Source organism: Myodes glareolus, chromosome 8 (assembly GCF_982192425.1).
Source record: "Myodes glareolus chromosome 8, mMyoGla1.1, whole genome shotgun sequence".
Lineage (NCBI taxonomy): Eukaryota > Metazoa > Chordata > Mammalia > Rodentia > Cricetidae > Myodes > Myodes glareolus.
In genome coordinates, this window is record NC_142033.1 from 109,038,559 (window position 1) to 109,104,042 (window position 65,484).

The 65,484-nt window shown below is 55.0% G+C and overlaps 6 protein-coding genes and 1 long non-coding RNA gene across 14 annotated transcripts in view; 3 read left to right on the plus strand and 4 right to left on the minus strand.

Annotated features, from left to right (window-relative positions):
• The window catches only part of Med16 (mediator complex subunit 16), an 11,302-nt gene extending 1,649 nt beyond the window's left edge, over positions 1-9,653 (plus strand). For all 4 annotated transcript variants that reach the window (XM_048459501.3, XM_087909429.1, XM_087909431.1 and 1 more), the window contains exons 4-15: positions 47-216; positions 2,192-2,623; positions 3,090-3,195; positions 4,651-4,806; positions 5,411-5,619; positions 5,725-5,931; positions 6,588-6,798; positions 7,271-7,404; positions 7,971-8,163; positions 8,375-8,591; positions 9,098-9,181; positions 9,335-9,653. In XM_048459501.3, coding sequence (XP_048315458.3) covers positions 47-216; positions 2,192-2,623; positions 3,090-3,195; positions 4,651-4,806; positions 5,411-5,619; positions 5,725-5,931; positions 6,588-6,798; positions 7,271-7,404; positions 7,971-8,163; positions 8,375-8,591; positions 9,098-9,181; positions 9,335-9,461 — 2,246 coding nt within the window. In that variant the 3' untranslated portion in view covers positions 9,462-9,653. The remainder of the gene's footprint in view (positions 1-46; positions 217-2,191; positions 2,624-3,089; positions 3,196-4,650; positions 4,807-5,410; positions 5,620-5,724; positions 5,932-6,587; positions 6,799-7,270; positions 7,405-7,970; positions 8,164-8,374; positions 8,592-9,097; positions 9,182-9,334) is intronic.
• Positions 9,654-11,088: 1,435 nt separating this feature from the next.
• On the minus strand, positions 11,089-12,865 carry Cfd (complement factor D). 2 transcript variants are annotated; one of them, XM_085692535.2, is made up of 5 exons: positions 12,711-12,865; positions 12,087-12,240; positions 11,851-11,998; positions 11,459-11,716; positions 11,089-11,295 (listed from the first exon to the last, which is right to left on the minus strand). In XM_085692535.2, the coding sequence occupies exons 1-5, from the start codon at positions 12,763-12,765 to the stop codon at positions 11,134-11,136; spliced, it is 777 nt and encodes a 258-aa protein (XP_085548661.1). In that variant the 5' UTR covers positions 12,766-12,865; the 3' UTR covers positions 11,089-11,133. The 2 variants fall into 2 exon arrangements, with proteins under 2 accessions (XP_085548661.1, XP_085548660.1); XM_085692534.2 differs by having other exon boundaries at positions 12,087-12,243; positions 12,711-12,860.
• Positions 12,866-18,426: 5,561 nt separating this feature from the next.
• LOC125416593 (neutrophil elastase) lies at positions 18,427-20,761 on the minus strand. Its single transcript, XM_087909446.1, has 5 exons — positions 20,649-20,761; positions 20,052-20,208; positions 19,794-19,935; positions 19,178-19,411; positions 18,427-18,686 (listed from the first exon to the last, which is right to left on the minus strand). The coding sequence occupies exons 1-5, from the start codon at positions 20,710-20,712 to the stop codon at positions 18,486-18,488; spliced, it is 798 nt and encodes a 265-aa protein (XP_087765572.1). The 5' UTR covers positions 20,713-20,761; the 3' UTR covers positions 18,427-18,485.
• Positions 20,762-23,163: 2,402 nt separating this feature from the next.
• On the minus strand, positions 23,164-26,954 carry LOC146894033 (myeloblastin). 2 transcript variants are annotated; one of them, XM_085692536.2, is made up of 5 exons: positions 25,898-26,936; positions 25,104-25,269; positions 24,675-24,816; positions 23,955-24,185; positions 23,164-23,446 (listed from the first exon to the last, which is right to left on the minus strand). In XM_085692536.2, exons 1-5 carry the CDS (start codon positions 25,962-25,964, stop codon positions 23,288-23,290), a joined length of 765 nt encoding a protein of 254 aa, XP_085548662.1. In that variant the 5' UTR covers positions 25,965-26,936; the 3' UTR covers positions 23,164-23,287. The 2 variants fall into 2 exon arrangements, with proteins under 2 accessions (XP_085548662.1, XP_085548663.1); XM_085692537.2 differs by lacking the exon at positions 23,164-23,446 and adding an exon at positions 23,477-23,628 and having other exon boundaries at positions 25,898-26,954.
• Positions 26,955-30,353: 3,399 nt separating this feature from the next.
• On the plus strand, positions 30,354-39,161 carry Plppr3 (phospholipid phosphatase related 3). Of its 2 annotated transcripts, none has more exons than XM_087909434.1 (8): positions 30,354-30,838; positions 30,977-31,097; positions 36,417-36,602; positions 36,725-36,824; positions 36,951-37,146; positions 37,258-37,315; positions 37,397-37,570; positions 37,772-39,161. In XM_087909434.1, the coding sequence occupies exons 2-8, from the start codon at positions 31,023-31,025 to the stop codon at positions 39,092-39,094; spliced, it is 2,112 nt and encodes a 703-aa protein (XP_087765560.1). In that variant the 5' UTR covers positions 30,354-30,838; positions 30,977-31,022; the 3' UTR covers positions 39,095-39,161. The 2 variants fall into 2 exon arrangements, with proteins under 2 accessions (XP_087765560.1, XP_087765559.1); XM_087909433.1 differs by having other exon boundaries at positions 30,358-30,838; positions 36,689-36,824.
• Positions 39,162-39,294: 133 nt separating this feature from the next.
• Positions 39,295-48,788, minus strand: Ptbp1 (polypyrimidine tract binding protein 1). Of its 2 annotated transcripts, XM_048459594.3 has the most exons (14): positions 48,678-48,788; positions 47,019-47,049; positions 44,956-45,028; positions 44,500-44,819; positions 44,248-44,418; positions 44,061-44,171; positions 43,818-43,992; positions 43,573-43,650; positions 42,790-42,935; positions 41,739-41,772; positions 41,239-41,331; positions 40,907-41,123; positions 40,688-40,765; positions 39,295-40,602 (listed from the first exon to the last, which is right to left on the minus strand). In XM_048459594.3, the coding sequence occupies exons 1-14, from the start codon at positions 48,683-48,685 to the stop codon at positions 40,470-40,472; spliced, it is 1,668 nt and encodes a 555-aa protein (XP_048315551.1). In that variant the 5' UTR covers positions 48,686-48,788; the 3' UTR covers positions 39,295-40,469. The 2 variants fall into 2 exon arrangements, with proteins under 2 accessions (XP_048315551.1, XP_048315559.1); XM_048459602.3 differs by lacking the exon at positions 43,573-43,650.
• Positions 48,789-48,944: 156 nt separating this feature from the next.
• On the plus strand, positions 48,945-52,162 carry LOC148121259 (uncharacterized). Its single transcript, XR_015738639.1, has 2 exons — positions 48,945-49,073; positions 51,543-52,162. It is a non-coding gene; the product is annotated as an uncharacterized LOC148121259 (long non-coding RNA).
• The last annotated feature ends 13,322 nt before the right edge of the window (positions 52,163-65,484 follow it).

Here is a 65,484-nt window from a genome sequence, read left to right on the forward strand (position 1 = left end):
GTCGACCTGTCCATCAGGAGGGCTCCTGACATAGCTGTCACCGCAGGCTCTCGGCTCCTGTCGGCCGATGCTGATGGGAGGATCAAATGTTGGAGCATGGCTGACCACTTGGCCAACAGCTGGGAGAGCTCCGTGGGCAGCCAGGTGGAGGGGGACCCCATCGTGGCTCTGTCGTGGCTGCACAACGGCGTGAAGCTGGCACTGCACGTGGAGAAGGTGAGAGACCCACTGCGGACGGCGGGGCAGACAGGGTGGAGGTGCACGGGCTCCAGGCCCAGCTCATGCTGCTCAGTCATTAACTGCTCTCTGAGCTCCTGTCCCCGCGAGCAAGCACAGACTTAACTGCTGCTCTTATCCCCCCAGCCCCCCTTTCGCCGAAGGCCCCTTACAGTGACCTTGTTTAACACTGCTGTGTCAGTGACGGCCAATTTTACAGATGGCTGCCATGTGGCCTTCAGACCCCGGTCAACTTTGGTTTAGTGGTGACCTAGAATTCCCCTGTCCATGTGTACGTTGGCGTTCAGCATGAGAAATGTTCACCAACAGAGTTGGACTCTGAGCTCTGAGAATCCATTTCTTCAGTAGAGCAGGGGAGGTGGCCGCCTGTGAGGTCCATGGGGCCCAGTAGCCCTGCAGCGCCTGCTGAGGCCACTCCCACCTGTCACAGGCTTTCTTGGCCCACCAGCCGGCTCCCAAATCATGGCATGGAGACTTACTAATTACTAATACTTGGCCTTAGCTTAGACTTGTCCCACTAGCTCTTATAACTTACTTCAACCTGTTTCTTTTCTTCTGCATTTTCCTCCGGCTTTTACCTTCCTTCCTCCTGCAGGTCCTACCTTCCTGCTGCCTAGCTGGCCCCAGGTGTTGTCTCCCTCCTTCTTTTCCCTCAGTCTTCTTCTTCTTCTCTACCTAGATTCACCTAGATACCGTCTACCTATTTTCTGCCAGCCCCACCTATCTCTTTTTATTAAATAAATCAGGAGCCTTAGGGAGGCAAGGTCAAACAAATGTAACACGCCTTCGCATAGTTAAACAACTGTAACATATTTACCTACTTAAAGTAATATTCCACAGCACCTATCCAATACAACTCTTCAAAAAAAAAGGTTGAGTGGACCAAGTGGTGGTGGCTACGCACACTTTTAATTCCCAGCATTTGAGAGGCAGGCAGATCTAAGAGTTCAAGGCCATCTGGTCTGCAGAGCAAGTTCTGGGACAGCTAGGGCTACACAGAGCAACCCTGCCTCAAAAATAAATAAATAATAAATGAATAAATAAATAAATAACAAAGGCTGGACCTAGTGACCCAGACCAACCCCAGCACTCAGGAGGCAAATAGCGCTCTCTGTCTCACAAATTAAATATAGGGACTGGAGAGGTAGCTCAGTGGTTAGAGCACAGGCTGCCCCTGCAAAGGACCTGGGTTACATTCCCAGCACCCACATGGTGGCTCCCAGCCATGTGTAACTCCAGCTCCACGGGATCCAACACCCTCTTCTGACCTCCACGGATACCTCACTCATGTGATGTGAGAACACTCAGACACATAAAATATAATAAATCTTTTTTTCCCTAGTTTTTTGAGACAGGGTTTCTCTGAGTAGCCCTGGCTATCCTGGAACTCACTCTGTAGCCCAGCCTGGTCTCAAACTCAGAGATCCTCCTGCTTCTACCTCCAAGTGCTGGGATTAAAGGCGTGCACCACTATATAAATAGCGAACCTGGCTATAAGTCTTATAACTATATTAACTTATAAAGTTAACGTAAAAACTCGCTTTATTGAGCTAGTCACAGTAGTGCGTGCTCGTCATCCCTGCACTTGAAGGCTGAGGCAGGAGGATCATAACTTTGAGTTCCGCCTGGGCTGCATACCCTGTCTCAAGCAAACAAGGTGCATTTTGTGTGTAAATGACCCCAGTTTGGACCTCCAGACGCAAGGACAAGAGTGACTGGCACTGAGGCAGCGCTCCACAGGCCATGTCTGCTGCCCCAGCCGCTGCCTCGCGGCACAGCAGAGACCATGCCGTGAGGTCACAACAGAGAAACTGCAGAGCCAAGTTTGGTGCCCAGAGAAAAATGAGGAGACCAAGAGTTAGAGAGGCCCCGTCATGCAGTGCTCTGTGCTTGTGGGGATCATCGAACGTGGACCCCAAGGATCTGAGCAAGCCCCCTTCCTCCCTTCCTCCAGTCAGGTGCCTCCAGCTTCGGGGAGAAGTTCTCACGTGTAAAGTTCTCCCCGTCGCTCACGCTGTTTGGCGGTAAGCCCATGGAGGGCTGGATTGCAGTGACGGTCAGTGGCCTGGTGACCGTGTCCCTGCTGAAGCCAAGTGGGCAAGTGCTGACATCCACGGAGAGCCTGTGCCGGCTGCGTGGCCGGGTGGCCCTGGCCGACATCGCCTTCACGGGTGGCGGGAACATCGTGGTGGCTGCTGCAGATGGCAGCAGCGCGTCACCCGTGAAGTTCTACAAGGTGTGCGTGAGCGTGGTGAGCGAGAAGTGCCGCATCGACACGGAGATCCTGCCCTCCTTGTTCATGCGCTGCACCACCGACCCCAATCGCAAGGACAGGTTCCCCGCCATCACACACCTCAAGTTCCTGGCTCGAGATATGTCTGAGCAGGTAAGCGAGGCTTCATCCCCAGCCTGGGGGCAGAATCTGACAGGGACCTGGTGGGGCTGGGAAGGTCCCTGCTGGTGGCCCACCTATGTCTGCACCTGAGGCCCTACATCCCTGGGCCTGTGGCCCCTTTCTCCATTCTGTCTGCCTCTCGCTGTCCTGCCTCACAACCCCAAGGTGAAATCAGGCTCTGGATAGTCTAGGCAAGTCCCCAGTCAGGGTCCTCAGCCTGAGTCCCTCTCCCGAGTTCCCTCTGCCTGACTTAGAATATGTCCTGTCCCATCTTTGGGGCTCTCTTCCCACTGTTTAGGGGTCTCTTGAGTTCCCACTGTGTCTGTGAATTCAGGAGGCCCCCCCTTCTTGAAGACCTTGCAATCTTGTGCTGAGTCCAATGTGAACCCGTCATGGAGGATGCAAGTGCCCCAAGGGACAGCCCTCCCACCCTGTCCTCACTGCCTCCCACCCCCAGGTGCTCCTGTGTGCATCCAGCCAGACCAGCAGCCTGGTGGAGTGCTGGTCGCTGCGGAAGGAAGGCCTGCCTGTGAACAACATCTTCCAGCAGATCTCGCCTGTGGGTCAGTCAGCGGGGCTCCTTATCTGGGGATCTGGGGGTTTATCTCAAGGCAGGATCTTAGGCAGGGTGGTGGTGGTGCACGCCTTTAATCCCAGCACTTGGGAGGCAGAGGCAGGTGGATCTCTGAGTTCGAGGCCAACCTGGTCTACAAGAGCTAGCTCCAGGACAGACTCCAAAGCCACAGAGAAACCCTGTCTCGAAAAACCAAAAGAGAGAGAGCGAGAGAGAGAGAGAGGGAGAGAGGGTCTTTGTGTGTCCCTGCCTGGCTGGCCTTGAATGCACAGAACTGTGCCCACCTCTGCCTCCTGACCCCTGGGCTAAAGCTTTGGCCTGTTAGTTTACTGAGACTAACTTCTCAGCCCCAGGAGACTGTTGGCTTCCTGGCTGGAGCGGGGTGCTAGTTCAGAGAGGAGGCTGGAGGTGCCAGCTCACCTCCCCAGAGCAGATCTGTAACCCTCCGTGGTCTCCCACACCTACGCTTGCTTACAAATGGGCACCTTCCTTCCCTGAGACTGCCCCCAGCAGCCTGGCTCAGCCCTGGCGTGGCCATCCCCAATACGGAAAGGAAGGTGAGAGGGAGCCGGGCGGAGCGCTAATGGACTCCTGGCGGCTTTGACGGAGGCTTGAGGGCCTAATGAAGTTGTGTCAAGAGGCCTCTCACTGCAGTTCCGCAAACTGCCCTTTGTGGCCAGCGAGTAATTAAATGTGAACAGCGTCCCGCTGTGCCTCCCGCAGACGGCTGTGAGTCACCGCAGGGCAGGGCCGCGGCAGGGCAGGGCCGCACCGCACTGGGCCCGCCACACAGGCCATCCCAGAGCAGCCGCCTGCTGTGCATCTGGGGAGCCTAGTTCTCCTGCCCAGTGGGTGGTGCCTGGCAGCCAGCCTGAGGCTTGGTGACCATGGTGACCGGAGCTATCTGTGGCGGGGACCACTGGCTGCCATTGGTCACTGACTTGTTTGGGTTTTGAGAAAAGTCCTGGGCCCTGTAGCCCTGTCAGCTGTCCTCCTGCCTCCACCTCTGCCTCCTGAGTCCCTTGTGAGAGCAATCTTCAGTGCAGGGAGCCCTGGCCGCTCTAAACAGGAGCTGTAGCCCTCTGGCCTCAGTGTCCTTTGGGCGTGACACCTGCTGGGCTCTCTGTGGAGTCAGGAGAGCACTCGGGGGCTGGGAGTCACCTGGACATAGTGGGGAGTGCCTGTCACCTCAGCAGCAAGGAGGTGGGGGCAGGAGGGTGAGTAGAGGGTTCACAGCCAGTGTGGCTCCAGGAGACCCTGTTTCAGAAAAAACCAGGAAAAATCCTTGGATTGCTCCTACGGGTCCTCAGGTCAGCTGGCTGGAGGAGGAGGAGAAGTGCTCTGATTGGCCATGCTAATCGGGACAGGAGTGACCCTGCTGCCCTGAGGGGGTCTTTCTGTACCCCTCCCATATCCCTCTCTTTTCCTGTCCCCAACTGTCCAGTTGGTGACAAACAGCCCATGATCCTCAAGTGGCGGATCCTGTCAGCCACCAACGACCTGGACCGCGTATCAGCAGTGGCACTGCCCAAATTGCCCATCTCACTCACCAACACGGACCTCAAGGTGGCCAGCGACACCCAGTTCTATCCCGGCCTCGGTATGTTAGGCCCAGGAGCACCTGGACCTGGGGTGGGAAGGTGGAGTCTGAGTGCTGCAGGTTCCCGGCCTCATGTGGGGAGTGTGGACTGTCCCCCGGAGTCAAGGTCCCGAAAGCTGCCAGATAGCTGCGTCCCTGTGGCTAGTCGACCCAGAGCTGCATTACTTAGTGTGTAAAGAATTGTAGCTGAGTAACGTAAAGTTACAGCATCTAAGACATGCGCAACTGTAGCCAATCACTAGAAAGCTGTGCCCTTCATACGTAAAGAGCTGTGGCTAATTGACAGTGAGTTGGGAACATGGGGTAAAACCCTTTTGCAGAAACAGACACATACAATCACCAGAGTATATAAACGGTCCAGGGTTCGGGTCACAGGCTAGCTCAGCTGCTCAGCTGTGAGATGGAGTTGCCTCTGCGCTTCTAGGTCCTTCTTCTCCTGGCTCTCTCCTATGTGACGGGAGAATGCCCTAGAGGTGGGGGCCGTGGCCAAGCCTAAGGAGGACCCTGGGACAGAGCCTGGGCTCTCTGGTTCTTGAGGTCACTATGGGAGACAGGGAAGGCAGCTGCTGCCCGCCCCGCCCTGACCACACTCCTGCCCCATCAGGCCTGGCGCTGGCCTTCCAGGACGGCAGTGTGCACGTGGTTCATCGGCTGTCGCTGCAGACCATGGCTGTGCTCTATAGCTCGGCCCCACGCTCGCTGGATGAGCCCGCCCTGAAGCGCCCCCGCACCACAGGCCCGGCCATACACTTCAAAGCCATGCAGCTGTCCTGGACATCGCTAGCCCTGGTGGGCATCGACAACCACGGGAAGGTGAGTGCCCAGACCAGGAGGGGTGGTCGGTAAGGGGTGGGGAGGGCAGGTGGAGGAGGGGAGGTTTGGGTAGGCAGCGTCCCTCAGCACAGCCTCCCCGCCCAGCTCAGCATGCTGCGCATCTCTCCGTCGCTGGGCCACCCGCTGGAGCCCAAGCTGGCCCTGCAGCACCTGCTGTTCCTGCTGGAGTACTGCATGGTGACCGGCTACGACTGGTGGGACATCCTGCTGCACGTGCAGCCCGGCATGGTGCAGAGCCTGGTGGAGCGGCTGCATGAGGAGTACACGCGCCAGAAGCCCGCCCTGCAGCAGGTGGGGGTCGCCACAAGCCCGCCCTGCAGCAAGCGGGCTCCACCCGAAAACGTCCCTCCTACTGCCTCCCCTCTGTGGGTTGTGGGTTGGGCCCAGGGCCTAGCAGGCACCCAGCAGCACCCTTCGGTGACCCTGGGGAGTAGCTCGAATCCATCCCTCCATCCTCATTCTGCCCCCAAGCTCAGAGGTCTGTCTACACTGTTCTACCATAGAACTGGTGGGTGTCACCGGACCACACCGGCTGCCAGAGGCTTGGCCACTAGCCACCAAGGCAAAGGGGAGAGCCGACGGCCATTCACAGAGAGTGACCCTGGGCGTGACTAGCCTGCGAGATTATGGGAGGGGGAATAAGCCTGTGGGCCCACCATTCCAGAAACTGAGGCAGGAGGATCATGATTTTGGGGTCAGTCTGGGCTACAGAGCAAGACGTTGTCTCAGAGTGAAGCGGTCAGGGAAGATCGGGGAACACAGCAGAGTGTGGGGACTCATAACTGGCCTCTGTCACCCTTGCTAGTGGGTGTCCTCACAGTGCCGGGGAGGGGACCCACCTGCTCCCAGTTGCCCGGCAAGTGGCTCTTTTCCCATTGTCCCGTGCTCTGGGCCCTCAGTGTGAGCCCCAGCCTGCCAGACCTTCCACTCACGTCTGTGCCCCCCAGGTCCTCTCCACCCGGATCCTGGCCATGAAGGCCTCGCTGTGCAAGCTGTCGCCCTGCACGGTGGCGCGCGTGTGTGACTACCACACCAAACTGTTCCTCATGGCTATCACGTCCACCCTCAAGTCACTGCTGCGCCCCCACTTCCTCAACACCCCTGACAAGAGCCCTGGGGACCGCCTGGCCGAGATCTGTGCCAAGATCACCGACGTCGGTAGGTGCTGGGCAGGGACCATGGCGACCACTTAATGATAGTCAGCCCTTGAGGTGGGCGCTGGAGAGGTGCCCAGCCCCGTGAGGTGGGCACTGGAGAGGTGCCCAGCCCCGTGAGGTGGGTGCTGGAGAGGTACCCAGCCCCGTGAGGTGGGCGCTGGAGAGGTGCCCAACCCCGTGCAGTCTTCATATCCTCGGTGTTCGTTGGGTTTGAGGTATGGCTTGGTGTAAACTAGATGTGGTGAAGCACAAAGATCGGGGTTGAACGTCATCCCTGGCTACAAAGCCAGTCAGCAGCCAACCTGACTGCACGAGCCCTGTCAAGAAGCCTCTCACACTGGAGCCGGGCTCTTCCTGTGGTCTCAGTGCTCTTCAGAGCTGTGGTGGGGACTTCTTCCCGCTATCGTTTCCAGCCATTGCCCCGCCCTGGGACCTGTGGGGGTCTCCCTGACCCCTCGGTACTGTCTCCACAGACATCGACAAGGTCATGATCAACCTGAAGACAGAGGAGTTTGTCCTGGACATGAACACTCTGCAGGCATTGCAACAGCTGCTGCAGTGGGTGGGGGACTTCGTGCTCTACCTCCTGGTCAGCCTGCCCAGCCAGGTGAGCCCTGCACCCCCGCACCCCCAGCCAGCCTGCCCAGCCACGTGAGCCCCCTGCACCCCCGCACCCCCAGCCAGCCTGCCCAGCCAGGTGAGCCCTGCACCCCCGCACCCCCAGCCAGCCTGCCCAGCGAGGTGAGCCCTGCACCCCCGCACCCCCAGCCAGCCTGCCCAGCCACGTGAGCCCTGCACCCCGCACCCCCAGCCAGCCTGCCCAGCGAGGTGAGACCCCCCCTGGCCCCCCAGCTTCCCCTCTGGTCTCCCTGCTCTAGCCTCTGTGTCCTTGCCTTTTGCTGAGGCAGCGCTGCACCGTTCCTGTCTGCTTTGGGCGGCTCCTCCTCCCTGTCTGTCACAGTTGAAGCCCCTGGCAGGATTCCTAGGTTCTCTGGAAGGTTAGGACAGCCTCACTTGTCTGGGTTGGTGTCCACCAGGTCCCTGCCAGCACCACAGACACTGGACTGGTCATTTCTGAGCCACTGTTGGTCTGTAGGGCACTGAGCGCAGTTGTGGCCTCCCCCGGCTCTGGGCCCACACTGTCCCCAGACTTCACCGGTGTCCTCACCACAGGGCTCCCCGCTGAGGCCTGGGCACAGCTTCCTGCGGGATGGCGCCTCGCTGGGCATGCTGCGAGAGCTGATGGTTGTCATCCGCATCTGGGGCCTGCTGAAGCCCAGCTGCCTGCCCGTCTACACGGCCACCTCGGACACTCAGGACAGCATGTCCCTGCTCTTCCGGCTGCTCACCAAGCTGTGGATTTGCTGTGAGACATGGTGCCCGTTCACATCTTCCCACCAAAAGACAAGCCCGGCCAGGCCCAGCCCACACCAGGGCTTCTCACCATTTCCTTAGCTTTGGCATGGGCCCTCAGTCATTAGAGTGCAAGTCCCCAATTCACAGTTGAGACCTCAGAGGGCAGAACCCTGGGGAGGCTGCCCAAGTGCCTTGTGGTGACCTCCGACCCCTCCCTGTAGGCCGAGACGAGGGCCCAGCCAGTGACCCTGACGAGGGCTTGGTGGATGAGTGCTGTCTGCTGCCCAGCCAGCTGCTGGTGCCCAGCCTGGACTGGCTTCCTGCCAGCGACGGCCTGGTCAGCCGCCTGCAGCCCAAACAACCCCTGCGTCTGCGCTTTGGCAGGGCGCCCGCTCTGCCGAGCAGCTCCTCCACTCTGCAGTTAGACGGCCTTGCCAGGTATGCGCGCTGCCCATCCAGCCTTCCCCTCGCCCCGCCAGCCTCGGTCAGGTCTCTGCCCTGAGTGGGAACTTGTGGCCTTCCGCCTTTGCTCTTGCATAGAGGTGTTTGGTTTTGTAACCAAAACCAGGCTTGCTTCAGACTCCTGTAGGAGGAAAGTGATCTTGAGCTCTCATCCTCCTGCCTCCACGCTAAGTGCACAGCTTTGGGCGGAGAATTCATTTCCTTCCCACTTTCGGGTTTGTGGAGGCTGCAGTGCAGCTCCCACCGCCGGGAGAGGGTTTGCTATGCCCATCACACAGTGAGGCCTCTGCTCCCATCAACCCATATTCAGCCATGCTTGGTTCTAGAAACTTTGGTCCTATCTCACCAGAAAAATGGCCATCGGCTGTTGTTTCTTACAGTTGAGCCTCAGGATCACACACCAGAAGCCAGCCTCTGTTGCCAAGGTAACATGGTGCTGTGGGCACAGCCCCTACATCTCCCTTTTCCCCTCTCATCCCCAGGGCCCCTGGCCAGCCCAAGATCGACCACCTCCGGAGGCTGCACCTGGGCGCTTACCCAACCGAGGAGTGTAAGGCCTGCACCAGGTGAGGGTCTGCCGGCCAGGCCACAGACAGCCTGGGCCTGTAGGGCCAGGCAGCTTCAGGAGGCCCTTGGTAGCCTGTGTCGTGTGGGGTGTGGTTTGGGGTGAGGCGGGTGGAGTGGTGGGAGGGTGGGTGTCAGCAGCCCCTGCTCCCCAGGTGTGGCTGTGTCACCATGCTGAGGTCACCCAACAAGACCACGGCCGTGAAACAGTGGGAGCAGCGCTGGATCAAGAACTGCCTGTGTGGGGGGCTGTGGCGGAGAGTGCCCCTCAGCTGTCCCTAAGCAGACTCGGGGCCTCGAGTCCCATGGTCACACCCAGGCCACACACAGAGCTCGAAGGAGTTGGTCTGTGTGTTCACCCTTCGAAAGGTCACAGTCCGTATGCCCCTGTCCAGGTTGGGGATGTCGTCCTCAGTTTCCCCTTTAGGCCTATGGGAGCGGAAGGTGGGCCCAATAAAGTTCTCTTGTCCTCCAGGCCCAGCTATTACCACGGTCCCCACCACTTTTGCCCAGCAGGTGAGGCTCTGTGCCCACAGGTGTGCCGCCGCAGGCTCCCCTCCCCACGGCCTCTCTTCTGGTTTCTAGCCGCCTTTGCTCTTGGTCCCCAGGGGTCCTGCCTTCAGTCTTCCCATAGCATCTGCCCCTGTAGTCACTGGCAGCCAGGTCCAGGCCTCATGGAGCTGGGTGATTGGTTTTGTTTTCCCTGGCACCCAGTGGAGCAGAGAGTGCAGGGCAGGGGCACACAGGGCCCAGCCTGGGGAGGGCTGTGTTCAAGCCTGTGAGTGCAGCCACAGCCAGACACGGTGGCTCCCCACCATTTTGTTATATAGCTGGGGATCACCTTGAACTCCTGATCCTCCTGTCTCTCCTTGAGCGCTGGGATAGCAGGCAGTGCTCCCCTTCCTCCCGGAACACTGTACATCCAGAAGGGCCTGGGAGAACGGTGTGTCCCGTTCGGGGTTTTGTGACTTCCCATGGTGCCCACTGCTGGTCCTAGGGTGCTGCCTCTGTGGGGCGTGCTGGCCTTGCTCGAGCCATCCTTGACTTCCCGTGGCCAGGAGCATGGCCACTGGGGTGAGCGGCCATCCAGTGCAAGTTCCCTTCCTCCTTACCAGCCTGCGTGGCTGCTCACATCCCTTCTCTGCAGAGTGTGTGGGGAAACTGCAAGGGGCAGCTGAATGACGCATGTCTGCCGGGTGTGAAGCACCCTGGGATTGTGGGACAGCTGGCATTGAAATACTAGCCTCCTGAGGAGACACACCTGGGGCTTGCCTATGCCTGTGCCCACCCCTCTGCTGGAGCCTGGGGAGGGCACACAGTAGGTGCCCAGTACGTGCTTGTTCATAAAGATGAACCTGCCTGGCAGAACCAAAATTCAGGCCCAGGCTCCAGTTCTACTGCCCAGCAAGGTCCTGAGTGACCTCACCTCTCAGATGCTCAGTCTCCAATACCTACAGGAGGCCAAGGGCTGTCATTGTCTCAGTTTCTCTGTGCTCCGGGGAGAAAGGCATAGGGCTTGACTCTGGGTTCTGCCTGGTGTCACCCGCAGGGTGTTGATTCCACAGCTCTCCAGCCCATGTGGCACTGAAGACATCACCAACTCCCTCCTCAGCGAACCAGTGTGGGCTCTGGGTCAGAATCCAGCCTTTGTTTATGGCCTCTCTGCCTCAGTTTTCCCTTTTAGTGTTTTCAGAGCCTCCTGGCAGTGGTGTCTGACCTCTGTAGAATAGGAGTGGGCCTTACCCCACGGTTCCCTGAAAGAGCACGCGCGCCTCCGTGTGGCTGAACACGGAACTACCTGTCTTAAGCCTCCCGTGTGTGTGTGTGTGTGTGTGTGTGTGTGTGTGTGTGTGTGTGCGTGCGCGCGCGCGCGCGCGCGCAGCACACAGTCAATAAAGACTCACTGGGCTCAGACAAATGCATTTATTGTGAGACACGTGTCTCCGAGGTCCCTTCAGATCGTCAAGTTACCATTAATGACGTTTTCGATCCAGTCTATATACGTCGACACGCGGGTAAAGACGCCCGGCTTCTTTCGGTTTCCACAGACTCGCGAGCCCCACGCTACAATACCCTCGACCGTGTTTCCGCACACCAGAGGGCCACCGGAGTCTCCCTGTGGGGTGGGGCCACGAGTGACGTTCCCGCCCAATAGCCAAGCCACTGCAGCTCCAGGACTCCTGAACACCACTCTTCCTGCAAGCCACGCCCCTCGCTGGCCTCTGCAGACCCTCGGGTTCCACCCACCCACACCGCTTGACTCGGGCCTTGCCACTCACCCTGCAGCTGTCCCTGCGGTTGCTCTCTGCACACATCATGTTCTTGGTGACGGCCCCGTCGTGATACACGCGCTGATTGCAGGTATTCCGGTCCATGGTTGGCACTGTCAGGGTTTGCAGGACGTCGGGCCTTCGCCCCGCGTGGCTGACCACACCCCAACCGGCCACGTGGCAGAGCGTTCCGGGGGGCACGTCTCGGTCCTCGCGTTGCAAGGGCAGAGGGTGCACGTGGGGGCCCAGCGAGACATTCTGGGACAGCTAAGGGTGGGAGAAGGGTAATGTCACGGTAGGGGGCGGGGCTGGGAAATGGACTGGAGTGATGGTGCAGGAGGAAGGGTCGAGGCTAGACCCTGAGTGGAACCCAGGGGGTAGGAAGGACCCGGCCTCCCCACCTGCAAGAGGAGAAGGTCGTCCTCAATGCTGTCGGGCCCGCTGCCCGGGTGACGCACTGCACTTTGCACATCGTACAGCCGCTTGGAGGGTTCAGGCATCGACAGTGAGTGGGCACCCAGGAGTACTTGCACAGTCTCATTCGTGGTCCTGGGGACATGACGAGGGCCCACCTCAGATCCACGTCCCAGCCCCCCCCCCGGAGGCCTCCCTCCTTTCCCCCACCCCCACCACTCACACTCCGTCCATGCAGTGCGCAGCGCTCAGCACCCACTGCTCATCCACCAGGGTGCCACCGCACACGTGTGTTCCGTTCACTTGCACCGAAGCCATGTAGGGCCAAGTATGGGCTTTGGCCTCCTGGCCACCCAGGATCCGGCCTCGGGGCTGCGCTGCTGAGGAAGGTGGGTGCACTACAATGATTAGTCTGGGCTGCACCCAGAGAGACGCCAGACACCACCTCGCCCCTTCCCGTTCGCCCCACATCCAGAACCCCATCCATCTCTGTAAAATAAGAAGCCTGGTGGGTGGTGCACACCCCTCAAGACCACAGTGAACCTGCAGCAGTCGGAAATCAGCTCGCAGGGAATCTCGTCTCTTCCACCACGTAGGTTCAGGAGACCAAAGTCTTCTGACTTGACCACCAGCCCCTTTACCAACTGAGCCCTCTCACTGGCCCCAAGGTGAATTCTAGTTCTTTAATTCTATAAAGTCTACAGGTTTCAAATTCAGAGTCTTTCTGTTAATAAAAGCTCATAGAGTCCAGGAGGCTCAGACTGCAGACTGGTGTGTTTGACTGCAGGGGTGCGCCCCTGGTGAGCAGCCGCTGCTGTATCCAGCTGTCCCTCTCTGATCCACTCACCACATTCAGCCGCCCCCAGGACCACGAGAACCACGAGGCACACAGAACCGTGCATTTTGACGCTAACGAGTCCAGATGCTGACCCAGGCACCGGCCCTCGAGGTCTATATCATGGGGCAGGTGCCTCCCGCCCCCAGTCTGCCTATTGGGCAGAGAGCCAACTAGGGAATTGGGAATCTACTCTTTCCGATTTGAGTGTGTCGGCCCTTCTGGGACTGATTATGTAAACCTTCCATGTACACCAGGATCCTTTCTCTCCCTCCAGCCTGGGACCCCGGCCAGTGCCCATCCTAAGGGTGACAGCACTTGGGATGGGTGGGAGGCTGGACCACCCAGCACCCTGGCCCAATAACTGTCCTTCCAGCATGGTGTCTGTCGCAATAGCAGCGGCATGATGCCAGCTGGCGAACAAGTCTCCATCTTTTTACCCTCCCACACTTCCTCCTCCAACTTGGAAAGAGGTTGCTTGTCCGTGGGGGCAGGGAACTTGAATCGGCATTCCTGTGTCCGAGAGGGGCCCACACCTCAGCAGTGGGGCTGAAGGAAATGGGAAGGAAAGTCATGAATTTTGCCTTCAGGTGTGACCTGATCCCGGGCATCCTCTGCTTTCTTGTCCAGGCTGTTCCCTATCGCGGCGCAGGGACCTCACAGTCTGCCCCCCAGGCCAACCCCTAGGGTGCGCTCTGGAGTGGAGCGAGGAGGTGGGGAGCTTGGAGGGTCCGCGAACCAGTTCCCCTCAGAGCAGTAAATTCTCTCTTTGGGGGTAACTTAATGTTGCAGATATGATGTCAGAACCCCAGGAGTCTGCTTTCTTAAAATCAGAAGCCACCTGGGTGCCTGAGGCTTTCAACCCCAGCACTTTGAAGGCAGAGTGAGGAGGATCTCTGTGAGTTCCAGGCCAGTCTGGACTACAGAGTGAGACCCTGTCTCAAAAGCAAAACAAAACCAGAAGCCTTTTAGGCCAGAATCCAGATTGTGCAAAAAGAAACCTGAGAAATTAAAAAAAAAAAATTGGCTGCCACCCAGGGTCAGACAGCCATAGGACACTTCAGCAAACAACTCAGAGCTTCCACACACTTGGAGGTCTGTCCTAGTGGGGGGTGGGGCACGGGGAGGAGGGTGGGCGGGACAGAAGAGGCCGATTAGGGGCCACCTAGGACAGAGCTATGGCACCTACTGCTGCAGCCTAATGGGAAAGTGGATAATTTCTCATTCTATTATTTATCTGCATGCTTTGTTTATTTAGTTGTCCCAGGTACAGTGTGGCGGCTTGCAGGGGTCCCCCTCCACCATGCGCTTCCCGGGACGGGCACCTTCGCCACTCTGCCACCTCACGGTCACTTTTATTGTTCTTATTTTGTGATGTATATGGGGGTGCGTTGCATGCCTGGTGCCCACAGAGTCCAGAGGAGGATATTGAGGCCCCTGGAATGGAACGGGAGCGATAGGTAGTTGTGAGCCACCATGTGGGAACCCAGGCCCCTAGGTCTTAACTGCTGAGTCATCTCTCCAGCCCCTCTATGTTTTTCGAGACAGGGTCTCACTGTGTAGGCCAGACTGTTCTCAAACCCATGGCAATCCTCCTGCCTCTGCCTCTTGAGTGCTGAGACCTAGCTGAACGTGGGTTTTAGGGAACTGAAACCCAAAACGATCATCTCAATGTCTCAGTGATAACTTTTTTTGGTTTTCCTTCTTTCAAGATAGGGTTTCTCTGTATCTTTGGAGCCTGTCCTGGAACTAGCTCATGTAGACCAGGTTGGCCTCAAAGTCACAGAGATCCTCCTGCCTCTGCCTCCCTCCCGAGTTGTGGGGATCCACACGTGTTTGAGATCCGCCATTACAAGATGGCGCTGAGAAGTGTGGTAAACAAGTCTATTTTGGCACGAGTCTTGCCTTAGTTTGCCCAGCAACAGCTTTGCCCCAATCCTAGCCTGACTAGTGTCCTGTTAGAGGGGAACGTCTCTTCAGCCTGCATATAAGCCGCCACTCCTCCCAGCTCGGGGCCCCTCACTTCCAGCTCTCCCTCAACCAAGCAGCGCTTCAATAAACGTGATCAGAGATCGTGTCGGTGGTCTTTTTTCCCCTGCTGGTCAGGGGGCTCGCCACAGCTGGTGCCGAAACCCGGGACGGCACCTAGCAGACACTTGTGAGGGGCCGAAGAGGATTCAGAACTCTACACGTGAAGCGGACGACATCGGTAAGTCCTCTCAGGTATGTTAGTCGGCAGGATTGACCCGCTGTGGTTTGCTCTGTTTGTTATTCTGCTAACCCTTGTAGTCTATTTTTGTTGTTTTTGGCTGCGGTGTGATGAACCTGGAAAAGAGTGTCTTTGTTGGGTGTAGAAATCGAAAGTAAGTCCGCTGTAGATAAAGTGGCTTTCGATTAACACTAAGACTTCATAAAGAAAGAAATCGAAAGTAAGTCCGTTGTAGATAAAGCGGCTGTTGACTAGTGTAAAAAACCTAGTAAATAAGTGAGCAGTATGGGCCACAGTCATAGTACCGAGTCAGGAGTCTGTGACTTCACCAGTCCAATACAGAGTTTGTTGAAACAAAGGGGTTTAAAGATTTCTACGAGTACCATTCAGGCCATCGTCAAGGACATAGATAAGACTGCACCGTGGTTTGCCGTCTCTGGCGATCTCACCCTCAGTTGTTGGGAAAAACTAGGCAGAGATTTAGAGAAAAATGATCAATTAGGCAGAGGAACACTCCCCCTGTGGAGATTGGTACATTTGTGCCTTAAGGAAGGGAAAAATATAGAAGTAATTAAGCAAGGACACAGGGTACTATCAGAGCACCAGGATAGTTTATCAGAAGCAGAATCAAAAGGAGAGGATCAAAATATGTGCACAAATAAGAAAAAAAAGGAAAAAGGCTAGCCAAAAGGAAGAAAAAGAGAGGGAAGAAAAGAACCCTCATAAAAAAATACAAAAAGATAATATTAAGAAAAAGCCTCCAGGGGGCTGGAGAGATGGCTCAGAGGTTGAGAGCACTGACTGTTCTTCCAGAGGTCCTGAGTTCAATTCCCAGCAACCACATGGTGGCTCACAGTCATCTATAATGAGATCTGGCGCCCTCTTCTAGCATGCAAGCATACATGGAAGGAATGTTGTATACATACTAAATAAATAAATCTTAAAAAAAAAAAAGAAAAAAGAAAAAAAAAAAAGAAAAAGCCTCCAGCTCCCTTATATCCGGTGCTGAAAGAATTTGCCTCCCTCAAGATAACGGACTCAGAGGAAGAGGATGAGCTAACTGAGCAAGAAGAAGAGGATTTGGAGGAGGCAGCTACACGTTATGAGGAGGAGAGGTATGATCTGCCAGTAAGGGGCAGACGAGCCAAATTAGGAACGGGGCCAATGGCGCCTTCGGCTCCGTATTCTGAGTCGGCTCCACCCCCTTATTGCCCTCCTCAGAATAAATGTCATTTTATTGGTGGGAGAACCTGGTCCCGCCTTGCAGCTGCTTTTCTAGTATTTCAAGATCCTCAAACAAATGCCAGATATCATGAGCCCATTCCTTATAAGCAGCTCAAAGATTTAGTAGAAGCATCAAAGACATATGGAGCAAATGCCAGCTATACACTCACACTCTTAAGCAGGTTAGCCAATCAGGCTATGACTCCTTCGGATTGGTGGGAAGTCGCTAGAGCCTGCCTTTCCACAGGACAATATTTGGATTACAGATCAATAGTTACTGATGCAGCTCATGGGCAAGCTCGAGTTAACGCTCAGAATCAGCAGCCCACGTGGAATACGGATATGCTATTAGGACAGGGACAATGGGCGGCTAATCAGACGGCCTACCCATTGCAAGTGTATGCACAAATAAATGAGATTTTTCAAAAGGCTTGGAAGACTTTGCCTAATAGAGGAGAGGTCTCTGAAAATTTAACAAAAATTATACAAGGACCTAATGAGCCATTCTCAGACTTTGTGGCGAGAATGCTTGAAGCTACAGGAAAGATCTTTGGAGATGTGGAGCAGGGCATGCCTCTAGTTCAACAGCTAGTGTATAAACAAGCTACCAAAGAATACAGAAGAGCCATTACTCCATGGAAAGGAAAAGGCTTAAAAGCTTGGTTAAAAGCTTGTAGAGAAATTGGTGGACCATTGACCAATGCAGGCTTAGCTGCTGCAGTAGTGGCTGCCACTCGTAGGCAAGAAAACAATGCAGGAAATTGCTTTACATGTGGACAAAATATTGCTGGAAAAACAGCAACAGACAGACATGCTCTGTTTGAAAGCAATTCCGTCTAATTTTAAGGCCTGCTGTAATGGCACAGGCAAACAAGATTTGCTCTTTGGAGCAGAGATCTGTAGATCTTTAAGTTCAAAACCAGCCTACTTCCAGTACTGATTGTGCTGAATTTTTACACTGAGAGTTTTTAATACTCTTAAATATTAATTTGGGAGGAGAGTTTTGTTTATGTTTTTCCAGGAATGCTGACATACATCTGGGTGCCAGCAAGACCGACAAGAGAAATAAAGAAGAAAGATGACCCAGTGGATGCTGAGTGTCCTGCTGTGGAAGATTCATGTGGAGGCAGCAGAGATGACCTTCAACCTCATATGTGTATTACCCCCTATCCTGCTACCCTTAATGATTCCAAAGCTATATCAGCCTTATTGAGTAAAAATTGGTCCCGAGAGCTTGAACAGCTTCAAGCTAATTTTACGCTTAAGATACATATGCTTAACCAGACAGAAGCAGGAGTTGTTACATTGGGACAGTTTTCTGATTGGTTAGTAGCTACATTCACCTATTTTAAAGAGTGGGTTGGAGTTGGCATGTTCGGCATAATAATTTTTGCAGGTCTGATACTTGTCTTGTTCCTGCTCTGTAGGATGCTGCGTGTTAGGAAACGGGAGAAGGTGGCAATTGCTCGAGCTTTGGCAGCTATGGAAGCCGGCCAGTCCCCCCAAGCATGGATCAGTATTTTTCAGGACCTCTAATCCTGTGCCCTTGCACCTGGAGGCCTTGTTGCCATTGCACCCAGAGGGACTGGATGATCGGTTGGCACCGGTCAGAGGCTATCACGGGTAGCTTGCACCTGAGAGTGCACTGATAAGATCCTATCAGGGGGATATGATGCTGAGCATATAGGTCGCCCTCAAAGTTACCCTATCCCTAGAAAAAGAGTGGCAATATTTTTCAGGGCAGCATCCACTGTCCCCAGCTATGACCGGTACATTGTTTCATGATTTAAAACAAAAGGGGGAAGTGTGGGGATCCACACGTGTTTGAGATCCGCCATTACAAGATGGCGCTGAGAAGTGTGGTAAACAAGTCTATTTTGGCACGAGTCTTGCCTTAGTCTGCCCAGCAACAGCTTTGCACCAATCCTAGCCTGACTAGTGTCCTGTTAGAGGGGAACGTCTCTTCAGCCTGCATATAAGCCGCCACTCCTCCCAGCTCGGGGCCCCTCACTTCCAGCTCTCCCTCAATCAAGCAGCGCTTCAATAAACGTGATCAGAGAAGGATCCTCGTGTCGGTGGTCTTTTTTCCCCTGTTGGTCAGGGGGCTCGCCACACCGAGTGCTGGGATTAAGGCATGTGCCACCACCACCCGGCAGTGATAGATTTTGTACAAAGTGGAGAACATGCCTCTTGCTGTGACTTGGCCCCAACTTGGCAACTGAGCCCAGGAGGTGCCCCTCCCACAAGGCTCTAGTCTGCACTCTGTGGCATGGTCAACAGACACCAGATCCTGTGTACAAAGGAAACATTGCTTTTATTGAGGGCCGTCTTGAGCAGCTGAGGGGATGGGCCGATCAGCTGGTCCCACTCTCGGGATCTCTGGGGTGGATGTCGGGGTGGTCATCATGGCTGCGGATAATGGAGTTGATCCAGTCTGCGAACTCAGCCACAGGCGCAAAGGCATCTGGGAACAGTCCAGACCCGCAGCCCCCACGAATGAAGGAGTCGATGCCTTGGACAAGTCCATTACAGACCAGAGGTCCTCCAGAGTCACCCTGTGGAGCATCAAGGTCAGAGACTGGACCTCTAGCCCCGTTTCCCACACTCCGCACTGGCACCTCCAGCCCCCATTCCCCACACTGCACACTGGCACCTCTAGCCCTGTTCCCCACACTGCACACTGGCACCTCTAGCCCCGTTCCCCACACTGCACACTGGCACCTCTAGCCCCGTTCCCCACACTGCACACTGACACCTCTAGCCCCGTTCCCCACACTGCAGCGCTGGCACCTCCAGCCCCGTTCCCCACACTCCGCACTGGCACCTCTGGCCCCGTTCCCCACACTGCACACTGGCACCTCTAGCCCTGTTCCCCACACTGCACACTGGCACCTCTAGCCCCGTTCCCCACACTGCACACTGACACCTCTAGCCCCGTTCCCCACACTGCAGCGCTGGCACCTCCAGCCCCGTTCCCCACACTCCGCACTGGCACCTCTGGCCCCGTTCCCCACACTGCACACTGGCACCCTTCCTGGGTACTTACGAAGCAGATGCCCGCTCGCCGCCGCGGCACGATCGTGCATACATTCAGACCGCGGCGGCAGAGGTTCGTCACCACCGTCACATTGAGCTCTTGGAGCACGCTGGGTAAAGGTCGGTTTGTGCCCAGCCTGCCCCAGCCCATGGCCAGGCATGGAGTGCCATTATCCACGCCACGGCCCTGGGCAGGCAGCTGGGCCACCTGCACGTTGGTGTTAATGGTGGCTGAGCCATTGAGCTGTGGTGAGGAGAGAGACTTAGAAACCACTAAGGAGTCACAGGCCACATTGGACATGGTGTGTCCCCACTTTCCTTAGTGCCCTGCCCCCATGACGAACTGGAGTTAAGAAATGACTATTCCCCCAGGTTCCCCAGAACCGCAGGGTCAGCGAGTGGAGAGGCACAAAAAAATACAGGCGTTTGTTGATTGAATACTGCACCCTCATCATCTGGCCCACAGAACGGTTTTTCTCCACTGTACTGAGCTGGAACAGGGTCAGAGGGTGGTAGCTGCAGTTGCCGGGGTGTGTCTGTCCGTCTCCCCAACCCAGACCCTTCTGCACTGCGCTTTTCTCAAGCCTTTGCACCTGAGGCTCATCCTCCCGGACTCCCAAGCTCACCTGGATGATTACAATGTCATTCACCAGACGAGAGGGGTCGAAGCCATTCTCGAAGACCCGCTGCACAGAGAAGATCTGTCGAGTGGGTTCCCGTCGCCGGAGGTTGTGGGCCCCCAGCACTACCTGCACCGACCGGAAGTTTCTATGGACAGTCAAGAGGGGAAAGGGGGGAGGAGCGTGCATGGGAGTCCCCACCTGACCGCCCCACTCTGGCCCATGTGGATGCTGAGGTTTGGGAGTGATGGAGACGGGACTCACAGGCCGTTCACACAGTGGGCTGCTGACATGACAAAGTTTCTGGCGATGAGTGTAGCACCACAGAAGTGACCTCTGCGTAGTTGCAGGGATGCCATGAAGGGCCAAGCGTGGGCCTGGGCTGGCCGGCCACCCACAATCTCTGAGGCCAACACCGGACCTAGGGACACAGGGAGGAAGAGTGAGCCTCAGCCACCAAGTTGTTTGAACCCTTAATGAGAATTCAGAAGGTTGGTGAAGGAAACTGAGGCAGAGAGGATAAAGGAACTGCCCAGGAGCTCCTGGACTGGAGATCCAAGCACCGCCCCCAGGCTTAGAACCCCAGTTTCTGCCTGCCGATGGTGGCACACACTTTTAATGCCAGCGCTCAGGAGGCAGAGGCAGGTGAATCTCTTGAGTTCGAGGCCAGCCTGGTCTACAGAGGGAGTTCCAGGACAGGCTCCAAAGCTACACAGGGAAACAAACGAAAACAAAAACAAAAACCATTTCCTGATAGTGCCCTGCCCCCCCAGAAACCTCCATGTCTTTCTAAAGTCCTGGGGGACCCGGGGAAAGACAGTGGAGCCGGACAAGCGGTCAGTGGGGTGGCTGTGCGCTCACCACCCAGCAGCAAGGACAGCAGCACGGGAGCCAGAGTGCGGCTGGAGGGTCGGCTGAGGGTCATGGTGAGGCTGTGCTCTCCTGGCTTCCCATGCCCCTACCTAACAGCCTGACTTATAGCCCAGCCAGAGGCCGTTGAATTGCTCCATGCTGGCCACAGCCCCACTTCCTCCCTGGGGACAGGAAGATGGGGGTGGTATGGAAAGGTGGGTGCCCCCCAGGGTCCCCACTTCAGCTTCATCCATGCTACTGAATAGCAACAAATGCTCAGCAAGCGTCCTTTTCCCTCCTCCTTTGTAAAAACTAGGCCCTCGTGCTGGGGCAGTGGTGGCTCACGCCTTGATCCCAGAACTTGGGAAGCCACCGGCAGGTGGATTTCTGTGAGTTCAAGGTCAGCCTGGGCTACAGCAAGATCCACAACAGCTAGGGCTACAAAGAGAAACTGTGTCCCAATAAACAAACAAATAAATAAATAAATAAAATGAGGATCTCAGGTAGCCCAGGATGGCCTCAAACTCTTAGTTTCCCGGCTGCCACCTCCTGAGTGCTGGGATGGCAGGCGAGCCCTCCAGGCTCAGCTTGGCGCCCTGTACCCAGCTACTAGTATCTGAAGCCAATTCCTTTGCCTCAGTTTACCTTAGGCATAATAACAGCAACGCGTGGTGCGCTGGGTCCTCAAAGGGTCCAGTGCCAGCCTGACTTTTTCCTGGGGTGACAGAGTGGCTGGCTGGATCCTTACTTAAATCAGAAAAATTGAGGGACATGGCAGCTCTACCCATCCAGTGACAGGTGAGTGTGTCTGTGTGTGCGCTTGAGAAAAGGTCTCACTATGTAGCCCAGGCTGGCCTCTCACTCACAGAGATCTGCCTGCCTCTGTTTCTCCAGCACTGGGACTAAAGGTGTGTGTCCACCATGCACAACAGGTCATTTTAACCTGGTTCACACTGTAGCAGCTCAGCCCCTAAACTGTGGGTCGCTCCTCACAGTGGAGAGCTCAATCTCATCTGACCACCTGTGCCTGGGCACCCGTGAGAAGGAACTGCTATTCTTGACAGTGGCTGGACTGTAGGTTTCCTTTGGAACCACACAGAGGAGCACTCCCCTCCCACAAAGGAGACAGGACTCGGGGGGGGGGCCCAGCCCTCCCCCCACTCTGTGGCCTGCTCCCCTCCCATCTCTTCCAGGAGTTGCTGCCAAGGCTGTTGCAAAACCAACGTCCCAACTCTAGGATAGGGCATGGGTGGGGTGGAGCCCAACGAACATGGCAGGTGGCCAAGGTGCCTGGGACCCCAGTGGGGACAGTTGCTCTCTTTCACCCAGATACACACTAGCTCCTTTTCTTCCACACAGTGAGTACCTGCTGTGTACACCATCCCTTGCCACCTGGCAGGGAGCGCAGGGCAAACAAGATCAGGAGACCAGGTTTCCCCACAGCGACGCTGACTGTATGCTGTGCTCATCTAAGCTGCACAGGTTAGGTTTGCGTTCGGGTTCATATTCCCAGCCCTCTGCTGTGGAATTCCAGGCCCTGAGGGAACCCCTCTGTGGCTCAGGTTCTTCTCTGACTCCATTTAGTGTCCCCAGATACCCAGTGTCTCCATAAGAAACAGTCTGCACACAGCGGTGACACACTGGGGACCCATCTCCAGGAGTTGGGAGATTGGAAAGAGGCTGGGGCTGGGGTTCAGTGGGCAGTTGCCCTCCTGGAGCGCACCAAGCCTTGAAGTGGCTGCTCACACCTGTCATCCCAGCACTTGGGAGGTGGAAGCAGGAGGATCAGGTATTCGAGGTCATCTTGGGCTTTGTAGGGAGTTAGAGGCTAGCCTGGCTTTCATGAGACTGTCTCCCAAAACCAAAGCAATGCTAGAGAAGGAAGAAGTCAGTGGACCCTGAAGAGCGCCACCAAGTGGCGGCGCCAAGAAAAGTCAGAGAGCAGCCAGCTCCCCCTTCCTAAGACTCTGCGAGGAGACCGCCCCTCTCTCACCCTTGGCTTGGGACTCTTTCCCTCATCCCTGTGCTGGCCCCAGCTCATTTCTCTGCCGCTGGGGAAAACCTGAGGCTTCCACGTCTGCCCCTTGTCGCTGTGCCCGTCCTTTGGGTCCCGCCCCCTGCTCCTGGCTTTCCCACTGCTGTCCACCTTGCCTCCTCCACCAGGAAGGTCTCCTATCTGCTTTGACAGGATCACAACCGTGAGGCCCCGAGAAGCCCAGCCCCTACCCACTGTGGTGTGAAAAGAGCCAGGTCTTCAAGAAGTCTGGAGCTGGGGGACACTTCACCAAACCCCACCAGCCCCACCTCCTCATCCACGTCTGGGATGAATCCCGGTTCTAGTTAGGGGAATTGAGACACAGAGGTGAGAAGCCAAATGGGGCGCTGAATCCAACCGCTGCAGGTTGGGAGTGAGCCTGGCTTCTTCTCCACCCCTTTCTTTCCTGCATGGTAAATCCCCGGCCTCCGACACTGAGGCTCTGGCCACATTCCAGATCCACATGAAGTAAGACAGACAGAAGACAGCTTTTAAATACTTCTCAGATTTATTGAGGTCACACGGAGTGGGGGACAGAGCTGGCTCCACTCCGCTGGAGGAAAAGCCTGGAAGCACCACCCTGCTCCAGACAGTCTGGAGGGCAGAAGGTAGCTCAAGGCTCAGCGCCCCGGAGCACCATGTGGATCCAATCCACGTACATGGACACCCGGGCGAAGAAATCGGGGAACTGGAGCGAAGCGCATTCCCGAATCACGAAGGAGTCGACTCCGTGGAGAAAGCCATCACAGATCAACGGGCCGCCCGAGTCTCCCTGAGGCAGAAGAGAGATCAGTCCCCAAGCTGACCGAAGTCAGCCGGGATGAGGCCACTTGGGAAGAGTCCCGGGGGATGACCAGGAGGCTTTTAGTAGCTTCCTGTTGGATTCGGTCTGAGTGGGTCCAGAAGAGAGGAGACGCGGCCCAACATGGTCCCGACACGGGCCGCTGATTTGTGCTTGCGAGGGGTAGAGACCAAGGGTCAGAATGGAACAGGCAGGCAGTGGGGCCACATTCAGACCCCCAGCTTTCTCCTAATACCCATCTATCCTCCAGACCCGGACTCCGCAAGACCCTGCCCTTCAGCTCACCGGCCTGGGAACAAAGCCTTCCGGCTAGCCCAGGCACCTCCATCCCCAGGGACCTACAGTTCCCTGGGACACGCCTCCCCGGAATCCCGACCCCCCGCCAGAGGTCCCCCGTCCCGGTACCAAACCACGAACTCCACCAGGGGCCCCGTCCCCATCACAGGCCGCGCCTCCCACGACCCAGCCCAGCACTCACGAAGCAAATGCCAGCTGCCCGCCGTGGCACCAGCGTGCACACGTTGTGTTCCCGGCACAGGAAGGTGACCACCGTGACGTTCAGCTCCTGCAGCACGCGTGGCGTGGGCGCGCGGGTGCCCAGGCGGCCCCAGCCCATGGCCAGGCACTGGGTGCCCTGGGACAGCGACTGGCCCTGCTGGGGCAGAGAAGCCAGCGCCACCTTCTCGCCCAAGGAGGCTGGTCGGTTCAGCTGCAGAAAAGAAGATGTGAGGCCTCTTCCCCACCGGCCACCCTAGGGACCTAACATCTCTTTCAGGCCTTAGCTTTGTTGGTGGTCTGTCCCAGCTCCTCAGGAAAAACTCTGGAGAGAGCTGTTGGTTCGTGCAGCGTGATAGAGAGGGAAGGTTTCGGCGGTGAGGCTGACTGATGTACAACCCCCCCCCCCCCCCCCCCCCCCCCCCCCGCCTTAACCCTAGTCCTGACCCAGACCCTAACTCAGACTCCGTTTCTGACCATAACCCTAACCGTAACATTAGACTTAGCCATGGCCCCAACAGTAACCAAATGTAGCCTCAATCCTAATCCTAGCCTTAACCCCAACCCTAACTGCAGCCACCAACCAAGCGCACCAGATAGGAATCACAGCTGGGGCAGAAGCTGACACCATGAGACCTTCATGGGCCCGGCCCGGCATAAAAAGAGGTGCTCCCTGTGTGTCTTCCGCAGGGCGCCGACCTACCTGAATGAGCAGTATATCGTTGAGGTTCTCCTCAGGGTTGTAGTTGTTCTGGAAGACCTGAACGATGGTGAATTTCTGCTGCTCAGGCTCCTGGCTCTGCAGGTCGTGGGCACCCAGCACCACTGTCACGAGCTGCCAGGGGCTGTGGGGCCAGGGTCGTGGAATTTTGTTTGTTACAGGGACCCAGGCCCTCTCACCCCTGACCACGCCCCAGCCCCTCACCGGGGGAGTCTTTGTGAGAGGAACGCTTTTTGGTAGTTTCCTGGAGTAGAAACTGGGGCAGAGCTGAGGCCGGAAACATGGAGAGAGGGAAAGGACAGGGAGGGGGAGTGACTACGGGGCACCCAGCCTGGTGGATGTGATCCAACCAGGGCTATGCGGTCAGCTAAGCCCTGCAGCCCCTCACTGGCCCCTGGCTGTTGTACTCACATGTCCTGCAGGCAGTGGGCAGCCGTCAGCACGAACCGCGGGTGGATCAGCGTGCCACCACAGAAGTGGCTCCCAGGGGACCTGCTCAGCTGCAGAGATGCCATATAAGGCCGAGAATGGGGCTGAGCCTCATGTCCACCCACGATCTGGGAGGCCTGGACTGCTCCTGGGGGAGGAAGGTGTCAGGGCTAGGGCCTCGGGGAGACCCGTGCCTGGGGAGGAGTTGCGAGTCCTGGCATGAATCTATGGCTATTTTTTTTGTTGTTGTTTTGGGACAGTGTTTCACTCTGTAGACCAGGCTGGCCTCGAACTCACAGAGATCCATCTGTCTCTGCCTGAGCTGGGATTAAAGGCGTGGGCCACTAATCCCAGTTTCTGTAATTCTGCATTCCCTAGAAATCCCTCTCCTACAGCAAGCGCCTCTGGGTAGCACAGTCATAGAGACTTCTAAGACAAAACGATCAGGAGACTGAGCTGGGCTGCAACTCAGTGGGCAGAGCACTTGTTCAGCAACCGTAAGGCCATGGAATCCATCTCCAGCAGCACAGAAAGCCGGCATGGTGATGGAAGCCTGCCATCATAGGACGGGGAGGGGAGACTCGAGGCTCGGGAGTCCAAACTCACATCCCTTGGCTATAAAGTGAGTTCAAGACCAGTCTGGGCTCAGGAGACCCTGTCCAAAGACCCGGCTTCTCCCTCTTCATCCTTCTCCCCCCAAGCATTTAGCCAAAGGGTGCACCGGTCTCCCCACCTGTGCTGGGAGGGTACTGGTTGATGGACAGAACCTTACTCACCACCAAAGGCCAGGGCAAGCAGGAGGAAGAGATGGACCCAGCAGGGGGATGGGTGGTTTCTGGCCATGGCCAGGCTCCTGGCCCCCTGCTCGCCGAGTCCCTCTTATAGTCCAGCTCTATGGGGAGCCGTTGAACGGCAGCTGAAGGCCGACCGGGCTGGGTATTCCACTTCCTCCTTCCAGTTTTGGGGCCCAGGAGAGTATGCAGAAAGGCAGGATAAAGGGGTCTCTCTGGAGGCGTGGGAAGCCAGCTGCCATCCACTGCATGCTGAGGGTCCTGGAGGAGGCTTGACTGACAGCCACCAGGCTGCAACCCACAGGGCCCTGTGATCCGATCGATTATATCCTGCCTGGGTTTTCTCTTGAGAGATCATCATTATTTCTCCTTAGTGTGGTAGTGTGCTTTCCCTTTCTGCAGTGGTTGACCTTGAACCCCCTTCTGCTCCTGCCCCAGCCTCCTGCGTCTGGGATGACAGACTTTGCTTTGCTTTCAACTGGGATCGTTTCCTATTCTTTCCTCTCTCTCTCTCTCTCTCTCTCTCTCTCTCTCTCTCTCTCTTTCAAATAACTTTAACATTGGGGCTGAAGTGATGGCTTAGTGGTTAAGAGCACTGCCTGCTCTTCCAGAGGTCCTGAGTTCAATTCCCAGCAACCACACGGTGGCTCACAGCCATCTGCAATGAGATCTGGTTCCCTCTTCTGTCATGCAGGCATACATACAGGCAGAACACTGTATACACAATAAATTAATAAATCTTTTTAAAAAATAACTTTAGCTTTTTTCTGCTTCTTTCTCTCATTTTTATCTTTGCACAGGCAGATGTGTAGACACACATGTCCGTAGATGCCTGAGGTCAGCCAAGACACGTTCCTCGGGTCCTCACCGCCTGACACACGGTTTCAGTCAGCCAGCTCACCAGTTTGCTGGTTGTGGTGGAGGTGGGGATCCCTGTCATTGCCTGGCCCTGCTCCCACCCAAACTTGGGAATACAAGCAGGCTGTCTCCACCATGGGGCTCTTCACCAGGTGTGGGGCAGGGACAGTTCGGGGGAGCAGAACGCCAGTCCTCTCTTGTGCCACAAGCACTTGACCCACTGAGCTATCTCCCAGCCCCCTTCCCTTCCCTTCCCTTCCTATCACCCGCCCCCCTTGTTAAATCTCAGGCTGACCCAGAACTCACATCAACCCTCCTGCCTCCATTTCTCAAGTGCTGGGATCACAGGGCAAATATATTCATTTATTTTAAAACAGTCTAAACTCAGAATGCTGGAATATAGGTAATGGGAATGGGGAATGGCAAAGTATTTCCCTAGGATGTGTGTTCCACCCCAGTACTACAAAAATTAATTCTTTCCTTCCTACATGCATCTCTCTCTCTCTCCCTCTCCCCCCAGTGGTGTGTGTGTGTGTGTGTGTGTGTGTGTGTGTGTGTGTGTGTGTGTGTCAGAGGACATCTCTCAGAAGTCAATTCTTTCCTCCCACCATAGGAGTCCCTGGTAGTGAACTGAGGTAGTCAGGTTTGACGGCTAATGCCTTTCCCCTTTGAGCCGTCTTGACAGCCCACAAATAATTAAATTGAGTTAAAATAATAAACCACACAAAGAGAAAGAAACCACAGACCTGTCAGACTGGAAAAAGAAGAGAGAGAAGAGAGAGAGAGAGAGAGAGAGAGAGAGAGAGAGGGAGGGAGGGAGGGAGGGAGAGGTTGGTTTTTTCGTTTTGAAATGCAGCCTTGCTGGCAGAGGTCCACGGGGTTCCAGGACGACCTGCTTACACAACTCAACGGCTGGGAGACTGGGCCCAGTGTCGGTAATGGAACTGTCCAAAGTTCTTCCTCATGCCACACCTCCCCTGCCATGCCACACCAGCGTCTTCTGCTCTTCAGAGAGAATGCTTGGTGACCTTCCATCTGGTCTGTCGCTTGCCAGGCTCGGGAGCCACGGCGTGTCCTGTCCTGGGGACCTTCTGTTCCCGGACATTTCTGAGACAAGATCTCATGTAGACCAGGCTGGCCCCAAACTCAAAGAGCTGTGCCTGAGTGCTGGGGTTAGGACTCAGGAACTTTGATCCTCCTGGCCCAGCCTCCTGGAGGCTGGGATTGCAGCAAAGCGTGTTAGGATATGATGCTCGGCCTCCTGCCCTTGGTCTTAAGCCAGCCATGGCTCCCCAGCCACTGCTGACATCCAGACTCCTCAGCTAGGCCACATGGCCACCAGAGCCCAGCTCTTCATATCCATTGGAGATTCCACCCTGGAAGACCCAAAACCCTCCTCCCCTACTCATCCCCTGCCGGTCACACTGGCTGCCACAGCTTCCTCCTTCTCCCAGGACCTTCATTTAGGGACCTTCCTTCAACACTAGAATTCCTAGGAGGTCAACCAAGCTCCTCCCCAACTGACAGGGAAACTGAGGCCAAGGGCTCCTCTGTGTCCTTTGGTTTTTCCTCTCTCAGCTTCTGAGGCTGGGACATCATCACAACTGACTGCAGCTTTCCTGTGCGCTGTGACCCAGGAACTACGGCGAAGGGCTGGCCCCGGGGGATTGACCCACCCCTTTTCCTGGACACTGGTGGACCGCGATGTCCTTGAGCCTACGTGGGCCACTTTTACCATCCTCTCTGTCACTTGTTTGTTTCCCATTTTTGAAATGGGGACTCTGCAGCCCTGGCTGACCTGGAACTCACTCTGTAGACCAGGCTGACCTCAAACTCAGAGACCTACCTGCCTCTGCTTCCTGAGTGCTGGGATCATAGGTGTGCGTTACTTCATTTGCTTGTTTTTGAGACAAAGTCTGACTGCAGTACAGACTGTAGCCCAGGCTAGCCTAGAACTCACAACAATCCTGCCTCATCTTCTTGAGTGTGGGATGACAGGTGTGGACCCGCCATACCAAATACTATTTCTTTTCTTTGATTCTTTTTCTTTTTTCTTTTTCAAGATAGGTTTCTCTGTAGCTTTGGAACCTGCCCTGGAACTAGCTCTTGTAGACCAGATTGGTCTTGAATTCACAGAGATCCGCCTGCCTCTGCCTCCAGAGGGCTGGAATTTAAGGTGTGCATCACCACCGCCTGGCTGGTTTTGGTTTTGTTTTGAGACAGCGTCTTGTTGTGCAGTCCCGGAGTTATTTAAACTCATAGCAATTCTCCTGCCTCATCTGCCCAAGAGCGGCACACCACCATGCCTGGTTCCATGCAGGCATCTCTGTGCAGCAGGAACATTTGCTGCATGTGGCCACTAGGCCGGGGAACTTGCTGTTCCCAGAAGGAAACTCTGAAATTGAGCTGAGGTTGAGTTTGGGGAAACAAACACTGTGAGTAATGGGGATGGACAGAGAGAAGGGCAGGAGCGGTGGGGTGGGCAGGGCGGGGGCGGTGGGGTGGGCAGGGCGGGAGCGGTGGGGTGGGCAGTGGGGGAGCGGTGGGGTGGGCAGGGCGGGGGCGGTGGGGTGGGCAGGGCGGGGGCGGTGGGGTGGGCAGGGCGGGGGCGGTGGGGTGGGCAGGGCGGGGGCGGTGGGGTGGGCAGGGCAGGGTAGTGGGGTGGGCGGTGGGGGTGGGCGGTGGGGTGGGCGGCGGGGTGGGCAGGGCGCTAGAGCAGGGTGGACACTGTAGGTGCTCCATGGATCAGCCCTCCATGCCCTTCAGATGACCTTGTGCTTTCTCCCTTGTCCTGTCTTTCCTGTGTTTCCCTGTGAGGGGCCTGTTTGCTCACGTGTTCTTTGAGCTGCCCACCCACTCTGTTTCTGTGTTTTGTTTTGTTCTGGTTTTGGTTTTTTGGTTTTTCAAGACAGGGTTTCTCTGTTGCTTGGCTGTCCTGGAACTCGCTCTGTAGCCCAGGCTGGCCTCAGACTCACAGAGTGCTGGGATTAAAGGCCAACGCCACCACCGCCCAGGCCTGGTTTTGTTTTTTGGAAACAGGGTCCCACTATGTAGCCCTTGTTGTCTTGGGATTCACAGAATCCCTCTGCCTCGTCTCACAAGGGGCTGAGATTACAGACGTACACAGTCACCCCCAGTTTTACCTTATGTTTTGGGATAGTTTCTTTGATTAGGATCGGGGATCATCCGGTCCTGCTCGCCCCAGCGCTGGGGTTAGATACGACACCGTGGATGGCTTTTTATGTGGGTGCTGGGGATTCGAACGAGGTCCTCCTGCTTGTAGCATGACTTACTATGGAGCCGTAGCCCAGGGAATCCCAAGTGTCTGCTAAGGATCTGGTATACAGTAAGCTCACTCACTACACCGATAGAATGATTTCCTAACTTCTCTGGGCCTCGGTTTGCCCCTGCTGGGATGCAGTGGCTACCTTACAGGGCTACCTCTGCCGAGCCGGGAAAGGGTTGCTAAGGGCAAGGGCTGTCTAAGGGCATTTATCCTCCAGGCATCAGCTGTGTAGGGTCAGGAGGGTGAGGCGGGCCTGAAGGTTGGATGGAGAAAAGGAGGGGCGGGGACGAGGGGGAAAGTAGAGTGAGGGCAGCCCCTCCACCCGGGAGTCTTTGTCTCTTTCCCTCAGGCGCCCAGGGACCTCACCATGGCAACCGACTCCAGCGAGCAGCGGGCACGGAAGACGTGGGGGCCCGAGGACTCGGCGACTGTGAGACGTAGGGAGATGATTTGGGGCCGCGGGACCTCGCCTTGCCCGCACTCCGTCGCGCGCCCCTAGGTCCCTGAGACTGATCGTGCGCGCGAAAGGCGCACAGAGGGCGCATACCACGGGCAGAGAAGGAACCCGGATCGCGATCCCCCGCGGGGCCGGAGACCCTGAGACCCGCAGAGCCGGAGGCGGAGGCGCCCTAACCGGGGGCGGGGCCGGGGCGGGGCCCGAGCGGCTGCAGAGTCCACAGACAAAGAGCCCGTGCCCCGCGCACCGCTCCCGGCCTCGCGTCCCTCCCACGCGGGGGCCCGGGCTTTGTGTCCGCGCTCTGCGGCGGACTCCGCCCTCCCAGGTGAGCGAGCCGTCTGCGCCCCTGCATCCTCCTTCCCCAAGTACTTCCCTTAGCTTCAGCCTCAGTTTCCCCCGGCCGCTTTGTCTATCCCTTGTCTCCCTACCTGGGAACTCCATCTGCGCACCTCCTGGTTTCCAGCGCGCCTTTGTCCCCTGCAACCTCGGCCTACAGCGCCTGCGACACCATGATTGCTATGAAGGAGAAGAATAAAACGCCGAAGGACAGCATGACGCTCTTGCCTTGCTTTTATTTCGTAGAGGTGAGTGGGGGGCCACGGAGATAGGTTTCCATGGCGTGGAGCTTAAGACACGCTGCGGGGACAGGAGCCTGCACCGCGGAACCACGGCACCTGGAGCTGGGATGGGGATAAGGCTGGGTTCAAGAAGCAGGGCTCTGCAGGTCGAGTAGGAGTTCCAGAAATTCAGAAGGGTCCTTTAGACTGTGGGAACAGACCAGGAAATGCTAGGATGGTGGGCTTTTTTTGAAGGACATGGGTGAGAAGCTAGGTCTGAAAATTGGGGCATGGTGGTGAACAAGCCCCAACTGGGGAAGGTGGGCTCTGGGGACTTGGCCAAGGATACAGCACCTTGGATGTATCTAAGCCCTCTTCTGCTAATGGTTTGACTGCGTGCCCCCCTCCCCCAAGACTAACCAGCTGTGATGGAGAACTGAGGGGTCTAAAAATAGAAGACAATACATGCATTCACTTGGTGCATACTAAGTGTGGATGATGGCGTTTTTCTCTGAATGACAGGATTCGGATGGGGACAGAAGCTGTGTGACAGACAAGCCCAGGGTCAGCCTGGAGCCCAGCTTTGTCCCCAAAGCGGATCCCTCCCAGCAGGTGACCCTGTGTGGGCCATAGAGCAATTAGGGGAATGCTTAAGTTCCAACATGACAATAGATTAACCAGGTCCCATCCTCTGCCCAGACCCTCAGGCTGACTCTCACCAGAATCCTTTGAAATCCTTCCAAAATTGCTTACAGCTAATTTTTTCTCGCTCATTTAAAATTATTTTCATGATTACCTTTAGTACTGGCAATAGAATCCAGGACCTCCTGGACCTTGACAGAGCTGAGCTCCATCCCTGGCCACGCCCCCAGCCCCTCTCTGGGGGATTCTAGGCGGGGCTCCACCTGGCCAAGCCCCCAGCCCCCTCTCTGGGGGATTCTAGGCGGGGCTCCACCTGGCCACGCCCCCAGCCCCCTCACTGGGGAATTCTAGGCGGGGCTCCATCCTGGCCACGCCCACAGCCCCTCACTGGGGGATGCTTGGAGTGGGGCTCCACCCTGACCTCATGCCCAGCTCCTCACTACAGGATTCTAGGCAGGACCCTACCCCTGACCATACCCCCAGCCCCTCGCTTGTGGATTCTGGGTGAAACTACCCCATGATCACTCTCCCAGGAGGCCCCTCTGCTCTGACCACGCCCACTAGGCCCTCATGCGGGCATTTTGGATGGGAGCTCAGTTCCTCAGCCAGGTCCTCAGCCTCATTCTGAATTTTCACTCTGTAGCCCAGGCTGGATGGGGACTTGATTGTATTCCATGTTAGGCTCAAACTCAGTCTTCCTGTCTCTGTCTCCCTGGTGCTGGGAGGCTGGGATAGCAAGCCCAGACCACCGTGCAGGGCGAAGGGGGGTGGTGAGAGCTCACCCACAGTTACAGGATGACAGCAGGTGTGTTCCTCCATTGCTCTTTGACTGGGTCCGTCACTGTACTGGTGTCCTCACCCTGTAGCACCCATGTTACAGGCAGCGCCCAAGGACTGTCCCCACCTTGCTGCGTGGTGCTGGGGACTAGAACTTGGGTCCTGGCACCTGGAAAGAAGCGTTCTTCCCCTAAGGACAACTTCCTCTCGTTTTATTATTTTAAGGTTTTCCTCTTTAACGTAAGGTCTTTTTTTTTTTTAAGGCTTTTAAATATTCTTTAGCGTGTGTGTGTGCGCGCGCGTGTGTTGTGGCAGGAGTGTGGAGGTTCAGAGGAGGGCTTTCAGGAGCCAGCTCTTCACTTCCACCATGTGGGTGCAGCAGGCACGCTCCATACTGAGCCATCTTGCTGGCCCTATACAAGGGTTTTTGTCCAGGGAGGACTTGACTTGTGCACATGAGGTACTCTACCCCCACGCGGGCACACTAACTTGTTTCTGACCTTCATTTGCACACAGACCTGGATGAGCCTGCATTGCTCCCCCCAGTGGAGGAGCAGGCTGAGAAGCCCTGGAAGAGCTGGGAAAGAGTGCTTTGTTAGAGACTTTTTTTGTTTTGTTTTATTTTTTTGTTTGTTTGCTCTTTTATTTTTTTTAAAGACAGGGTTTCTCTGTAGTTTTGGAGCCTGTCCTGGAACTGGCTCTTGTAGACCAGGCTGGCCTTGAATTCAGAGATCTGCCTGCCTCTGTCTCCCAAGCGCTGGGATTAAAGGCGTGCATCACCACCGCCCAGCAAGACCGGTTCTCTTTAAGTAGCCCAAGCTGATCCAGAACTCAGAGTTGTTCTTTGGCCACAGCCTTGCATGTGCTCAGGCTACAGACACACACCAGCATTGCGGGCAGAGGGAAGTGTAGCATTTCACACTCCCTGCTGTGTTTGCCCACATGGGCACTGGCACCCCGAGTGAGCAGCAGATCTGAACCAAAGCGTGGGCCTTAGGCTATCTTTGCTCGGCTGTTGCTTTATTTTCGGTACAGATGGAGCCAGGGCTCCATCAGACCCTATAAATAAAAAAATCCTGTGTGGAGAAGGGCATTTATGGACTTACGGGCATCTGTGGTAAAGACTTCTGCCGGCAAACCCGACGACCTAAGTTCTATCCCTGTGACCGGCACAATGCAAAGCTAAGATGATTCCCGCAGTAGCCTCTGCCCTCCTCACCCACCCAGTAATAGAAAGGGGCAGTCTAGCCGGGCGGTGGTGGCGCACACCTTTAATCCCAGCACTCGGGAGGCAGAGGCAGGAGGATCTCTGTGAGTTCGAGGCCAGCCTGGTCTACAAGAGCTAGTTCCGGGACAGGCTCCAAAGCTACAGAGAAACCCTGTCTCGAAAACAAAAAACAAGGAAGGAAGGAAGGAAGGAAGGAAGGGAGGAAGGAAGGAAGGAAGGAAAGAAGGAAGGAAGGGACAGGCTGGGTGTGGTGATGTATGCCTAGAGGGGGGCGGATCTCTGAGTTCCAGGCCAGCGTGATCTACAGAGTGAGTTCCAGGACAGCCAGGGCTGTTACACAGGGAAACTCTGTCTCAGAGAGAAAGTGGAAGGGAGAGGGAAGGCGCGTGTGTGTGTGTCTGTGTGTGCTGTGGAACAATCCTTTGCTGCACTGTGAGTATGTGTTACTCTCATTGGTTAATAAAAAGCTGACAGGCCTGTAGCTGGACAGAAAGTTAGGTGGGAAAACAAAATTGAGACTGACGGGAAGAAGAAGGGTGGAGTCAGGAGGAAGGCCAGTCAGCTATCCGCAGAACAAGTAGGTCAGCAAAGCATAAATAGAAATATGGGTTGATTTAAGTGTAAGAGTTAGGTACTAACAAGCCTGAGCTATTGGCCGAGCCTTTATAATTCAGCCTCTGAGCCGGTTCCTGGGGGTGGGGCTGTCAGGACAGGAAGCCTTCGTCTAAGGTAAGGGAGTTTATTTCCTCACCTGACAGATCGGCCACAACCCGCTGTATGATTGTTTTAAAACTATGGGCACACTCTTCATGTAACCCGCTGAACACTGAAAGATAGTGCAGAATGGAACGGTCCTGTGTGTGTGTGTGTGTGTGTGTGTGTGTGTGTGTGTGGTCAGTTCTGTTATGTACTGAGATGTAGCAGACTTTCTTTTGGGCCACCAGCAGCTCCCAAATGACGACACAAAGCCTCGGCCTTATCTTAGGCTTGGCCCATAGCTCTTATAACTTAATTTATTTTATCTTGTTTCTCCTCATCTACGTTTTGCCTTGGGGCTTTTTACCTCTTTCATTCTGTACGTCCTGCTCTCTCTCCTCTTCTCACGTCTGGCCGGTGGCTGCCTGGCCCCAGACCCGTCCCTCTCTTTCTCCCTCATTCTCTTTTCCTTCCCCTCTCTCCTGAGCCTAGATTTCTCCTTATTCTCTCTACCCACCAACCCAGCTATCTGTCTACTGCCTAGCAACTGGCTGTCCAACTTTTTGTTTTGTTTTGCTTTGTTTCTTGAGACAGGGTTTCTCTGTCCTGGAACACGCTTAGACCAGGCTGGCCTCGAACTCACAGAGATCCGCCTGCCTCTGCCTCCGGAGTGCTGGGGTTGAAGGAGTGCGCCACTCCCTCACGCCCGGGATTCAGTATTTATTTATTTACTGGAAACAGAGATGCTGTGGAAATAGGTGACAATTTGGATAGATGCTCCTTTGATGTGAGCCCAGCTCCCCAGTCCACTTTCCCAGGTCCTTTCGATGACAGGCATTTCCCTGCCTGAGTCCCAAGGGCTCCACTTCCAGGAGCCGTGGCTCCCTGCTGTTTGGAAGAACCATCGCTGGCGTCATACTCCAGGTGGTGGAGACAGACGCCGGGTTGGGACAGAGGCCTCAGGCATGAATGAGGGCCCTCAGCACCAACCACATGCTGGGTGCCATTTGAAGCTGCATAGGGACAGGGAAATGCCACTAGGGAAGGCAGGCAGGACTGGCTAAGTAAGCCTGGTTAAGGAGCAGCTGAAAGGAGAGGGCTATAACAGAATATATGTCTCTGTGTGTGTGTATGATGGATGGATGAACAGATGAGAGATAGGTGGGTGGGTGGACGGACGGACGGACAGATGGGTGGGTGGACGGACAGATGGACGGACAGACAGGTGGGTGGGTGGGTGGATGGACGGACGGACAGACGGGTGGGTGGACGGATGAATGGGTGGACAGATGGGTAGGTGGGTGGATGGATGGGTGGGTGGACGGACGGACGGACAGACGGGTGGGTGGACGGATGGACGGACGGACAGACGGTTGGGTGGACGGATGAATGGGTGGACAGATGGGTAGGTGGGTGGATGGATGGGTGGGTGGACGGACGGACGGACAGACGGGTGGGTGGACGGATGAATGGGTGGACAGATGGGTAGGTGGGTGGATGGATGGGTGGGTGGACGGACGGACGGACAGACGGGTGGGTGGACGGATGGATGGACGGACAGACGGTTGGGTGGACGGATGAATGGGTGGACAGATGGGTAGGTGGACGGACAGATGGGTAGGTGGACGGACAGATGGGTGGGTGGGTGGATGGACGGGTGGGTGGATGGACGGACGGACAGACAGGTGGGTGGGTGAGTGGACGGGTGGCTGGACGGACGGGTGGGTGGGTGGATTTATAGGTGGACAAATGGATAGATGGATGGATGGGTGGATGGTGGCTGAATGGATGTGTCAGTGGATGGCATGGACGGATGGGTAGTTGGTGGATGAGTGACAGATGGATCTGAGTACCGAGGGAGCCCTTGTGTGGCAGAGCTGTTTCCTGGCTGTGTAATGGCTCTTCCCTTCATGGCATAGCTGGTTGCAGAAATGGATCTCTGTGCCATACTGAGGCTGTGGTGGGACAGCCGGTGACTTGGACCACCATCTGCCTCCCCCAAGCTGCCGATCGTGGCTTCCTCCATTGTGTCCTTATACTTCCTGGAGCTGACTGACCTGTTCAAGCCGGCCAAGGTGGGCTTCCAGTGCTATGACCGCTCGCTGTCCATGCCCTACGTGGAGACTAATGAGGAGCTGATTCCACTGCTCATGTTGCTGAGTCTGGCCTTCGCAGCACCCGCAGCATCTGTGAGTAGCCTGCGCCAGGACCCCGGGTGCTTGGGTCTCTCACTGTGACCCTGCCTGACCTGCCTGTCCCCCGGGGGGGGGTGCAGATCATGGTTGGCGAAGGCATGGTCTACTGCCTGCAGTCCTGGCTGTGGGGCCGTGGCCCAGGGGCCACCGAGGGCAGCATCAACGCGGGTGGCTGCAATTTCAACTCCTTTCTCAGGCGGACAGTGCGCTTTGTAGGTGAGTGACTGTGGGCTTCCTGATCCTGCCTTAATGTCCGTTCATGGGGGGCTACAGAGTGGATGGGCTTTTGGGGGAACACCCTTCCCCTGCTCCCCTCCCCTGGCCTGGCCCTCTCGCCCTCAGGTGTGCACGTGTTTGGCCTGTGTGCCACGGCTCTGGTGACCGATGTCATCCAGCTGGCCACCGGCTACCACACGCCTTTCTTCCTAACCGTCTGCAAACCCAATTACACTCTGCTGGGCACTTCCTGTGAGGCGAACCCTTACATCACACAGGACATCTGCTCTGGTCACGATACCCATGCCATCCTGTCGGCACGGTGAGCTTGGACCCCAGGCCCTGCAGGGGGGTGACACGATCCCCTGCTCTAGTGACCTTAGGGAAGCAGGCTGCCCCTAGTCCAGCGGGGCTGACATCGTGCCTCTTGCAGGAAAACCTTCCCGTCTCAGCACGCCACTCTGTCGGCCTTTGCTGCTGTCTACGTGTCGGTGAGTGATGAGCCCAGTGCTGTGCCCTGTGCCCATCTGTGGGCAGTAGGCACAGCCTGACCTACCTATGTATCGGCCCAGATGTACTTCAATTCAGTCATCTCAGACACCACCAAGCTGCTGAAGCCCATCCTTGTGTTCGCCTTCGCCATCGCGGCCGGCGTCTGTGGCCTCACCCAGATCACCCAGTACCGCAGCCACCCTGTGGATGTCTATGCTGGCTTTCTTATTGGTGCCGGCATCGCTGCCTACCTGGTGAGAGTGGGGGCTAGCGAGGAGGGTTGAGGGAGGAGGCTGGCTGGCCACCAATGGAATGGAAGCAGGGAGGCTGAGTGGCAAGAGCCTGGGGTCTGAAGGAAGGCTTCTCCCACTGACTGCCCAGTGCTGGTGCCTCCCTGTGGCTGCAGGCACTGTGCCCTGCTGGGTAGCAGGCCTCACGCCAATCCTCATCCCTAGGCCTGCCACGCAGTGGGCAACTTCCAGGCACCACCTGCAGAGAAGGTGCCTCTGCCAGCTCCTGCCAAGGATGCCCTGCGAGCGCTGACACAGCGGGGTCATGAGTCCATGTATCAGCAGAATAAGTCTGTCAGCACAGACGAGCTGGGCCCTCCGGGGAGGCTAGAGGGTGTGCCACGGCCTGTGGCTCGAGAGAAGACATCTCTTGGCAGCCTGAAGCGGGCCAGTGTGGATGTGGACCTGCTGGCCCCACGCAGCCCCATGGGCAAGGAGGGCATGGTCACCTTCAGCAACACACTGCCCCGTGTCAGCACGCCTTCACTGGATGACCCTGCGCGGCGCCACATGACCATCCACGTGCCCCTTGATGCCTCCCGTTCCAAGCAGCTCATCAGTGAGTGGAAGCAGAAATCCCTGGAGGGCCGTGGCCTGGGACTACCCGATGAGGGTAGCCCTGTGCATCTGCGGGCCCCAGCGGAGCCCATGGCAGAGGAAGAAGAGGAGGACGAAGAGGAGGAGGAAGAGGAGGAGGAGGAGGAGGAGGAGGAAGGGCCCGTGCCACCTTCACTCTACCCCACTGTCCAGGCTCGGCCAGGGCTTGGGCCCAGAGTCATTCTTCCTCCAAGGCCAGGGCCCCAACCCCTTGTGCACATCCCTGAAGAAGGAGTGCAGGCTGGAGCTGGCCTGTCACCCAAGAGCAGCTCATCAGTGCGGGCTAAATGGCTGTCAATGGCCGAGAAGGGCGGAGCCCCAGTGGCTGTGGCTCCATCACAGCCACGAGTGGTCAACCCACCTAGGCTTCTGCAGGTCATTGCCATGTCCAAGGCAGCAGGGGGCCCCAAGGCTGAGACAGCCTCATCCTCCAGCGCCAGCTCCGACTCTTCCCAATATCGCTCCCCATCAGACCGTGACTCAGCCAGCATTGTTACAATCGATGCACATGCACCCCACCACCCCGTGGTGCACCTGTCTGCTGGCAGCACACCCTGGGAATGGAAGGCCAAAGTAGTGGAGGGCGATGGCTCCTACGAGCTGGGAGACCTAGCACGTGGCTTTCGGAGCAGCTGCAAACAGCCCGGCATGGGCTCCGGGTCTCCAGTTAGTGATATGGACCAGGAGGAGGCCCGATTTGGGGCTGTTGCCACAGTTAACCTCGCCACTGGGGAGGGTCTGCCCCCCCCAGGCTCAACTGATGGCGCCCTAGGTGCAAGCAGCCGTGAATCCACCATGAGGCGCCAGGTGGGCGGGCTGGGGGACCGGGAAATGGAAGCCGAAGCAGAAAGTTACTATAGGAGGATGCAGGCCCGCAGGTACCAGGATTAAACCTGGCAAACCTGGTTGGGGGGGGTAAAACTATGTGGAACACCAATAAAGGCCGACAGTGACACTATCCTGTTGTCTGAATGGTCCTTAACCTAAAGACATGCAGTTTCCCAGCCCTGTCCCTTCTGCTTCATGTGACCCATACTCAAGACCCCATGCCAATCCCTCCAGTCCCCAATGCCCAATGACAGGCAGAGGCGCGCAAGACACAGGCGTTTATTGAATCCAGGCCCAGCCCGGGCGATACCTCTACAGCTCAGAATGAAGGGCTCAGGGAAGGCACAGGTTAGAAAACTGCTTTAATGGAAACTTCCCAACATACCATCTGGGACGGGGTGGAATGTAGCCAGGGCTGGCCCTGGGACAATACTGAGCCTGTAGTTGTTACCAAAATATATATCTGTCACCATAAAAAACTGCTGCACTGCCTCAGCCCCACACAGGTATAAAAATCATAAATATTTACACTCTTGCCACTCCTTCACAGAACCAAGGTCCAGGGAACCCCTCCCACAGAGACAGGCTAGGCATGACATGGGCGTATGGGCAGGGGCATTAAGGCCTAGAGGTCAGCCCCTCACCTGGGCCTAGTCAGAGGCAGGCAAAAAAACAACTTTGGTCCAAAATTTGAAGGTAGGAACCCAATGGTCTCAGGGCTGTTTTCCCCAAGCAGGGGCAGCACTGGCATGGGCCCCACCCGGAAGTTGGTCACCAGGAAGGAGGGGACAAGCACAAGGACACAGAAGCTTAGAGTACACACATACCACTGTATCATCGCTATAAAAAGTTACTTAAAACTCTATCTCTTATAAATGGAAAAAGATTTGGGTATTTGGTCAAGTGGAAATATTGCTAGGCACAGGTGTCTGTGACCACAGAACAGAATACAAAGGTCACATGAGGCTCGGCAGCTGAGGATGGCCTGGGCCTCCTGGGCTGGCCAGGGACATGGGAGAATCATGTCACTTGATTATAAGGGGTGGGGACGGTGGCCACAGCTCCTGCATGGCTTAGGGAGCCTGTAGTGCAGGCCTCGGCTCACCGGCAGGTCTAGCGACAGACTTGGTGGCTTGAGAGGGAGGGTGTGTGGCTGCAAGGTGGGCTGGTTTTGTAAGGCACGAGAAAGCGGCTGTGTTCGGGGGCACCGCTGTGGCCTCACGCCTGAGCTCCTCAAGGCATGGTGCCCGGCCTGACTGGGCCTCTGTGGCCTAAGCCATTTCCCGCCACAGCAAAGTGGACTAGATTTAATTTTTTTAAAAACAGGTAAACTGATCTCTCTTTAAAAAAATAAAATCTCTGGTCTGTAAGGTCACTTCAGCTGCTTTTTAAAGTGGCTTTTCTGGAATGGTGGAAGCTGTCGCAGGCCCACGTGCATCTAGATGGTAGACTTTGAGAAGGACACACGCAGGTGGTGGTTCTCGCCCAGGTCATGGTTGTGCAGCTCAATCAGCGCCTGCACCGCCTCCTCCACAGAGCCCATCTGGATCAGTGCCATCTTGCGGTCCTTCCTGCAGGGGTGGGGAGCAGGGTGGTCAGAGGGGCTCACACAGGGTAAAGACAGGAGGGTGGAGAGTGGAGCGGGGCTGTACTCACTGGAAGAACTTGAAGCCTTTGACCACACCACCATTGCTGGAGAAGAGACTCTTGAGGTCATCCTCTGACACTGAGGGCCTGTAGGCAGACAGAAGGCATCTGGCTGGGTCCCACACACATGGGGAGGGGGGCACACAACACAAGGACAGCAGCAGGCAGAGACAAAGACTAGGAGCCATTCAGGGCTCAGAGGGACAAGCCACCCTCTGGCTAACTCACGGTATATTAGAAAGGTGCAGAGTGGCTGAGGGTGGGAAGATGTTCTGGAAGTTCTTGGAGCCCGGCTTCTTGAAGCGATGCAGCGGTGAGCTGCCATAGTCCTTGGTCAGGCCCTGGTCCTCCTGCCCCTCACGAGGCAGCTGCACACTCTGATGCTTTGACAGTGTGATGCGCACTGACTTCCCATGCAGCTTGTGCCCATTCAGGTGGCTCATGGCTGGGCAAAGGATGGGAAACAAACACATGAGCAGCAGGCCCCATGCTCACTGGCTCCCATGGGCAACCACAGCCGCAGTCAGTGCGAGCCTATGCCCCCCTCCAGTGGTTCTCACCCAGCTGGGCCTGGCTGCCATCGGCCATCTGTACAAGTGCATTCTCCTTCTTGTTGAACAGAATCTTCACCCGCTGCACATCACCATAGACGCCTTTGAAGCCCAGGGACAGAGAATGATGAGATACCTGGCCTCTTAACCTCTCCCACCCACTCAACCCACCCACTCCCCACCCCTCACGCCCCAAGCTCTCGCCGGCCAGATTTGTTTAGTGGGTACCGGGAGCCTGCGTCTCACAGTCCAAGGCCTGCTAACGGGCACTGTGCTCGGCAGTCTCGGACTCCAGACAGCTGTCAGAACAGCCTAGTTCACATGCTATTGACACGCTTAGCTCTGGAAGCATGCAGGGTGGTAACCATGCGTGTCTACTCAGTACAATCCGCAAACCGGAAGCAAACCACGGACCGAGGCAGAAGGCCAAACACAAACTCAATAGTACATCGCAGGGTGTAAAATAATCAAATAAACGAAACAAGATAATAAAAGTCAGAATAACATACCGAAGAGAATAAAGAGGCTTTGGGGTGTGACTCTCTTTAGAGACAGCAGAGGAGGGCAGCAGGGGACAGGGAGAGGGAGAGGTCAAAGGGGCGAGTGCCATCGTCCACGAGGAAGACAGTCCCCGCAGGCGAGCAGGTTCATGATGATCAAGTTGTCAGGATGTTAATATTCAAGGGCAGGTTGGTTTCCGGAGAGCGGGTTTGAGAGGGGAGTTTGTTTTTATTGATTTATGTTTTGTTTGTTTCAAGCAACAACAGGAAGCAGAAGAACCGTGCAGTCAGTTGGCAAAGAAATTCCGGATCAGGCAAGAAAAAAAAATTGGGAGGGGAGGGGAGGAAAGAAAAAAGTAGCAAAACACAGGTCAGTAAATACGTAGGAAATGAGGCAGTGTTCCACACGCACTCATGCACTCGCACACTCTTGCACACACACGTTCACACGTGTGAAGAGAAGCACTGCACGCAGGCTCAAGGGCCATGGCCAGCACTGCAGCCAGGACTAAGAACTGAGGCAAGGAGTGGAGCCTGTTAGTCCCCAGGTGGCGGACGTGGAGCTCAGGACAGCTGCAGTGAACTGGCTGGAGCAGGGCTGCCTGGAGAGCCACAGGAGCCAAAGAGCAGCCTGAGGCACTGCCACGCACAGACTCATCCTGGGAAAGTAACACTGAGCCTCAAGGGCCACTACAGAGCTCTAGCCACACAGACAAGCTGGCTGGCACTGGCCTGAGCCACCTCCCCTCCAGCAGGCACTCCCAGGCCTTCTCCTTGCCGTGCCCCAAATTAACTCAGACTGCCTGTACAGCAAGAAAAAACACCCCGGCTCTGAGCACTGAGGGCCGGGGTGCGAATGGAGCTGAGAGGAAAACAGAAAACCTCAGAGCAGCAAGGAGCGGAGGCCAACAGGAGCAGACAAAGGGCAGCACGCCTGTGCCCACGGTGCCTGGGACACCCAGAGGCCTGCCTGCCATCCAGTACGCCCACTAGAACCTGTGGTCAACCAGCACCCCATCACTATTCCAGGTACAAGCAGAGCAGAGCAACACCCACATACCTCAGGGTTCAGGTTGCTGACCAAAAGGACGGAATTCCCTGCGCCTGCCAGGCCTGGAATGGCGATGCGGCCAGCGGCAGCAGCTGCAGCAGCAGAAGGTATGGCTAGGGGGGCCAGCGCTCCGTGGACATTAGGAACAGAGAGACCTGAAAGGGAATGTAGTGTGGATTTGAGTCTGGATGGCTGTGCCAAGAGGAGGCAGGCACCCTCTTCTCACACACAGCCACAAGGTGTTGCCTGGCTATGGACTGCCCAAGAGGCCACGCACACTGCCTGGCACCATGGCCAGTCCGAAATGTGTTCAGACTACATGCGCCCGACAGCACAAAAGCTCTGGTCGACACGGGCCCTCTGCAAGCAGGGCCTGCCACAGACACGCCCGGCTGTGCTTGCATGCGGCGCCCATTCCTCCATGCAGGCTCGGGCGGCACGCAGAGGCTGAGGCCCATGCTTCTCAGCCCTGGAGGCCACTTGCTTACCAGGCCATTAAATTCAATCTACTAGGGACACTGCATCCTCGTCCTCGCCCAAGGTGCTTGAAGGGAACCAGACCAAAGACTGCGTGATTAGTACTTCATTTCTAACACCAGTGGAGGGCGCCTGGCCCAGCCCTGCCTGAGACTGCCCTGCCCTGCCTGCCTGGGAATGCTGCCAGAGGCCCCTTCCCCTCTCCCCACAAGGGGGCCCGGGACCTGACACTCAGGGCCAGAGGCATCCCGGTCTATGAGCAGCTATGGGGTTGTGTGGGCATGCAGGCGCCGGGGTCAGGATGAGCGTGAATACCTGCGGCCTGAGGGATGGCAAAGGTGGGAGGGAACCCGGCTCCTGCATACGGAGAGGCTGACATTATGCCGGGCGCACCTAGAAACAAACAGACACTAATCACTGCACCTCACCTCACGGCTGGGCCGGACATGGGCTGGACTGCTGAGTGGCTGGGCTGTGCAGTGCCAGGGTGGCGGGGAGCCTGACAGCTAGGTGGCCTTTCCCACCCCGCTGACTTGGTGCATCTCAGTATAGCATCTTACCAAAGGCTGCCGCCATGGTCTGGTCCAGAGAAGGCTGGCTGTCCCCAGAAGGCAAGTCGGGCCGAGTATAATCTCTGCTCTTGTCATTGTTGTATTTGACATTGAGACTGGTGAGCTTGGAGAAGTCAATGCGCAGTGTGCAGCAGGCGTTGTAGATATTCTGGCCATCCAGCGACTATGGAGAAACAATGGTGAGTGTGGCCCAAGAATAGGACTGCCCACCTCACCAGAAGCCCAACTCACCAGCTTAGCATGCTGGGCGCTCACAGGGTCAGCATACTGCAGCAGCGCCTGGAACTGGTTATTCTTGGTGAATGTGATAATCTTCAGGACTGTACCAAACTTAGAGAAGATCTGCAAGAGAGCTGTGTGAGTCCCAGCTGCAGGCAGATGGACCCCACTCCCTGGTCTAGGGTATGTACCCACTCACCTGGTGCAGCACATCCAGGGTCACTGGGTAGAAGAGGTTTTCCACAATGATCCTCAGCACTGGGCTCTGGCCTGCCATTGCCATTCCAGCATCCACAGCGGCAGCAGAGGCTGCCAAGGCCAGATTTCCAGACTGCACAGAGTTCACGGCCTGCAGGGCTGCCTGGGCACGCTGTGGATAAACCATCATGAGCTGCGACCCAGGGCTGAGGCAGGGAGCCAGACCACCCACCCACTTGCCCTGCGGACGCACCGCCTGGTTCGGCGAGCTGTCAGTTTTGAGCTCCTTGTGGTTAGAGAACTGGATGTAGATGGGCTGTCCACGCAACACGGGTGCCACTGACGTGTAATAGTTGACCATGGTATTGGCAGCCTCCTCCGTGTTCATTTCAATGAAGGCCTGGTTCTTCCCCTTCAGCATAAGGAGGTTGGTAACCTTCCCAAAGGGCAGCCCCAGGGAGATGACCTCGCCCTCAGTGACATCACTAGGTAGCTTGCGGACATGAATGACTCTGGAAGGAACCCCTGTGCTCCTGTTGTCGCCTTTGAACTTCTTGCTGTCATTTCCATTGGCTGAAAAATTAATATGGGTGCATTTGGGAGACTGCAAGCCCTTTCCTGCCTCTGGCTGGGTCTCCCCGTTCCCAAGCCAGGCTTCCCTAGGGCACTCCCTGACTGACAAAGGCCAGTGTGGCCCGAGCACTCTCACCTGCTGAAGTCGAGCTGCTCATGATGAAGGGGCCGTTGCTGACACAGGTGGAGAAGAGCTCGTCGGATCCCCGCTGGGAAGAGAGCATGAACCTTCAACTCCAGGCTGATCCCTCCTTCTCTACCCACCCATCACACACCGGCCCGCAGGGATGTGTGGCTTCAGTGCTCACAGCCAGCAGCCATGTGGGAGGGCCCCGCCTAGCAGGTCGTCTGCTCAGAGCGCCCAGCTGCCAGCCTCACGGTACCCTCCTGGCAGAGGTGCTGGCAGCTTCCACAGAAACAAAGCCTAACCCTGCTGTCCTGGCCATACTCCAAGAGGAAAGAGTGGCTGTACCTGGTGAGTGGGACCATCTAGTGATGGAAGACACTCACTGGAACACCCAAGCTGACCCCACAGTGGGGACCCCTCCTTGCCAGAGCAATTTGCTGAGCCAATACCTCCCTGGAAACCAGAGGACCTAGGCTCAGTACAGCAAAAGAGGGCCTGCCACCCAGAGTAAGTCTCAGATCAGAGTCAGGGGCGGGACACGGACAGAGTTCCCTGGTTACCTATTCCTAGCCAACCAGACCCTGAAATTAAAACACCAAGGGGCTCGGGGCCACCATCTTGTCTATGTCTTATTTCATCCTCACTGAACATTACCAAGGGCACTGGCTTCCATCCTCCAGTAACACCTGGACTGACAGGTCTAGAGACCAGCACTTGGGAACCCCAAGAAGTCCCTCATGTCCTGCACCCACCTGAAGCTTGCACATTAATGTCTTAAGATCAAGGGCTACAGAGGGACATCACCTGCCCAGCACGGGGGGCAGGACTCTGACATGCAAAGCCCAGAACATCATGTCCACATCTGAGTTGCAGAAAGGCACTTCCTGCTGGCAGCCAGTCTCCCATGAGGTCTCTCAGCCTGACCCTACTGGGAGGGTGACTTCCGCCTGGACTGGGCGGGAGGAGCAGCACTTCCTGTAGTTCTGTTCCTGGCAGGCTGCCGGAGCACTAACAGTCTCCGAGTAGGTGCAGGAGCCCAGACCAGAGGAACTACAAGCACCTGAGCCAACAACCCCAAGTGACTATGCAGACCGCAGCAGAGGGAAGCCACTGTCAGTGCAGCCTTCCCAAATGCTTGCCAGTCCAGAGCAAGGAAGCCTGGTCTCTTTCTCCACGCAGAGCTGTGTGCTCCTAACTTGCCCAATATGCCCTCTGTGGCTAGCCAGAATGGAGTCTTGTGCAGACAAGTAGCCACGAGGCAATCCAGGTCAGCAAGCAACACCTTGCCCAGTCACCTGCAGGCCTGGACCTTAGTAGGGTCCCTCCCTCCATCACTGAACACACAAGTTAGTCTGAATCTGAGGGAAGGGAGAGCAGCAGGTAGGTGCAGACACAGTCCACCCAGGAAAGTACAAAACTAGTCCAGACAGCAACCTAGTGGTCAGCTGTCAGTGGCTGGGTTGAACGTGGGGGTCTCACCTGTGAGGCCTTCTGAGGGTAGGAACTACTGTCACCCACTACGGCTTAACAGGCGATTCTAAAGAGCTCACCCAACAGAGCGTGACCAATCCCTGACACACAGACCTACAACTGTCATTCCAAGGTTTAGGCCATCGGACATAGCAGCCCTTCTAGTCTTAGGTCCCATCCCCAAGTGCCAATGGAGCTAGAGACATGCTACTGTCCCCTGCTATGAGTCCAGGGGAGACCTGCCTGGTCAGCAGAGACTCAGACAAGTCTACAATCTTCAACTGAGAACATGCCACACCTCCAAACCAAACCCACACGGGCGGGCAACACTCAGTAAGTGCCCAAATGCCTGAACCCACTGCTCAGATGAAGAGCTAAGGCAGAACAAAACAAGCCAAAAAGAGGCCAGCACAGAGCCACAGTCAGACCCAGAAAAGGGTCTTAGGCCTTCCTATCACTTGGGTGGCAAGTGTGTAGGCACCTGTGCCATCCTCTGCCTACTGGTCTTTGTAGACTGGACCGGGGCAGGTCACCTTACAGCAGGCACGGTCTAGCTTTGACTACAGCAGGGCTGGGTGCAATGTCAAGCAAGAGACACCTACCTTTGTACCGACTGCTATGTCTGGGACGATGCTGTGGAGAGAAAGAGAGACATCAGCACTGGGGCCTGGAGGGCTCTCTGCCAGCTGGGCTCGGAAGGAAGGGCAGGGAAGTGAGCCACTCATTGAGTCTCCACTTGAAAGGGGGCCATCATTGTCCTCAGAGCCCCTCCCTCCTTCCACGCAGGACCCTGCTCCTGCCTTTGAACACACTACGAAGGCCACTTTCTACAAAATCGACCAGTGACCCGGGTCCACTATTCGACTGCTGGGTATCCTATAGTCCTAGAAGCCCAGAAAACAGGTAAAGGCAGTAGCCAAAGACTGATTCCTGAGTGGGGGCAGGGAGCTCCAGAGCCAGGAGGCTGATGGAATCAAAGTGGCCTTGTTACCATTTACAAACCAACAGAGCTGCCCGGATACACCCTAGGTTACTGATCAACCCCAGCCCCTCGTGACTGCACTCCGCCTCACCTGCTGCACCTAGCCTGCATTAACAGGCAGCAGCAAGCCTACCTTGGCTGGCCAGGTTCCCAAGTGACTCCAAGAGTTCCGCCTAAGGAAGTGGTGCCTGGGTTGCGTGACACTGATCTTTAGTGGGCACCTCTCTGCTTTACTGCATGTCTTCCAAAACCCTTTATGAGACAGTCTCTCTACGAGACCCGGCTGAGCCGGAACGCAGCGATCTGCCCATCTCGGCCCGGATTAAAGGTGCACACCACCACACCCGGCTCAAAGAGTCTTAGTAACTCGCTAACCGACTGCATCTGGAGGCTCTCGAGTGTCACATCGGCACTCAAGCTGGGACAGGAGGACGGCAACAGGTACAAGCCCTGAGGCCACGCCGAAATATTTTACTTTATAGGATTGATTCTTGAAAGAAAAGAGCAAAACTGCTACTAAGCGTGGTGACTCACAGTACTAGAAGGCTAAGTTGGGAACCTCAAGAATTCAAGGTCAGTCTGTCTCGAAAATCCCAAACAAGTTTCAAGAAAAAAGTCGGAACTACCAACGCAGGCCTTTAGTCCCAGCACTCGAGAGGCAGGGGGGCGGATCTTTGAGTTTGAGGCCAGCCTGGGTTACACTGAGACCCCCGTCTCCAAAACAAACCCGAAACTACAAACAAAAGTTTGCCGAGCGCAGCGGAGCGTCCCGGAAAGCGCGCGGGAGGCCAGAGGCCAGGCCTCGGCCTGGGGGAGCCGCGGACCCGGACCCACCTTCCCACGAGGCGGGGAGGGCGCGCGCCCTCAGACCCACGCACGCGCGCGCACGCGTCCTCGGACGGGGAACGCAAAGGAACATCCGTCGGGCACGCGGAGAGCCGGCACCCATTGGAGGACGGGAAGCGGGAAGGGCCAGCGCGCCGGCCCGCTTCCTGTGAGCGCGGCTCACCGGGGGAGCGCGTGCACGCGGGGAGGGGGTGCGTGGCCGCCGGAAGTACGCTGGGAGAGTGGGTTACAAGAAAACGAGATATGGGTGTGGCCACCCTAAAGCAGCCGGGCTCCTCGCCGGCCTCCGCCGCCCGGGGTTCCGAGCGCGCCACGCGGACAGAGACCGGCCACGCGCGCGCGCGCCGCCGCGGCTGGAGGGGCCGGCGTGCGTGGCGGCGAAGCCTGGAACGCGTCTCTGAGAGCAGCGAGCGAGGGGCGCGGCACTACTCACCCGTCCATGGCACACGGAGCAGACCCGCGGGGGACGGAGCGGAGGCGCAGGAATAGCAGGGACCGACCCAACGGCTCCGAGTTATAGACTCACAAGATGGCGGAGACGCCCGCACACGTCCCCCGCGCGCGCTACTCATTGGCTCCCACCGCGGACAGTAGGCGTGGCTAACCGTGCCTGCCCCCGCCAACGCCTCCCATTGGCCAGAGCGCTACTCCGAGGGCGAAACCCAGACGGACTGCAGACGGCTATTGGGTGAGACGTCCTTCAGTCAAGGCGGAGGACGGAAACTACCTGTGGGGGAGGGGGAGGGCGTGAACGAGCCGGCGCACGTGATAGCGTCCGAGCCAATGAGTGAGCCCTCGTCCGGCCCGTGGGAAGCCATCTTGAGAGTGGGTACGTGGCGGGTCAGATGCAGAGAAGCATGCTTGCGGGAGGTTGCCGCCATGTTGCAAGCGGGCAACGGAAGCCGTTGGCCTTCAGCGTGAGGGCAAAGCGAAGTGTGTCGCCATCTTAAAACCGGGCAGTAATTCCCTTATCATCCCATCTTGCTTGTGGTCACGTGACCAAAACTTCTTTAAACCGAGTTTCTCCTAGACTAGAGAGCGGGGCGATGGAGCTCACGTGCTTCGTAGCCACAGTCCCGACTTGATTGTGCATTATTCCTTTCCATCTTTTGTCTACCCCACAGCGGCCAAGCGCCACCTCTGTTCAGAAATGGGGAAACTGACAAAACGGACCGGAGTGTGGCCCGCTCTGCCTATAGCTGGGGAAAACGAGGCCACAAAGTGTCGAGTTGCGTGCCCTACAATTAGGCTCAGGAGCAAGCACAGTCCGCTGGAGGAGCAGAGCCTCGCCTTCTTGAGCCTCCACCCCGGGAGAGCACTCCAAACGGATACCCCAGAGCCAGGGTTCTGCATTCCAGTCTTGGGGTGGGGGTGAGAGCTGGAGCCCGGTTCTTCAGAGCATAGTGCAGGCTGCAGAGAGATTCTGGGCATGCCTTTGATGTGGCTCCCAAAGACGCAAATTATTGGGATTCTCGTTGATTTGGTTTTCTGCTAAAAAAAGAAGAAAAAAAAAAGCCCAGGAAAGGGGGAAAGTTTCTCTCTCCACAGAGGTGAGCCGAGCACCCGGCCTCCCTTCTCTGTGGTCCTGAGCGCCGAGTAGGAGGAGGGTAGGTCTGACAGTCACGCTGGTTTCTTGCAGGCCTGGCCAGGGGCCCAACAGCTTTAGAGCCCTAACGCGGGCCTGGTGCCAGAGGATTCCAGCCTGGATTAGGGGCGGCTGCCGATTTTCACGGAGGCCCCTCCAGGAGAGGTCTTTAAGGCCCCAGTCAGCCCGCAGAACAGCTAGCTTGAAGGCCCAGAATCACTAATCAGGACTGTCCCGCGGATTTAGAAGAAGCCTCACAACAAGCGGAGGACTTGAGCCCTCTGGGACTCCCATCAGGTCCTGACTGGACCATTTGGGGCCAAGCTTGACTGCCAGTCTTTGTTCTCTTGGTGGCTGGTGCCAAGCATGGGCCCCACCCTCGGAAGCCAACCCGTACCGGTGGATTTGCTGGGGTGGAGACTGCTGGTCTCCAAGCACAGGTCTACACTGGCTGAGTCTGTTAAAAGCCACTTTGGAGCCTGGACTCTTGAAATGACCTTTTTCATCTCCCTGTCTGGTTTCTAGTCAGACCTCCAACACTCGACTGAGATTCCCTAACCTGCCTGACTCCCTCTTTGAAGCTTTGCCTCAGGGCCTTTGCACAACACTCCCTGGGGCATCCGACTCCCTCCCTTAATCTTTCCTCAGGGCCTTTGTCCCAGTATGCAGGAAAACTGTGTCTCCCATCTCTGAAACAGACAGAACCCCCATGCAGAGAGACCCAACCTTAGGTAGAGAGCGAGCCACAAAGCCAGGAGGAAGCTGGTCTTAGGAAAGCCTATGTGTGAAGGACGTCCAGTGCAAGTCTTCCATAACTGTCTGCAGTGGCCAGGAGAGCTGAGGGAGAGCAGAGAGGAATGGGGCCACAGCTCAGCAAGAACCCTTACCAAGCTAAGAATAAAGCGAGGGTCACTGGAGACAACAGGAGGATGGGAGTTCAAGATCAGCCTGTAGGACAGAGTTCTTTGTTGTCGTTTTTATTTTGTTTTGGTTTTTGGTTTTGTTTTTTCTGAGATGGTTTCTTTGTAGCCCTGCCTGTCCTGGAACTCACTCTATAGACCAGGCTGGCCTCAAATTCACAGAGAGCTGCCTGTTTCTGCCTCCCAAGTGCTGAGATTAAAGGTGTGTGCCACTGTGCCCAGCTTGGATTGTTCTGAGACAAAATCTCAACTCTGTGACCCTGGTTGTCCTAGAATTCATTAACCTTAGGCCAGCCTCAAGCCTGCAGTGATCCTCTTTCTGAGTCATGGAATGACAGGTCTAGTCTGGTACACTCAGCCAGAGTGAGTTCAAGACCAGGTTGGGCGGGTGGTAGTGGCGGCGGCGCACACCTTTAATCCCAGCAGAGGCAGGCGGATCTGTGAGTTCGAGGTCAGCCTGGTCTACTACGAGAGTTAGTTAGGACTGTTACACAGGGAAATCCTGTCTCAACAAACCAAACAAACAAAAGACCAGGTCGGGCAACTTAGTAAAGAGGGAAGAAGACCTGAGTCAGAGGTGGATCCCCTTGCCTAGAATCCCCCAGTAAGGGGTTGCTGGAGAGTGGTCAGGATGGTACACCTAGAATCAATCCCCCAGTAGTTGTGGTGGGGCTAGGGGCATGGCTTAGCAGTAGGATTTTAGCCTAGCTTGCAGTAGGTCCTGGGTTTCATTACCGTTGCCGCCAAAGCATTTTTTAAAAATTGATTAATAGTTTTGCATTTTCTTTTGTAGGCCAGCCCCCCATGCTGGGCTGCTTCTAAAGTCACAGATATAAGCCCTGCATCTGGAGTCCAGAAGTCTGAGACTCAGCTCTACACAGGAAATCTCTTTCCTGCCTCTCCCAGACTCTGGAGTTCCAGTGATGGAGTTGCCTCGTCCCTGTATGTGCCTGTTCTTGTGAGGGCCAGCCGTGATAATCTAAGTCTTGGGCAGAAAGGAAGTTCTTTACTTCCTCCAACCATTATCACCTGGGACTCTGGCCATTGATGAATTTTAGTGAAGGCTGGAGGCTGGGTCTCAGTTGTTTACCCTGAGATGATGCGGGGCTGCAGGAGAAACTACAGGCTGAGATCACCGGACCCTCACCCAAGAACAGACCATTCAGAGGAAATTTCTGGCATTCCAAGTACTGTAGATAGAAACACCTGCCAGTGCACAGTCACCAGGAAACCCTAGACCAATATCAGCCAATCAGGGGTCTTAAAACCTCAGAAACCCCTCGCCCCCGACCTGTACTACTATAAAACCCTATTCTAATTGAGCTCAGGGCTCTCCAGTTATTCCAATACGTTAGACGTGCGGAGAGACCGAGTTTACAAACTTGACTAAAATAAAGGCTCTTTGTTTTTACATATGTGACTCGGTCTCCTTTGTTGACTTTTGTGGGGAGCCATGGATTTGGGTATAACATTCTCACACTGCTTCCTAAGTCTCCTTTTCTGAGCCCTGCCTCTCTAATCTCAGGTTGTCTCAGGACCCCTAATTGTATCTAGGGAGTCTGCGGTGCTGGGTAGGGAACTAGGGACCCCACCCCACCCCACCAGACCAGTGTTCACACTGATCCATAGCCCAAGCCCCATGCCACATCCATGGGCTCTGGGGATTAGCACTGGATATATCTTTGTGGAGGCCACCTCTGGTCACGAAAAAGCCATTGCAAGCTGTAAAAGGTTGTGCCTGGCCTTTCATCCCTGCAAAAGAACCTGGCTTTGGGAGCCTCCACCCAGGCCACCGGAGTCTTAGATGGCCTCCTCAGGGTAGACTGACTTTAGGGGAACCATGGCTTAGTGATCGGTCATTTTACAATTTCTCTGTCTCTGTGCAGAACACCTGCTAGGAAAGATGCCCCAGGCTTCTGTATTATTTATTTATCCCACATGGCAGGCCTGAGTTTGTCCCCTGCCTGCCCAGCGCCCACCCAAGCCTTGCCAGCTGCTGTCTTCATGAATGATTGAGGTGAGGAGAGACAGACAGCTCACCTGGCCTTTGTCTGAGCGGCACACTGGCCTGCTTGTTACAGGAAAAGTGATACTCCCCTGCAGGAGGAGATAGGCCAGGGCGAGGGGCCTCAGAGCTGGCCAAGTGAAACTCTCAGAACACAAGGAAGACAGGGATGCCTCGTTTACTCTCCTACTAAAGAGAAACTCTCAGAAGAACAGAAGGAAGACAGAGATGCCTCGTTTACTCCCTACTAAGGGAAAACAAGGCCACCAAAGGAAATGTTTATGGATGGGATTTCTTGTTTTCTATTTGTTTGCCTTGCTGGGGATGGAGCCCAGGGCTTCAAACCTGCTAGCCAAGGGCTCTGTGCCTGAGCTACACCCCTGCCTGTCACTGGGGGTTTCTATGTGAGAACCTTGAAGACTGAGACCCTCCTGTCTCAGCCTCTCAGACACCTGAGATGACTGATCTGGACCCCACACCCAGCCGCTGGTGTGTGAATTAAAAGTATCTCTTTTCTTTTTAAGCCAAATTTGTTTAGGCACGGTGACATGGATCTCTGTGACATCTAGGCTAGCCTGGTCTACATGGAGAGCTTCAGGCCAGCCAGGACTACTTAGACTCTCAAAAAAATTTTAATTATATGTACATGGGTCTTTCACCCATATAGATGTCTATGTACCATGTGGTGTGTGTCTATTGCCAGAGGAGGCCAGAAGAGAATATTGGGTCCCCAGGACTGGAGTTATAGATGGTTTGAGCCACTATGTGGGTTCTCTGCAAGAGCAACCAGCATTCTAACCACTGAGCAATCTCTGCAGCACTGCAAATAGTTTTTAATCTACTCGTTACCTTGATAAAAATCAACAAAGCAGGCTACTATCAGGAGTTCATGTCCCATCCCATTTTTCAGATTTCCTTTTTTTTTTTTTTTTCCTGAGAGGTTTCTCTGTGTATTCCTGGTTGCCCTGGAACTCGCTCTGTAGACCAGGCCTCGAACTCAGACATTCTCCTTTCTCTGCCTCCAGTGTGCTGGATTAGAGGTGTGCACCACCATGCCCACCACCACTGACTATTTCCCAGATTTCTTTTTTTTTACCCTTTTTTTAATTTTTGTTTTTGGTTTTGGTTTTTCGAGACAGGGTTTCTCTGTAGCTTTGGAGCCTGTCCTGGAACTAGCTCTTGTAGACCAGGCTGGCCTCGAACTCACAGAGCTCTGCCTGCCTCTGCCTCCTGAGTGTTGAGATTAGACATGCGCCACCACCACCCAGCTATTTCGCAGATTTCTACTGAATTGGACAGTTTAGCACAGGGTCAGGCTGTCTGGTCTAGGGAGAACCGCTGAAGGGAAGTTTCAGGCTTTTAACCTTCCAACCTCAGGGCTCCAGGGAGACCCAGTGAGACAGAGAAGAATCTGGTGACCAAGCCAAGCCTGGGTTCAGTCCCTAGGTTCCAAGGGGTGAAGGGAGGGAACCTGTTCCCACAGGCTGACTCTGCCCACCACTGGCCCACAGAGAACATTCAGAAAGTGGGAAAAGGCTTCTCAGAACTCCCTCCTCTGTACTTCTGCCAACCACTGTCTACCAGGAACAACAGAAAGCCCTTTCCTAGCCTGGTGGTGATGCACGCCTTTAATCCCAGCACTCGGGAGGCAGAGGCAGGCAGATCTCTGTGAGTTTGAGGCCAGGCTGGTCTACAAGGGCTAATTCCAGGACAGGCTCCAAAGCTACAGAGAAACCCTGTCTCGGAAGAAAGAGAGAAAGAGAGAAAGAAAGAAAGACAGAGAAAAGGAAGAAAGCCCTTCCCTAACTGCCTTTAGAATTCCCCACCCTTGCGTCACCCACCCACCCAACCCGTCTCCACCCCTGATTTACAACAGCCCATTTGCTACCACACCCCCCAGGCCAGCAGGAAGGCTACCCAACCCTGCCCCTCCCTGTAAGATCCAAGATAGTGTTTCCCAGACTCTAGAGCCACGGCCATTCAGGGACATTCAGAAACTGCGGCGAGCTCTCTGGCACCTTGGCCATCCCTGGCTCGCAGTATCAGCAGTAGCTGTGGTGGTCGCTGAGACAAGCAGGGCCCGGTTGTGGTCCTCTTGGTAACTGGGCATGTGTGGCCCGGAGTCAGCAGAGCCCTGAGGATGGAGGGTGGACACAGAGCTCAGCCCTTCCTCAGGAGGTTACACAGTCACCAGCAGGAAGGCTCCTACACCGCAGCTCTGAGGGACCTCGTGGACCTTGTGCTGAGCAAGAGACCCACACAAAAGACCACACAGCGTGGGGCTCCGATGGGGATCCAGAGAAAGGAAGTGGGTTCCTCTGCAGGGATGAATGCTCCCTGTCCCTGATGGTGGTCCCAGCACTGGTCTCTGTCCCTCTCTGCCACACCTCAGTTCTCAAGAAGAGAATATCCTAATCTCTCACAGGTGACCGGGAGAGTAGTTCGCTTTTTTTTCTTTTTCTTTTTTTTTTTTTTTTTAATTATTTACAACCATCTAGTTGACAGAATAGACAAAATTGCTTGCAGCCCAAGCCTGATGTCCTGAGTCTGATCCAGGAATTCAGGTGAAGGTGGAACTCACACCTGCATCCTCTGAGCACTGTGTAAGCACTATGGCTTGTCACCCGCACTTACACACACACACATACACACAAACACACAACAACATCAAAAATCTTCCCAACCACACTGGAAAACAAAATGCTTTTGGATTTTTGTTGTTTGTTTTTTGACATAGTATATCTCTACTTTGCCCTGGCTGTTCTGAAACTCACTCTATAGACCAGGCTGGCCTTGAACTCACAGAGATCCTTCTGCCTGCCTCTCCCTTTAAGTGCTAAGATTATAGGAATGTGCCACCACTGCCTGGCCTGGGTTCTTTCTCTCTCTCTCTCTCTTTTTTTTTTTGGGGGGGGGGGGTTCGAGACAGGATTTCAGGGGTTCTCTGTGGCTTTGGAGCCTGTCCTGGAACTAGCTCTTGTGAACAATGCTGGCCTCGAACTCACAGAGATCCGTCTGCCTCTGCTTGCTGAGTGCTGGCATTAAAGGCATACACCACCACAGCTGGGTTCTCTTTGTAAATTATATTTATTTATTTTGGGGTAGGGACATATGCCATGAGGTATGTGTGGGGGCCACACACAAGTGCCTTAATCACTGAGATACCTCCTTGCTTTGCCTGGACGAGTCTAGTTTCGCCTGTCCACATCTCTGACAACCAGAGGCCAGAGAATGGGTCATTCTGTGGGAAACAGGGTCTCAGCAAATGTACCTTGAGGCCATGAATGTTGAGACTAAAGCAACAACAGGGTTCACAGAAGAAGGACATTGAGGACTGGGGCTCAGTTTAGAAAACGCTCACCTGCCACACAGGGAGCCCTGGGTTCCATCCCCAGCACTAAAGAGCCTGGCCTGGTGGTACAACTGGTCATGGTCATTCTAAACCTGGGGAGGTGGAGACAGAAGGATCCGGAGTTCAAAGTTATTCTTTGCTACATTGAAGGCCAACCTGGGCTACACAAGACTCTGACATTCTGACAAGAGAGAGGGAGAGAGAGGCAGGCACGGGTGCACACAACCTGGGCTGCACAAGACTCTGACATTCTGACAAGAGAGAGAGAGGGAGAGAGAGAGAGAGAGAGGCAGGCACGGGTGCACACAACCTGGGCTGCACAAGACTCTGCCTCTCCCATCCTTGCAGTCTCCACTATTTGAGTCACAGTAAGTCTGTTTTCCTGAGCTGCCCGGATTGTTCAGATCACCACAGTGCAGACTGTTGAGCATCCAGGACAGTGGGTGGAGCGGGGCCAAGCGTGCCTGGATCTCCATGTAGCCATGGAGACTGGGATAGCAACGGCCCCATCTACAGGCTTGCCTCTAAGGCCTTGCAAAATTTATTAAAAGGGAGATGTCTAGATAAGACAGTGAACCTGAGCCAGGCTGGAAATGATCCAGCTGCCACTTCCTTGCCTCCTGGTTACAGGGTCAAAGGTAGAGAATATCATTGGACCTGGAAAGCCCTCCAGCTGATAGTTCCAGGGTGAATTTTTGGGGTTCACACCCCCATGTGAGTCTCTATGGCTTCTAGACCTTAACTTTTATAATCAGCAGGTGTAAAGGATGTGGTTTTATTTTTGTTTTGAAATCGGGTCCTCAATAGTCCAGGCTGACCTCAAACTCACTACACCAGGATGACCTTGAACTCCTGACCCTCCTGCCTTCACACCCTCGGTTCCAGGTGTGCACCGCCAGAGCAGGTTTATGCAGTGCTGGGGACGGACCTCAGGGCTTCATGAATGAAGCTCTCAGCCCACGGAGCCCATCCCCAGCCCTAGCCTAGGACATCTTACTCCTTATATAGACAATTTATTTTTATTTTATGTGCATTGGTGTTTTGCTTGCATGTATGTCTGTATGAGAGTGTCAGATCTCGGAGTTACAGGCAGTTGTGACCTGCCATGTGGGTGCTGGAATGAAGATGCAGGGTGATCGGTAATGAAAAGTCCCCAGACTATCTTACAAAAGATACAGCTTTAATAAATCAGAAGGAAAAACTTACATAGAGTCCCACCCGTCTGGAACGCTGGATCTAGGCCAGGTCGAGAGGGATAGAGAGAGCACAGGGGCCTTTCACCCACCAGGTTTATAGGTAAACTTTTGCTTATAGGATGTGATTGGCTGAACTCCTCTACCACTGGGAATTGAACTTGGGTCCTCTGGGAGAGTAGTTAGCGCTCTTAACCACTGAGCCATCTCCAGCCCCACAAATCGTTTTTGTTGTTGCTGTTGTTTGTTTTCTCTAAGACATCTTCTTAATGTAAAGAGAATAAAAGCAGAGTCCTGAGCATAAATCTTCCTTAGGAAGGCCTAAGTTTCATCTCGGGCACCAGAGCAGAGGAAGCAGACAAAGCAACCTGTGTGTCGGCCAACAATCCCAGCAGTAGGAGGAACGCTTCTCATCGCCCCAGGGGTGTGGATGCTCCACAACTGGACAAGGAGCAGTAGGGCTACACAGAGAGACCTTGTCTGCACATAAGATAACCCGACCCTGTACCCGCAACACCAGTGGGGGACCCTGCACAGTGCTGCTCTTCAAATTACAGGGTTCCCGGGTGGCAGCGCACCCCTCTATCCCAGCGCTCAGGAGGCTGTGAGCGATCTGTGAGTTTGAGGCCAGCCTGGTCTACAGAGAGGTGCAGGACAGGCTCCTCTGTAGCTACTGGGAAACACTGTCTCCAAAAACCACAGTGGTAGTGCTGGTAGTGCTGGGGTGGTGCAGAGGCAGGAGGATGTCTGAGTTCAAGGCCAGTCAGGGCAATACCACGGAGAAGACTTGTTTCAAAATAATAATAATAATAATAATAATAATAATAAAGAGAGAGAGAGAGAGAGAGAGAGAGAGAGAGAGAGAGAGAGAGAAAAGAAAAAAGAAACCCAACATAAACAAACCCGCAGTGCCAGCAGGCGGGCGTGCTGATGTCTGTCATCCGGATACCGAGAAAGGAAGAGCAGCCTACACAGGGAGACCCTATCTCTGAAAAACTAAGGCAGGCAAAGCTGAACTGTTCCCTGATACTGAGTCCTGAGTCGGCTTCCCATGTGCCCTGGACTTGGAATACCATTGTCCTGGAAGGTGTAGGTGGGTCCCCTGGGGCTCTAGGACCAGAAAGTCAGCAGACAGCCCTGCTGCTGGCTACCCCCGTCCCTACACTGGTCACCCCCTCTCCAGAGCTTTATCGAGGGTAATGCAGGAAACTGGAGATGGGGATCTCACGGTGTGTGGGGTGATCTTTGCAGCATCAATGATTCATAGCGGGCAACCAACACTTGATCTTAGTCTCAGCAGTGGCTCAGGTGGCTGGAGCACATTCTGCCTGGTGAGGGACACGGTCACAGCCAGTCAAGAACACAACCCTTGTGTAACCGATCAGAACTGCTTGGTGAGCATCCTATGGTCTCACATGGAGAAGAAAACCCACACCATTATGAAGAGTTGGCACTTTCTTTTTCATTTTTTTGGACAGGGTGTTATGTAGCCCAGGCTGGCCTTAAACTTACTGTGTGGCAAAGGATAACTCTTAACTCTCCTGCCTCCAGAGTGCTGGGAAACAGGTTTAGCTGGCAGGCCAGGTTTTTACTCCTTTCTTTCAAAGGACGTTTATTTATTTATTTAGTTAGTTCGTTAGTTAGTTTTTCGAGACAGGGTTTCTCTGTGTAGCCCTAGCTGTCCTGGAACTCACTCTGTATACCAGGCTAGCCTTGAATTCACAGAGATAGGTCTGCTTCTGCCTCCCGAGTGCTGCACTGCCTGGCTTCAAAGGATGTTTTCTTCCTTCCTTCCTTTCTTTCTTCCTTTCTTTCTTCCTTCCTTCCTTCCTTCCTTCCTTCCTTCCTTCCTTCCTTTCTTTCTTTCTTTCTTTCTTTCTTTCTTTCTTTCTTTTCCTTGAGACAGGGTTTCTCTGTAGCTTTGGAGCCTGTCCTGGAACATCCGGCCAGGTTTTATACACCAAGGGAGAGTAGACTTGCTGGTATTCTGGCTCCTACAGTCTCTCTAGGGGTCGTCTTCTGCCATAAACACAAACGCAGGAGCTGTAATGTAGATGTGTCTCTTGGAGCTGGGATCCCTTCTACATTGTGTCCAGTTATCATTTTCTTTGACGGTCTCCATTTGCTGTAATGAGTGTCTGTCCCCCAGACCCCCGACAGGGTTTCTCGGTAACCCTTCCTGTGCTGGAACTCATAGACCAGGCTGGCCTCAGACTCAGAGATCCACCTGCCTCTCTGCCTCCTAGTGCTGGGATTAAAGGTGTGCGCCAGCACACCAAGAATCTTCTTAGAGGTGGGGTGCTGGCTACACTCATCTGTGCGTATAAGGAGAAGATTTAGAATGTAGTTAGGCATTACATTGGACCTCACTGGCCTCGGGAAGCAGGCTAGCACCACGCCTAGCTCCCCCTCCTGTGGAGTGGCCCTTACAGTAGACAGCAGACAGCTGTTGGTTGCCTTGGACACATAAGGGCCACTTACTGAAGCACCTTTAAGGATATCATGCCATGTTAGTCACTGCCGTGGTTCATGCGTGTCTCAGCCAGGTGGGACTGTTTAATTACTTCCTGAACTTGGCAACTGACTTAGCATTTTCTCGAACTGTGGAAGCTAGACTGTAGGAAAGAAGCCCCCAGGGCAGATCCGGTCCAAACCACCTGAGCCCTTAGTCCTAAACGTGGCGTGTCTTCAGCGACACTTACTTTCAACCTGTGACCCCAGTTAGAGGCAAAGATGAACGAAAAAACTGAGAACGCGCATGCGCTGGGGGTGAATCAGGGAGAAAGGAACCCTCATGCTCCGTTGTCGGGATTGTAAACTGGTGTTCGAGCTGTGGCAGAAACCAGTGCAGAGAAGTCCCAAAAAACCAGAAATGAATCTTCCACACGCCCCAGCTATACCGCTCCTTGGCATACGCCCAAAAGACTGAACGCCCTACTCCACAGATTCAGCCACTATTGCTGTTCTATTCACAGTGACTAAGAAATGGAAAATCTAAATGTTCTCCAACTGGCGAAAATGCTAATGAAAACATGGTGCCTATACACTCCGGAGTACTGTTCAGCCGGAATGAGAAACAGAGTCAGGAAACTCGCAGGAAAATGGGTGGAACGCAAAAAGATCACACTGAGTGAGGTCACCCAGACCCTGAAAGACAAACATTCAAAGTCTGTTGTTGAAGGCTCAAATATTTAAATCTTCAGATGTGAGTGCATAGCCTGCAGTAACCGCGGAAACTGGAAAAGGGTGAATGGGACCATGACTGTGGGGCACGGGGGTCTTGGGATGGGAGTAGGAACAACGGGATTCAGGTGACATGAAACAGGAGAAATGGGGAACAAAATAATGGGGAGAGGGCTCCAGGGGAGGATGGAGGAAGGTCTGTGTAGGAGCGCGAGGGATGAAGGACAAACAACACCAAGGTTGTTTATAAAGACTCGATGAGCCTGCAGTGGTGCACACCTTTAATCCCAGTCCTCGGGAGGCAGAGGCAGGCAGATCTCTGTGAGTTCGAGCCCAGCCTGGTCTACAGAGCAAGTGCCAGGACAGACTCCAAAGCTAAGCTACAGAGAAACCTTGTCTTGAAAAGCCAAAAAAAAAAAAAAAAAAAAGACTCAATGAATCGTACTTTTTTTACTTTTACCCAAAATTATACACAATACATACATATATATCTTATTATACACAATACATACATATGTCTTATTATACACAATACATACATATAAGTCTTAATGATATGACAATGCTCTCCACAAGATTAACAAAACCCAGGACTGGGCACCAAGAAGCCACCTTCCAGTGCTTAGTCAGGGCCGTCCAAGCAACCTTCAGAACAACATGGATTATTGTGTTGCACAGATCCACACCGGGTGTGTGGTAACTCCTGGGTAAGAGCACTGGCTGTGACTCCAGAGGTTCGAGGCCCAGCGCCAGCTTGGTGTGGTGACTCACAACCGGCTGTAAGTAGAGTCTGGCCTCTGCGGGTACCAGGTATGCACATGGTGTACAGACATTCTTGCAGGAAAACACCCATGCACATAAAATATATAAAAATATAAGAGTTCTGGGTTGAGACTCATTCTGCCTGCTCCCCCAACTTCTCTGTAGCCCCAACAGGGTTAAAATTCCTGGATAATTCTGGAATTGGTCGGTCAGGCAGCCACAGGCCCCGGAGTCCCTCACTGCTGTGCTTTTTAGGCGGATCTTCTAACTCCAGAAAACATCGTCCCCTTGTTAGAAAAACAATCACAGGGGAGCCTCTGTATCACCCGCGACACACCGGCTGTCTAAAATGTTTTTGTGGCTTCTAGACGTTGTGTGGAATTCAGAGAGGTATCAGGAAAAGGTGGAGGAAAAATGTATTTTAATTTTCATTACTGGGGTTTGATAGCCCCAAAATATCCCTCAATCTTGGAATACTTTTCATTTGGGAGACAGAGTTTGGGGAGTCTCAAGTAGCCCAGGATATCTTCTGGCCTCCACTTCCTGAGTTCTGGAATGATGGGTGTACATCAACAATGTTTTGAGAAAAAGTCTCCTGTAGCTCAGTTGGCATTAAAATTTCAACAATCCACCAAGCGGTGGTGGCGCACGCCTTTAATCCCAGCACTCGGGAGGCAGAGGCAGGCAGGTCTCTGTGAGTTCGAGGCCAGCCTGGTCTACAAGAGCTAGTTCCAGGACAGGCTCCAAAGCTACAGAGAAACCCTGTCTAGAAAAAAAAGAAAAAGAAAGAAAGAAACAAACAAAAAACCAACTCACTGTTTTTCAAACGACTCTGCAGAGCTTTCCCTGAGGAAAAACACTATCTCCAGTACTCCAGGTCCAGAGCCCAAATCACCCTGCAGGAGCAACCGCCCAGCTTTAAGAAACAAAGGTTTCCCGGGATCTAAACCTGTTCTTTGATGTGTGTGTGTGTGTGTGTGTGTGTGTGTGTGTGTTTCTCTACCTCAATTTGCGCCAACTGAGCAGCAAGGCCGTAAACCTGAGCAATACTGAAGGCCAGGACGGGGTGGGCTCGGTAGTGCTTTCCAGATCCTTGCAGAGCTCCGGGTACGGGGTGGCTAGGGTCACGGTGACCTCTGTCCCTGCAGGTCCGAGGCCCCAATCCTCCCGCCGGGAGGAGTCACGCCCGCATTCCTCTCATTCCCCACCCTCCGAACATTGTTTATTTGTTTGTTTTAAATTAGACTCAGCCAGGAATTCCTTTCTTCGTCTGGACTGGGAAGGAGCCTGGGGGGATGGGGTGTGAAGGGTTAGACTACCGCTACAGCCAAGGCAGCGGCACAGACATTCCAGAGGCCAAGTCCCTCCCACTTCCTCAGACTCACACAGCGGGAGGTTTTCCTCCGCTCTTTATAGTATCCTAAACCCAGGGTTTCCGACTAGTTAGATCTGAGGCCTGACCAGGACCGCAGCCCCTCCCTGGGGTTTCCTGGGGGGTGGGAGTGCCTGGGTCTACCTTTCAGCCCAGTCCCCAGCCCCTCACTGGGGATTCTAGGCGGGGCTCCACCCTGACCACGCCCCCAGGCCATCCCTGGGGATTCTGGGCGGGGCTCCACCCTGACCACGCCCCCAGTCCCTCACTAGGTGGATTCTAGACAGGGCTCCACCCTGACCACGCCCCCAGCCCCTCACTAGGCGGATTCTAGGCGGGGCTCCACCGTGGCCACGCCCCCAGCCCTTCTATACTTGTGAGACTGTGTACCACGCACGTGCACACCTGGAGTCTGCAGAAGCCAGACGAAGGCATTGGGTCCCTCGGAGCTGGAGTTACAGACAGTTGTGAACTTCATGTCATGCTGGGAATCAAACCAGGGAAAAACAAGGTGGGAAGAAGTGATTCCTGTCATCGACAGGCCAAGCTGGAACCCAGTATCTCAGCACCACATTCCTCAACCTCCCCCTCCACTCTTACACCCCCACTCCACCGCACCCGCCTCAGCACAGCGATGGGTCTGCTTGTTGAACCACGGAAGAAATATCAGCAAGTTCAAGCAACACAGCTGCACGTTGCTGCCGTGAACGCTGAAGGCTGGAAAAACCTGCTGGGGATGTTCGTGGCCCAATGCTCTGAGTTCGGCTTGGATGTGATCTCCCAACCGTGCTGCCCGAGTGCCTCCCTGAGGCATTTTCCACTTTGAAGAGCTACAGGATGGGAGGGCGAGGCCAGGTGCCTGCTGCCTGCAGCATTTGCTTTTTCTTTTCAGACAAGGTCTCCCTTAGCAACGGCTGGACGTGGATGAGGGTAGCCTTGACCTCCATTTCTCCTGCCTCTGCTTCGCAGGTCTGGAGAGTGATACCTTGTCTCAAGACCAGAAATCTCATTATTACCCACAAAGAAACTGAAAGAAAGTCTAACTTCATTTCACTTTTTACTTTTTTTGTCTTTCTTAAAGGATTGTGTTCATTTATTTATTTATTTAATTTACTTTTTTTTTTTTAAATATTTTTCATGGTTTATTTAACTTTATTTTATGTACGTTAGTGTGAAGGTGTCAGATGTCCTGGAACTGGATTTTCAGACAGTTGTGAGCTGCCATGTGGGTGCTGGGAATTGAACCCGGGTCCTCTGGAAGAGCAGTCAGTGCTCTTAACCGCTGAACCATCTCTCCAGCCCTATTTAATTTACTTTTATTCATTAGGGGTGTTTTCCTGCATGTTTGGCTGTGTACCACGTGCATGCCTGGTGTCTGTGAGGGCCAGAGGAAGGGTTGGATCCCCTGGAACCGGAGTTACAGGTGGCGGTGGGTGCTGGGAATCATGGGAATCGAACTGAGTCCTCTGGAGGGGCAGTAAGTTGTTCTTAACCCATAAGCCATATCTCCAGCTCCTGCTTACTAAGTAATTGTTATTTGTATCTTTATTTATTTGATAATTAATTAATGAGTTTTTTGAGGCAGAATTTCTTTTTGTAGCTTTGGCTGTCCTGGAACTTGCTTTGTAGACCGGACTGAACTCAACTCAGAGACCCACCTGCCTCTGCCTCCTGAGGACTAGGAATGACTTTCTTTCTTTCGACTGGAAGTAGTGTACTCTAGGCTGGCCTTAAACTCATGACAATCCTCCTGCCTCAGCCTCCTGAGTACTGGAATGAGGGTTAAGCACCAAGGACCCAACACTGAAACCCAGCTTAACCAGGCTCTAACTTCCCGGTGTGGACAGCTCACTGCAGTTCCATTTACCACAAACTGCCCAGAAATGAGCAGGGAGATGCGGCGGTGGGGCTGGTCCTGACCTAAGGATGTCACACCCTGATTCCATGTTGTGTTACAAGTCACTGGCCTGGTGATGCTGCCAACCAGGATGGACAGCATATGGATGGCAACTTCCTGGCTGCAAAGGGAATTTGAGGACTTGCAATTATGGGTTTCATGCCAGACCAGTAGACTTCCTCAGAAAGGTCCAAATGTGGCCCAGGGGTTGAACCTTCCAGAATCATCCTGATCGTGTGGTCACTAGAGTCGAGGACAATCGTCCAGAGAGCAAGGGTCTAATTTCGGCTGGCTCAGATGCTGCCCTGTCAAGGACCTCTGGCAGTAGCTGCCATTCTGTGGTGGATGCACCATCGAAGAAGATACTGCGGTTGGCCGCCACTCCCCACAGATGACTCACGCACTCAGCATTTGCGTATGCAACTTATTTCTAATGAAAACATTTACTATTTGATTTTAAACAAATTGCAAACGACACTGGGGAACAGACCCTTGTCAGAGAATGAGCCACAGGACTCAGGTACAGGATACACAAAACCCCGAGGAGTCAGAGAGAGGGGACAGCGGCTCGTGCCTGTCACTCAGTAGACTCAGGAGAGGCTGGAGCATGGGCACAGGAGCATGGGCACTCCCACACACTGGCGTCCACACCACAGGCCGCTGTAGCCATGCTCCTTTTTTTGTTTTTTCTTTGTTTGCCCTGGAACTCTCTTTGTAGGCCAGGCTGGCCTCGAACTCACAGAGATCTGCCTGCCTCCCGAGTGCTGGGATTAAAGGTGTGCGCTACCACCGCCCGGCTAAAACTGGAGCTACAAATGCTTGTGGGCTGCTGTGCAGAAATTAAATCTGGGTTGACTTCAAGAGCAATGTTTTTGGCTGGACGGTGGTGGTGCACGCCTTTAATCTCAGCACTTAGAGGCAGGAGGAGTTCTGTGAGTTCAAGGCCAGCCTGATCTACAGAGCTAGTTCCA

Coding starts and splice junctions, on each gene's coding strand:
- Ptbp1 (XM_048459594.3), bottom strand. Junction 44,419..44,499: donor ACAGCTCGCCGAACCAGGCG/GTGCGTCCGCAG, acceptor GTTTATCCACAG/CGTGCCCAGGCAGCCCTGCA. Junction 40,603..40,687: donor AAAGGCTTCAAGTTCTTCCA/GTGAGTACAGCC, acceptor CCACCCCTGCAG/GAAGGACCGCAAGATGGCAC.
- LOC146894033 (XM_085692536.2), bottom strand. CDS start 25,964: ATGGCCAGAAACCACCCATCCCCCTGCTGGGTCCATCTCTTCCTCCTG. Junction 24,186..24,674: donor ACGATATACTGCTCATTCAG/GTAGGTCGGCGC, acceptor TCTTTTCTGCAG/CTGAACCGACCAGCCTCCTT. Junction 23,447..23,954: donor GGGCAGCTGGCATTTGCTTC/GTGAGTGCTGGG, acceptor CTTCTGCCTCAG/GGAGACTCGGGCGGCCCGTT.
- LOC125416593 (XM_087909446.1), bottom strand. CDS start 20,712: ATGACCCTCAGCCGACCCTCCAGCCGCACTCTGGCTCCCGTGCTGCTG. Junction 20,209..20,648: donor GCTGTCCTTGCTGCTGGGTG/GTGAGCGCACAG, acceptor CTGTGTCCCTAG/GTCCGGTGTTGGCCTCAGAG. Junction 18,687..19,177: donor GGCGAGCGGGCATCTGCTTC/GTAAGTACCCAG, acceptor GATGCTCCACAG/GGTGACTCTGGAGGACCTCT.
- Cfd (XM_085692534.2), bottom strand. CDS start 12,765: ATGCACGGTTCTGTGTGCCTCGTGGTTCTCGTGGTCCTGGGGGCGGCT. Junction 11,999..12,086: donor GCGCACTGCATGGACGGAGT/GTGAGTGGTGGG, acceptor TCATGTCCCCAG/GACCACGAATGAGACTGTGC. Junction 11,717..11,850: donor ACGACCTTCTCCTCTTGCAG/GTGGGGAGGCCG, acceptor TCCCACCCTTAG/CTGTCCCAGAATGTCTCGCT.
- Plppr3 (XM_087909433.1), top strand. CDS start 31,023: ATGATTGCTATGAAGGAGAAGAATAAAACGCCGAAGGACAGCATGACG. Junction 36,603..36,688: donor TCGCAGCACCCGCAGCATCT/GTGAGTAGCCTG, acceptor GGGGGGGTGCAG/ATCATGGTTGGCGAAGGCAT. Junction 37,316..37,396: donor TTGCTGCTGTCTACGTGTCG/GTGAGTGATGAG, acceptor GTATCGGCCCAG/ATGTACTTCAATTCAGTCAT.